Consider the following 70,998-nt stretch of genomic DNA (forward strand, 5'->3'; position numbering starts at 1 on the left):
AGAACAGAAAACAACTTCATCAACATACCATTTAAAACATTTATTAAAACATTATCAGGCTTAAACACAAACACATGCACAAAAAAACCCCATCACATCTGCATAAAATGGCAATAGGGCACTATATGCAGCGCAGAATCGGTTGTACCATATTTCATTTAAAGATCAAATGGTTTGAAATAACAGCTCGTTAACATTCACTACCTTTAAAACTCTGTATGGATGCAGTCTGACTGTAAATGCATGGTAATGGTCATCAAAACAGAGTGTTTCCATCAGTGTTCCACATAACAGTACATTTTCATCTTTCACAGCAATAGTCTTACAAATCTCTGGCATCTCACATGCTAGTTCTGTACAGATAAAGTGAGGGCGATACTCTGTGCCATGATGCTTGATCCTTGACTCTCCACTTTATAGAATAGACAAGTTCTGATATTTCCACTCCTAGTTTGGAAGCCATGTCCATGCCACCTTTAAGTCCACTGAGTTCCACCATCTTCCCTGGACCAAGAGTCAATCTGTACTGGCTAAAAGACTCCCAGTGCATTGCCATACAACTCTGGTGCTTTTTGGCTAGTGATGTTTTTTAATTGCTTCATAACGCATACACCACATGTGCAGAATTGGTCCAATTTGTCTTATACAGTGTGGGTAATGTATCATTATGTGATGCTTTGGCAACAGATGTTTTTCTGACAAAAAATAATTTTTTGAATGGCATTTCAACCACATATACTGTAGCTGATGCAGTACATAATGAAATAAAATAACGTTTTTCCAGGACCCTGGTATTACAGAAACATACAACATAAAGTTCAAACACAAAAAACAACAACACAGAGCTAGGACCGAAGTTTGTCTAAGCCACATAAAGTGCAAAGTGTGCAACTAGGTGCAAACAGAGCATAGACAATACAGTGCAAAAACAATAAGTACAAAAAGACAACATTGCTGCAGAGGTTGAAGGGGTGGAGGTCTCAGCCTGTCAGTGCTCAGACCATACGCCGCACACTGCATCAAATTGGTCTGCATGGCTGTCATCCTAGAAGGAAGCCTCTACTAAAGATGATGCACAAGAAAGCCCGCATACAGTTTGCTGAAGACAAGCAGACTAAGGACATGGATTACTGGAACCATGTCCTGTGGTCCGATGAGACCAATATAAACTTATTTGCTTCAGATGGTGTCAAGCGTGTTTGGCAGCAACCAGGTGAGGAGTACAAAGACAAGTGTGTCTTGCCTACAGTCAAGCATGGTGGTGGAAGTGTCATGCTCTGGGCCTGCATGAGTGCTGCTGGCACTGGGGAGCTACAGTCCATTGAGGGAACCATGAATGCCAGCATGTACTGTGACATACTGAAGCAGAGCATGATCCCCTCCCTTCAGAAACTGGGCCACAGGGCAGTATTCCAACATGTTAACAACCCCAAACACACCTCCAAGACGACCACTGCCTTGCTAAAGAAATGAAATGAAACAGCCTTTATTTGTCACACATACATTACAGCACAGTGAAATTCTTTCATCACATATCCCATCCTTGGAGGTTGGGGTCAGAGCGCAGGGTCAGCCATGATACGGCGCCCCTGGAGCAGAGAGGGTTAAGGGCCTTGCTCAAGGGCTGAACAGTGGCAACTTGGCAGTGCTGGGGCTTGAACCCCTGATCTTCCGGTCAACCCAGAGCCTTAACCACTTGAGCCACTAAAGGTGATGGTAAAGGTGAGGGTAAAGGTGAGGGTAAAGGTGATGGACTGGCCAAGCATGTCTCCAGACCCAAACCCTATTGAGCATCTGTGGGGCATCCTCAAACAGAAAGTGGGGGAGCACACGGTCTCTAACATCCACCAGCTCTGTGATGTCATCATGGAGGAGTGGAAGAGGACTCCAGTGGCAACCTGTGAAGCTCTGGTGAACTCAATGCCCAAGAGGCTTAAGGCAGTGCTGTAAAATAATGGTGGTCACACATAATATTGACACTTTGTGCCCAATTTGGACATTTCCACTTAGGGGTGTACTCACTTTTGTTGCCAACAGTTTAGACATTAATGGCTGTGTTGAGTTATTTTGAGGGGACAGCAAATTTACACTGTTATACAGGCTGTACACTCACTACTTTACATTGTAGCAGAGTGTCATTTCTTCAGGGTTGTCACATGAAAAGATATAATAAAATATTTACAAAAATGTGAGGGGTGTACTCACTTTTGTGAGATACTGTGAGAGAGAGAGAGAGAGAGAGAGAGAGTTGTACAGTTCAGTCCTGGGTGTTGAGAAGCCTGATGGCTTGAGGGAAGAAACTGTTACACAGTCTGGTTGTGAGGGCTCGAATGCTCTGGTACCTCTTTCCAGATGGCAGGAGGGTGAAGAGTGTGTGTGAGGGGTGTGTGGGGTGTGTTAGACTGTGTGTGAGGGGTGTGGGTGTGTGTGAGGGGTGTATAAGAGTGTGTGTGTGAGGGGTGTGTGGGGTCATCCACAATGCTGTTAGCTTTGCGGTGTAAATGTCCATGATGGAGGGGAGAGAGATCCCGATGATCTTCTCAGCTGTCCTCACTATCCGCTGAAGGGTCTTGCGATCTGAGACGGTGCAGTTCCCAAACCAGGCAGTGATGCAGCTGCTCAGGATGCTCTCGATGGTCCCTCTGTAGAACACAGTCAGGATGGGGGAAGGGAGATGGGCTTTCCTGAGCCTCCTCAGGAAGTAGAGACGCTGCTGGGCTTTCTTGGTGATGGAGCTGGTGTTGAGTGACCAGGTGAAGTTCTCTGCCAGATGAACACCAAGGAATTTGGTGCTCTTGATGATCTCCACAAAGGATCCGTCGATGAACAGCGGAGAATGGTCACTCTGTGCTCTCCTGAAGTCAACAACCATCTCTTTAGTCTTGTCGATGTTCAGAGACAGGTTCTTGGCTTTACACGAGGCTGTTAGTTGTTGCACCTCCTCTCTGTATGCTGACTCATCGTTCTTGCTGATGAGACCCAACACGGTCATGTCATCGGCGAACATAATGATGTGGTTGGATCTGTGCATCGCTGCACAGTTGTGAGTCAGCAAAGTGAACACCAGTGGACTGAGCACACAGCCCCGAGGAGCTCCAGTGCTCAGTGTGGTGGTGCTGGAGATGCTGTTCCGGATCCGGACTGACTGAGGTCTCCCAGTCAGGAAATCCAGGATCCAGTTGCAGAGAGAGGTGTTCAGGCCCAGCAGGCTCAGCTTCTCAATCAGCTGCTGAGGGATGATTGTGTTGAATGCTGAACTGAAATCTATGAACAGCATTCGAACGTAGGAGTCCTTACAGTCCAGGTGTGTGAGGGCCAGATGGAGGGTTGTGGTGATGGTGCAACGGGATGATAGTCATTGAGGCAGGAAACCGTAGACTTCTTTGGCACAGGGACAATGGTCGTTGTCTTGAGGCAGATTGGGATGATGGAGCTGCTCAGTGAGATGTTGAAGATGTCAGTGAAGACATCTGCTAGCTGCTCTGCACACTCCCTGAGAACTCTGCCAGGAATGTTGTCTGGTCCAGCAGACTTCCGTGGGTTAACTCTGCATAGGGTTCTCTTCACGTCAGCCATGGTGAGACAGAGCACTGGGTCATTAGGAGGAGGGATGGTCTTCCTCGCTGTTGTGTTGTCCTGTGCCTCAAACCAAGCATAGAAGTCATTCAGTGTGTCTGGAAGGGAGGCGTCACTGTTACAGGCAGGTGAAGTTGTCCTGTAGTTGGTGATCGCCTGGATGCCCTGCCACATGCGCCGGAAGTCTCTGCTGTCCTGGAAGTGGCCGTGGATTCTCTGGCATGTGCACGCTTCGCCTCTCTGATGGCTCAGGACAGTTTGGCCCTTGTTGTTTTTAAGGCCGCCCTGTCCCCTGATCTGAAGGCAAAGTCTCTCGACTTCAGGAGAGCACACACTTTCGCAGTCATCCACGGCTTCTGGTTGGAGAGTGTGGTGATGGTCTTGGAGACGGTCACGTCATCGATGCACTTCCCGATGTAGCCGGTCACTGATGACGTGTACTCCTCCAAGTCAATAGCGTCGCCGATGGTTGCAGCCTCCCTAAACATATCCCAGTCAGTGCACTCAAAACAGTCCTGAAGAGCAGAGATGGCTCCTGCTGGCCAGGTCTTAACCTGTTTCAGAACTGGATTAGAGCGTCTGACAAGTGGTCTGTATGCTAGAATCAACATAACAGAGATGTGGTCTGAGTAGCCGAGGTGGGGGCGGGGCTCCGCACGATACGCGCCGGGAATGTTTGTGTAAACAAGATCCAGCATGTTCACCCCTCTCGTAGCAAAGTCCACATGCTGATGGAATTTAGGGAGCACTGTTTTGAGATTTGCATGATTGAAATCTCCGGTGAAGATAAACAGTCCATCGGGGTGAGCATTCTGCAGCTCACTAATAGCTCCGTAGAGCTCACTCAGAGCCTCCTTAGCATTAGCATTGGGTGGAATGTACACTCCGAAAATGAGAGCGGTAGTGAATTCCCGGGGTAAATAAAAAGGTCTGCATCTAACAGTCACAAACTCCACTAGTGATGAGCAGTAGTTAGACAGAAGAGTCCTTACACCATTCCGTGTTGATGTAAACACACACATTACCACCGCAAGTCTTACCACACAGAGCTGCATTCCTGTCGGCATGAAACTCGGTTAGCCCGGCTAGCTGAATGGCGGTGTCCAGAACTCTGTTGCTGAGCCATATCTCCGTAAAAACAAAGACGCAGCAGTCTCTGAACTCATGCCGTGTAGTTCGCTGGAGTTGGATGTAGTCCAGTTTATTGTCCAGTGAGCAGACGTTGGACAAGATGATGGAAGGGAGTGCCGGCAGGGTTTGTTGTTAGCCTAGCACGGACACCTGCCCGTTTTCCGTGCTTCCACTTCCTCAAACACCACTTGTGACGTCCTCTCTCCCGGCCAGCAGCATCAGGCGACGCCGAGGACTGAAGGCCTGGACTTTGCAGCAAGCTGAGGACGTGAAATTTGCAGAGTACATCATCATGCAAGTTAGTAACTGCATGATTTCTGTACCATAATATCATCTGGTGGTCGTATACATGAACACCACTGTCTTTGGTGTCCATGCACCTTGAAATTCGCGCTAAAACAAAAAAAAAACACCAGGAAGAGAAGTCACAGAGGTATAACCATAATAACAGCCGATGACTCTGTGGAGTGAGGGTGTATTATAGTGTTCTGGTGATTGTGTTCAGATGTCAGTGTTAGAACTCTGGTGATTGGGGGTGTGGTTGAGTGGCTGTGGTCGGTACATCCGTGACATTATGCTTGAAGTTTGTTTGAAGTTTAAAATATGTGAAAGTGTTACTGTACATTTAGGTATATTAGGAATATATACAAAACTAATTTTTTTTTTATATCCTTATAATGTTGATCACACATATCTCACACGAGGAGGAAAATGACTTGTAAAAAGTCTGTGTCTCTGTCTGTTTTGGTTCAAGTGGATAGTTTTTTATTTGTCCAGCTGATCTGTGTCTCATACATGACTATAGAAAGGTCAATTATTTATATTCACACTCAGATGTTATTAATAATTTATAATCAGACTTTCCGGTGTCACCTTATTAAGGATGAGGTTCCATTTTGAGTTCAGTTCCTCTCAAGGTTTCTTCCTCTTCCCATCTCAGGGCATTTTTTTCTTGCCCCAATCACCTCAGGCTTGCTCACTGGGGATTAATAGAAATGCATTTAAATATAAGTGTAACCCACTAGAATATAACTCTAGAATTTAGTGGGTTACATTGTTACAGTTACTGTTGGTTTCTTTTAGTTTCTCATTTAGATCTGAAATGTTAATGGAGTCTAATGCTTCTTCTACAGAGTGGTAAAATATGTGTGCTTGTGTCATTAAGAATGCTGTGATCTGTAGTAAGATTTGTGGTGTGCAGGTGAAAAGGCGCTTATTCCCTACAAGTTAGATTGGGTTTTCTTTTCGTTGGCTTGTATGTTTCCACATATGTTTTTCCATCATTGAAGTTACGTCATTCATTAGTAGTTAGCGCTGATACAGACTGTGCTTCAAGTTGGCCTAGGAAATAGCTCTAACAAGGACTGAAATCAACAAGTTCATTGTGTGATTGATCTGAGGAAAACCAGATAGCACTCCAGATCACTGTGAGGTCTGGGTTTCCTCTGGCTGCATTGGAGTGTGACCCACATCAGTTGTTTGGGACAGCGCAGGATGAGGATCGGCGAGAGGCCTACCGCAGGGTTTTGCAACCATTTCCCACTTCCTAAAAGATTTCAGGTACCCTGGTTACATTTGTTCTACACTCTGGGAAGTGAAGAGGCCAGTGTTTCGTTTAAATGGCCACAAGGTATTCAAGCCATGATTCAGGTCTGCTACAGGGTGGGTGGTGAGAGGGTTTGAGAGTACTAACTGTGTAAGTTAAGTAAGTCTGTTATCTGAGATTAACAGACTTACATGAATTTTTGATGTTAATTTGAGCAGACTTAAAGTATTCTGAAATTTCTTTATTTGAACCATTTTGATCCTTTAATTATATTTTGATTAAATTCTTTTATTGATGAATTCACTGTATTTACTACAATTTCTATGCTCAATTACACACTAATAGTGCCTAAAGTAGAAGAAGACAAATCACCAAGTTAACAACGAACATCATATCCATATGCGAAACCTACTGCTACAAAGAGAAAGGCCAAACTGGGGTAATTCTAATAAAGAAATCACAAAATTAAATTGTTGAAGAACAAAAAAGTTCTGTTAAATTGTTGTCTTGTCAGCTAATTGATGAAATGTTTTTAATACATAATCTATGGTTGTTTGTCAACACTGTCTGGGATTTTTTTCTTCACAAATATTAAGTTATTATAAGTTTAAAGTATAAATTATAAGTTTTTCAAGCTTTGTTCATTTTTTTATTTAAAAAAAAAACTAACATCTAAACGTTATCTCTCTTATCTCAATGAAACATTGATTTTATGATAGATATTGTTGTAGTAAAGCCTCACTACAAGTATGAATAACACTGGTTGAGGCGGCCGAATATGGATGAGATTCCGGTTAGAGAATCAGGCAATGGAGGAAGGTGCTCATAAAGGCTATACCTGATTATTATAGACTTGTATTAATCAAAGCCAACTACTTAATCAATGGCTAAATAATTGATAGATACACACTACTCTTAGGCAGAATATTGCTAAGTCAGAGCTTAGAGCATTGAGTACATTATTTCTTAAGCTATTTTTAAAGTTAGGTATATAATTCAAAGCTGGGTATGCTATTTTTCTCCGACACAAGTAGCTCCTGAAGAGCTGGCTCCATAGCATTAAATGTCTCTCACAATTCTCGATCCCCTCCTATAAAGTTGGTGCCATTGTCACAGAGTAGTTCTATGGGTCTACCTCGTCGGGCAATGAAGCGGGAAGAGATAGCAGGAATGCATCAGTATCCAAATGTTCTAGAAGATCTAGGTGCACACACCGGGTTGTCATGCATTTGTAAAGAATTCCCCATCTTTTCTTGTGGCGACGACCAATCTTGATTGTAAAGGGTCCGAAGCAATCTCTCAATCTCAATCTGTTGAGTAGAATGGCGGTTTGTAGAGTCGCAGTTTGCAGGATGGAAGGTCGGCCATTTGTGGGGTTTCTGGCTTGGCACGCCAAAACTGACAGTCTCGACAAGCATGCTGGTGCTTCCCTGCTGCTTCCCTGCCTCTGAGAATCCAGCACTGGCAACATAATTCTGCTAAAACTCGTCCAGATCCTGCGTGAAGGAGTGACTAATATGCCTCTTTAATCAGCAGCTTAGTGATTGGATGTTTAGGGTCTAGCACGATTGGGTGAATCATCTCCAGTTCTATGTTACTTGCTCGCTGTAATTGTCCCCCAACTCTGATAAGACCTGTAGCCTCGTCATACTCAGGTGCAAGTGAGGTCAAACGATTATCGGATGCGATGGACTGCCCATTCTTTAGAGCCTTGACTTCTAATGGAAATGAATCAATTTGGGCCCGTGCCAGGAGGAGCTTCTCAGCTTGAACATAATCAGCTGCCTCGGTAGGGGAATCCCTGTCTGGAACAGCCACCCCGAGCAGGGACCTGACAGTCGCCTGAAGGAGTTCTTGCCATGTTTGGAACTGACCTGAGTCTGGAAGGGAAGGATTGCCCACTGCAGCAATACCAATGAAGGCTGGTTTCTTTAGTTTACTAATGTCAGGCTCTGACACATTGATGGGTGTTACTGGCCATTCATCAGCTGGTTTAAGGAGGAAATCTGGTCCTGTACTCCACTGGTGAGGGGCTGCTATGTCTGTCAGGGTTAAGACTCTTGTGATGTGGTCAGCAGGGTTATGAGTGGAATCAACATACCTCCACTCAGCTGTACTTGTGAGGGTCTGTATTTCTGCTACGTGTGTGCCTACAAACACCTTGGAGCAGCAAGAATCAGATCAGCCAGTACAGCACGGTGGTTGAGTCAGACCAGAGAGTATCTGCATTGATAGAAAGGGTCAGCTCAGTCTCTATCAGCTTTGCTAACTGAGCACCGGTTAGAGCTGCACTCAATTCCAAACGATGCATGGACAGGCACTTACTGGGAGCAACTCTAGCTCAGATGAAAGCAACATAGACATGGCCTTGACTGTCAGTGGTGCGCAAATAAGCAACCAATCTGAACTTTCCGAAGCATCACAAAAGACGTGGAGCTCTCGAACAGCAGATGGGTTGTCAGCACAGGATGGTGTGTAGGGTCGAGGTATTTGCAACTGAAGGAGATGTGGGATTTCCCCTATCCAGTTCAACCACTTGTAGCCTAGAGTATTGCTTAGGCAACTCCATCACAGACCTAAAGTGAGTTCGTTCAAGTCCGTGCTAGCTTGGGTCAGCCATCACTCACTGCTCACAGAGCGAGCATCTGCAGGAAGATGCTGGATCACAGAGGGCACATTAGATGCCCATTGTCTAATTTTAAAGCCTCCCTCTGACAACAGTTGATTCAATCCATCCACCTCCCCTTTAGCATCATCTGGGTTTGGGGTGCTGTAAAGGCAGTTATCAACATAAAATGAATTCTCAACTATGTTGACTAGCTCAGCCATGCCACCTCTATAGCCCTTGACATGGTGTTGGAGATAGCTATGGGACCTCCTACTGGGCCCTGGCTGGTTTGGATTGGCGTTAGCAGGTGCGGCATGCCAGCGCCAATAAGGAGCAATGGTTTCACTTTGTCCACAGGAGGAAGCGGCAAATCTCTCAGATGGCGATAAGCCCTTTTCAGATAAGCTACTGAGTAGTTATTCTCTGCGAGGCTCAGACTAGCTGTGGTGAATGCATTGTGTATGGCAAATCTTTCCGAAGGTTTGGATATAGAGGACACTTCAAATGAGACTGATGACCCCTCAAGCTCTGTGTGACATTGTTGAACAGTCTGTAAGGGAAGTATCTCCGGAATATCGTTCAACTTAAGCTGCTCTACAACCGGCGGAATCACTATTGTTCTCTCTGATCCATCATCCAGAACTGCATGAGCCTCCATCTTGCGGTGACCGTTGTGAAACAGAACTTTAACCACCTTCAGCATGACCGTTGGTGAACGGTTTGGTCTATCTAAGTAAACCTGAGGAGGTGGTATGCTTAAGTACCATAAGAACAGCCCTGGAGGTGTCGTTAATGGAATCATGAAGAACAGTGAGATGAAGCTCTTTACAGGTCTTACATGAACGCTTAAGGCTGCAGTTATCCACGGCATGGGCCCGACCACATCTCCAGCAGCATTTTCCTTCCTTAATCCAAGTGACAATCTGAGTAGTGATTAACTTCTTGAATTTTTCAGTGTTCACTTTCCTAGTGATTGTAGGATGCTGCGCTGAAGCACGTGTAGTTGTTACGGGACCTGGACTAAGATGGAACCACTTGTGGTGGCAGGCAGAAAGCTCCAGATGTTTGTACACTTGCCGCTTTAGTTACAGGTAATGACAATGACTGCGGTCTAGTCAAGTGTTGTGACACAGCTGAGTGATTGGGAATGCTTTGCTCAGCAGGACAGTGTGACTTGGATGTTGTCACAGCTGGAGACTAGAATGAGGATTGTGGGAAAGCAGAGGAAGAAATGGGAGGTAATGTTGTGGCAGAACCAAACAATGCAACCTGAGATGGAGACTCAAAGTTATTGGGAAAGCCTGGAGGCAACAGAGTAGATGTACCTGAGCTCTTTACGATCATGGAGGATACAAGCTGGGCCACTTCAAGTTCAGTCTCTGCTTGCCGTAACTTGCGCTGTCTCTCTATGTGCTTAGATAAAACTTCCTTTGCATTAAGATCTTCTTCCTGTTCATGTTGAGCTCGTTTAGCTCATTCCCATAGCCTTTGATGTTCAATGTTGGCTAGTGAATCTTCCTCAGCCTGTCGGCGAAGACTGTCCAATCGTCTTTGTTTGATCCTCTCCACCAAGATAGCAGTCTGAGTGCTAGTGAGATCTGGTGGGACGTAAATGCCAGTGGAATTTATAAGGTGCCTGCTTGACCTGGAGTGCGAGCTGGTTCTAGTGTGAGATGATCTCCTTGAACTGCTTCTAGGTTGGCTGAAACGGTGGGAGGGAGCTTTAGTAGGATGGTCCTCTGTGGGCTGGAAACCAACCTTGAAGTCATCCAGGTAAGGTGGCAGATTAATCTTCTGTCTTAATTCAGTCTGTCTGTTGCTCCAGATGCCTCACTTTGTGCTTTATCCATATTGGGTAAATAGTGCTCTCAATCCAGCTCAAAGGACCATTAATTGTAGTGAAGCCTCACTACAGGTATGAATAACATACTTATTGTATGTTATTATTGTACACTTATTAGGCGGCTGAATATGGATGAGATTCCGGTTACAGAATCAGGCAATGGAGGAAGGCACTCATCATAAAGGCAGGTTTATTGAACAGTCTTTCAGTTCACATGCATAACAGGTGTGGTCTGATAATATAGTTATCTGTGTTTATGGTCTAAAGGAATAAAGGAAATATAACAATAAATAAAGTGTAAACAAAAGTATAAAGTGGCATATGAACAGTATAGCATCCACAGTCGTGTCCACAAAATATGAACTATTATGAAAAATAAGTAGCTAGATTATAATAAACAGTTGGAATTAACAAGTTAATTATGCTAATCGCGCACCGATGCTAATGCTAGTGCTAGCTAGAGGTTAATAGTGGCAGAAAAAGAAACAACTGGTGATTCAAATATATGTATAGTAACATGAAATGTAAATAATAAGCATTAAACATATGTAAATGATGATGTACACTCACTTGCAACACAGGAACGCATCACACACTACACACACGCATAATGGAACACCTGTAGTATAGCTTTGTTGTGTGTTGCACTAAATTAGGTCGTGCAGGAAACAAGTCTACTACAGAAAACAGGTCCTACTGCAGACTTTCTAACAATTGTACTGATTCTGCTACAGTGTGAGGTTGTAACATACGGGGATGGATGCCACCGGTGATCAAACCCAGATCTCCGCCATAAGCTCGATCAGCCGCAGTAGCAGATCAGACCCAAATGCAGGGATTCAGTAGATGCACTGCTTTTATTCAACAAAACTAAGACTAACACAACACACAACAAAAACAAAGCATAACCGTGACATGAAAACTTAGATAACCTCAACGAAACATGACTATGCCATAAAAAAACCTGACCCAGCCTTATGACACACACACAATATTACATCGAGAAAGTCCACTAATATGAATACCAACCAAAGCAGCAGGACAAACATATTTAGAGCAGCACATCAAGTTAAAACACATCAGAAAAGAGCATGGCACTGCCCACATGGAAATGATACATAAACAAACCCCTTGCCAGGACCCCCTGGTAGTCTGGCAAGGAAATGTCCCAGTAACTCCTGACAGGTCTAGAGTGTTTCACCAGATATTACTAAATGTTTTCTGAGTTTCAGTTCACAGAGCATTTCATTTTATGGATATAACCATCATAGTAAAAACATATAGTAAAAACATAGTAAAAACTTAGCTCATAAAGACAACATAAATTGAAAATTGCAGGTGTTTTTCTTTTGTACTGTGATGTTTGTCTGAGTGAAACTTAATGAAGCTCAGGACTTTATAGTGAAATGTGAAGAGGCTGTGAAATAAGTAAGACTATGCTGCGATTAAATTATATTCCTTCACATGTAGGTAGGAGTAAGTATCATGTGTTGGAGTATTTTCTTTTATTAAAGGCAGGAAAACTTCAAAATGTGGAAATTCATAACCTTACCCTAGGCTACTAACATTCTAGTCCTAACACTTACTGAAAGGAAGATTATAGTTAATTTATTAAAATGATTATGCAAAGTTGACACCTAACAATGAGCTAGAGTGAGTAAACAGGTTCATCAAGCTTTAACACAGTGACAGAAGGGAATTAAAAACATTTAAAGAAAGAATTCTGCTTCAAATCTGTAGGAAATGGACCTAGGAAATGAATCACTGAAAGTCCCGCTGATGCTCATGACTGTTTTTTCTCAGTTATCAGCAGGTGGATTTTTATTGTTCACTCTTTAATATTTAAACACATTTAAACCACTGATAAGTGCATAAACCACTGTACAATTAAACTAGCCATATCAACATAATGAAAACTGTATAAACTGTTAAAAAACTCTATTTGTGTGCATGTGTGTGTGTGTGTGTGTGTGTATGTGTGAATAGGTTTGTGAGTGAATGTTGTGGCCTTATTAACAGTCATTAGAATCTGTCATAAATGAAAATGCATTTTCTGCCTTTATAATTATAAATCCTTTATGCTTTCTTGTTTTACCTTATATGAGTGTTATTAAAACTACTTACACCTTTACAGACACACACTCTCTGCTGTACTTCTACACTGCAGATACACCAGGAATAAATTTTCCAGAGTTTACTGCTGTTAGTCTGGTGGATGGAGAACTGTCTTATGACAGCAACATCAGGAAAAATATTCCAAAGAGTGGATAAAAAAGGTTGATGCTGATGATCCATATTACTGGTACAGAGAGACACAGGTCTGGCTGATTGAACAGGACTGGCTCAAATATGATGTGGTTACAGCGATGAATCACTTTAATCAGACTGAAGGTAAAAAGCTTTCCAATTGCTAAATTCTGGTTGCTGTGAGCAATACACATGGAGCTCTTTCTACAGAGTAAAACACTGGCTTCGGTTCTTGCACGCATGCAACATGTGAACAGGGTCACACGAGTAGAACAGAAACCTCTTGAAGGGGCCTCATACAGTGTATTTAATTATACACACACTAGTGTTCAATTTTACAAACTGGCCACACCACTAAAGCTGAATAATTCTAAGGACCCAAAACACTGAATGGATGGAATGGAATGGTTTGGGGTTTTTTTTTTCACATGTAGCCTAGAATAGCATTGAGAACAAAACAGAAATAGTAGAAAATATATTGCAATGGCATGAATGGAGAGTGTAGGTGGAGAAGGAACTTAGCTGAACTCACTGTGTGTGTGTGTGTGTGTGTGTGCAGAAGTTCACATTGTGCAGCTGATGTTCGGCTGTGAGCTTGATGATGACGGCACCACCTGAGGACACAGCCAGTTCAGTTATAATGGATCTGAGTCTGGATCTGAAAACTGAAACTTGGACTGCAGCCAGTTAAAAAGCTCTGATTACTAAAAATAAGTGGAATCCTACAGGGCATACAGCTGCAGGCTGTTCATTCTACCTGAAGAACGACTGCATCTATTGGTTAAAGAAGTTTGTGTCTTATCGCAATGAGACTAGAGAGGAAAGGTGAAGTGTGGGGTCTGACTTTAATAACACACTCCTTCACTACAACACACACATGCAGGCACACTGATAATACACATACAAATAAAACACTTATTCATTACATAAACACACTCTCTGATAGTGTACTCAATAATAACATAATCCTTCACTAAAACACATACACCCATGTATAAATCTGACAGTGTTATTTCTGCCTCTGTGTGTCTCTGCCGTTCCTCCTACAGCATCAGTGATCCAGAAACACTCGCCTTCTCCAGAGGTGGTGTGTCACGCTACAGGTTTCTTCCCCAAAGAGGTGATGATCTCCTGGAGGAAGGACGGAGAGGACGTGAACGAGGACGTGGAGCTCAGAGAGACGTTACCCAACCAGGATGGAAGCTTCCAGAAGAGAAGCATTCTGAAAGTCCCAGCTGAGGATCTGCAGAAACACACCTACACCTGCGTGATTCAGCACAGCAGCTTGAAGGAGGAGTTAGTGCTAGAAGTACCAAAAGGTCCTGATCAACTCCACATACAGTATAAACAATAAATCTGATTTCCTGATGCAGCAGATAATAAAGACTCTGTGCTGATTTAACAGGTGGAGGACTGATGCCTATCATCGTTGGTGTTCTCGTGGCTCTCGTTGTTCTCGTTGCCGTTGTTGCTGGAATTATGGTCTGGAAGAAGAAGAACTCTGGTGAGAGGAGGAAGGAGGCAGATGTGAAGTTTTCAGAGAACAGATTTACACTTTCTAATTCTTGAAGGAGATTTGATGAATATTTTGCTTGTTTTTAAGCTTAACCCATAAATTAACCTAGATAATAAGCTAATATTGACTAACTGGCTTATAAACTTCAGTGTCATGCAGTTAACCAAATAAAGTTCAGTTTTTAATAACGGGTCCATCATCTGTGTTTCAGGCTTCAGACCTGTTCCACCCGAACCCTGTAAGTGAACCTCATCCATAAACCATGTTTCAAACCAATACATTTTAATGAACTTTGTGATAGATTTGAATGTTTTACAGCCTCTGAAGAGTCTTCCTTGAAGACACTGTGTGTCTTCCTGCTGAAGAGTAAGACATGATGTTGTTTACATATGGATTAAAAATCTGTGTGTGGACAGAAAACCTGAGCTCATATTAAACCTCAGCTCAGAGCTGATCCTGTTTCTTTCTCTCTGTTATTCCAGGAGAGACCAGGAGATGGAGATGAAGGGTTTAACAGCGATTAAAGAGTATACAAAGGTGAAAAACACAATGGGGCATTTGGTGGAAGGGACAGTGCTGTTTCTGCTATCTTTAGTGTAGTATTTGGCATCTTGATTAAAAATGTGTAAGTACCCTGTGAAAAGTCCAGGACACTGCTGGTAAAATCTGTCACTGAAGGATTTTCCTTAACTCTAGTGAATGTCTTTGGCCCCAGCAGTGTACAGAGATGACCAGGAGTGTACATGTTTTTAAAAAGTTTCATGTTAAACTATTACAAGATCATAATTTCTGTGTGGAATTTTCTTTATTTGGTTCAGTGGAGACGTGAAAAAAATATTAGACTTATTCTGGAAGGTCTGTGCTGCCTGGAGCCTGAAGAAAGATCACAGTTAGACTCTGATTTTCCTTTTAAAGAACCCCTTACCACTGCAGAGTCACATGGGACTTTCAATGGGAATTCATTCATTGAGTCTCTTCACCACAGTAGATGTCTGTGTAGACCACACAAAATCATCAAGGACTCCTCCAACCCGAGTCACAAACTGTTCAACCTTCTTCCATCCAGGAAGAGATACAGGACTATCTGCACCAGAACCAGCAGACTCAGGGCCATTGTTTTCCCTACAACCATAAACCTACTGAACTCTACAGTACACCACTAGGACACTGATGTCTCACTAACACTTCACTGTCTGTAATCACCTTGCAGTTCTGCTCCACTCTGTACATTCTGTTTCATCTCCACATAATTATACATGTATAGAACTGGAAATTCATTTCTTACCCCTAGTTTATCTCTGTTACTGTTGTATACAGTGTACATAATGCACACATATTGCCTAGATGTATATATATATATATATATATATATATATATATATATATATATATATATATATTTTTTTTTTTTTACAAATGTTATATAGTATATTCAACTAGCACATATTTTTTATGCACATACAACCTGCCATAGCCTGATTAATTTGTTGTGCATTTTCTGTTACACATAAGTAAAATATATAAAGTAATAAACAGATTTACTGTTAAATGAATTAGTTTAGCAATTGTTATTTGTTATGGTCATGTCACTTCAGTTTTAGGAGCTGTTCCGCCAGTCGCGACTTCCAAAAGGGATGTAAAAAAAGAGAATGCACATGATGTGAGCGCATGGTTTGCTGTCAGCATCATTGCTAGTTCGCTAGTTGCTAGACATCGATGTTATCGCTGCCTCTGTTACTGTATATTGTGTAAAACTATATAACCAATCCTAATCCAGTGTTAATATTCCATCCATTCTTAGAGTTCATGGACTGGGGGTAAAGATTTAAGTTAAGAGTTATTAGATTTAAATTTAAATCTTTATTACCAAAAAAATATATAATTTTAAGTTCCCCAGGAGATGAGATTGGTGGGATTAGTGAAGGTAAATCCAACAGAGTCACGGGCAGGAAGAGAAGTCACAGAGGTATAACCATAATAACAGCTGATGACTGTGGAGTGAGGGTGTATTATAGTGTTCTAGATTGGGTTCAGTTGTCAGTGTTAGAACTCTGGTGATTGGGGGTGTGGTTGAGTGGCTGTGGTCGGAACATCCGTGACATTATGCTTGAAGTTTGTTTGAAGTTTAAAATATATGAAAGTGTTGTACTCTTCATCTGTACTTTTAGGTATATTATGAATATATACAAAACTAACATTTTTTTTTTTACATCCTTATAATGCTGATCACACATAACTCAATCCAACCATGTGGAGGAAAATGACTTGTGAAACATCTGCATGAATCTCACGGAGTGTTTTAATGTTTCAGTGTGTGTCTGTGTGACTGTTTTGGTTCAAGTGGATAGTTTTTTATTTGTCCAGCTGATCTGTGTCACATACATGACTATAGAAAGGTCAATTATTTATATTCACACTCAGGTGTTATTAATAATTTATAATCAGACTTTCCGGTGTCACCTTATTAAGGATGAGGTTCCATTTTGAGTTCAGTTCCTCTCAAGGTTTCTTCCTCTTCCCATCTCAGGGCATTTTTTTCTTGCCCCAATCACCTCAGGCTTGCTCACTGGGGATTAATAGAAATGCATTTAAATATAAGTGTAACCCACTAGAATATAACTCTAGAATTTAGTGGGTTACATTGTTACAGTTACTGTTGGTATATTATTATTATTATTATTATTATTATTATTATTATTATTATTATTATTAATAACAATAATAATAATAATAATAATAATAATAATAATAATAATAATAATAATAATAATAATAATAGTGCCAACCTCATTAAAACAGCCCCATAGTGACGCCTTGTGGCCGTAGACTATACACGATATGTTATTTATTTTCCATTTAAACGAACTGTCCAAAAAAGTATAAAATATAATGTTGACGTTTTAAAAAATATGGTTCAGTTTAACCAATAAGATTCAGGAGAGTCCTGTCCAATCAGACTTTCATCTTGGATGGAGGGTTGTTGGAATTGTTGTACTTGTTAAGACAGTATCACAAAGTTATTAGCAAAAGCTGTAACTGTTTTATCATCATGCCAAAGTGGGGGAAATATAGAAAGTCCTACTGAAAAGAATGTAAATATGTGATTATAAAATAGAATAGAATAGAATAGAATAGAATAGAATATCTTTATTGTCACCTAACGAAATTAGGTGCTTTACACATTACACAGGATACACAAATTACACGTTAGACACTTAACATAGTGTGAAACAGTTACGCATATTACACCAAAAATTTACACATATTGCACGTATCGCACTCTACCCATATGTTAAATATGAACGTAACAATTGAATTATGATGCAAGACACATTATTTGGCACACACACACACACACACATACACACGCATATATATGTATATATATATATTTTACAGGTAGCTAACGTAGTGTGTGTGTGTGTGTGTGTTTGCTTGTTTTGGGATTTCTGTTTGTTACTGTATTAGTTATCACAGTATGCATTTTGAGCTAGTATTTTTTAAATGGGCGGGGTTTAAGTTGTAGTTGGGCTGGAAATCTTCAGTCCAATCTGGCAACACTGGCCATAGTTAGTGTTGCGTCAGAAGGAATCCCACAGGAAGCTGTATTTCTCTGCCATGTAGTTTAATATTACAAAAGCCTTGAAAAATGTCTGTGAGTATTTACTTCATATTTTTCATTGTTTATAGAGTGCAGTGCAATTTAAAGAGACGCGAGTAGAAATTGTATTTTCAAAAAGATAAAATTGATTTGTTGTTGTTTTTGATTAAAAAGTGGTTTGTTGGTTTTATGGAAAGCAACATGTTAAATATGTTAAATATGAACGGATCGACTGAACTATGATGCAAGACACATTATTTGACATTTTCCTTATTTGTATGTTAAGTTTTACAGTGTTTCCTTCAAGTAAACTACACTCAATTAAAACCTGGCATCTGAGTCTTTCTTGGAGGAACCTGTCAGGCTCAATCACTTCAACAGTCATCGGGCAGAATAATAGTAATAATGTTATCTCTGTTCTTTTCCGTGCTAAAGCAGAGGATAACGAGGTCAATCTTATCCAGGTTTATTACATTTTATATTTTTTTGGGTGTCTAATAATTTGAGTGTGCATGCTTTCTGAAATGTTCTTTTGTTATAACAAAATGCTAAATGATATTGATATATTTTTAAATGGTATCAGTTCAGAAGTTTCCATTTCCCTTTCTGACTGTGTTATAAATACATTTTTAATGACGTTTATTTTAAATCAGCCTCTGAGCTCCTTCGTATCCTCTGAGCAGCTTTTCTGCCTCTGCATGAAGAAATGTAAAAAAGTGTAATAATTGTATATTAAACTGATTTATTATTTCTATTTCATCGTCTCCGCTGTGTTCTCTGTGTCATTACAGGATCCTGACTCTGATTCTGATCTACAGCTCTCTAAGGTTAAAACCAAGAGGAGACATGATGAAATGGAGTATTCCTTTGTTGTGTTTTCCTCTGTCAGTCAGTAACACAGCAGAGTCATGTGTCTACATCATATCACACGCTGATTACTGATTACTGATTACTGACCTCTTACACATTTCTGATGGTGAGTCAATGAAGGAATGATCACATTCACAGAGTATCATTTTATTATTATTTTTTGAAATAAAACATGAAGCAAGAAAATAATGAAAGGTTGGTGTGATGAAGTGCTGAGTGTGTACATCAGCTGCTAATAGTATCAGCACATAGCATGATGCAATTTAATTCTAATAGAACACATAAAACACATATGTTGTACATTTCTGCTCCTGTTTACACATAACGAGGACTACAATAACAGTGCTGCTCATCATTTCATTTCACTCCATGACCACCCCATACTGCTGCTGTCTACACATTGCACATTTCACACACTTTATATAGTTTGTTATTCATTACAGTTGTACTTTTTACATTTTTGTGCATATTTCTACAGATTTCTACATATACCTCGCGTTATTTTATTTATATTTTATTTATATTTTATTTTACCTACTGTAAAAATTTCTAAACTGTAGTTTTTATATTTTATATTTTATTCTGCCCTTATTCCTTTTTTTCCTTTTCAAGGGTCAAAACAGTAAGCATTACACTGCATACCATACTGTGTACGATTATATATGTGACAAATGAAATTTGAATTTGAATATGATTTGAATATGATTTGAATATGATTTGAATTTGTAATGACATCTTTGTTTACATTATTTTGTTTACCCACTCGTTAAACTGGTTTTGTGTCGTTCCACTCCTACATGTTCTCTTTTTTGTTTTACTTTGTAAGTGGCCCATAATCACAGGATCACACAGGAGACACATCATCTGCTCTGCTCTGTGTCTTCAGTTAATTCTCTTCTGCCAAATGTTTTGATAAAAAACCGAACTGAGGTAAGCACAAGCTCATAAACCCATCATAAATGAAAATTGCAGGTGTTTTCTTTTATACTGTGATGTATTTCTGAGTGAAACTGAGTAAAGCCCTGCGGCTCGGCTTTATAGTGAAATGTGGAGAGGCTGTGAAATAAGTAAGACTGTGCTGCTATTAAATTATATTCCTTCACATGTAGGGAAGAGTAAGTATCATATGTTGGAGTATTTCCTTTTATTAATGGCAGAAAAAATTCAAAATGTGGAAATTCATAACCTTACCCTAGTCTACAGGCTCAGTCCTAACACTTACTGAATGGACCTCAGTCGTTCCTCACTGAAAATCCTGCTGTTCCTCATCACTGCTTGTCCTCAGACATCTGCAGGTGGGTTTTTATTATTCAATTTTTAATATTTAAATGAAAATGCTGGCTTTTGTACATAGAGAACACATTTAAACCACAGAGAAAAGCTTGTTTTGGTGTAGATATGGATGAATAAAAGCTATTGTAACGTCTGGGACCCCCGCCCTATGCGGGGCTCGACCCCAGACGCCCGTGGTGTGTGTGCGCACGCCAGCACGCGGTGTAATGAGACCCATGCGCAGGATTCAGCGAAGCACTGCTTTTATTACATTTAAGACGCGACATAGGGAAACAAACGTAACACTAGACATGGCGTGGTTAACTAAACTAAACTAAACCTAGACCTTAGCTTGGACATGGCACTTAAACAAAAGCCCAACAGAAACCACGGTACAGATAACAATCATGGACAAGGACACAAACACAAGGATCCCTATTTATAGGGGTAGACATTAGGGCTAATGGGATACAGGTGACACAATCAGGATAGGACCAATAGGAAGGGCGTAACAAAAGACACACAAAGAAGCAGGCTTCCAAGGTTCACCTGCCAGCGCCCTCTCTGGGCCTGGCAGGGAACTGTCCAGCTGTTCCTGACAGCTATTGCCATGGAAACAATTTAATAATAGGATGAGTTCATTAATATAAACCTGTGATTTTCAGCTGCATTTCTGTCAGAGCTGCTGGTATAGAGAATTAATCAACACCTTCTGACCAATCAGGATTCAGATCTCAGCAGCACTGTAGGATATGTTTTAATGACTGTTTAATAAAACACATCTCTATATGAACACACTGTTTCATTCTCATAATTGTAGTGATTCCCCACAGTACAGTGGGATGAAGAGTGAAAAAGAGCAAATTAATAAAATCAGATGTGATAGTTTTATTGATATCCTCTATCCGGTGTTGCTCAGAAGAGTTCAGTTCTCTTTTCAGTCTGCTTCCTTTCAAGGTTTTATTTTCTCACACAGTTGTTCCTTATCACTGTTGTCTTTTTCTCGGAATCTAAATCTACATCCAGATTTTTGTTGTGATGTTTCAACAGTCAGACACTCTCTGCGGTATCTCTACACTGCTGTCACACCAGGAATTAATTTCCCAGAGTTCACTGCTGTGGGTCTGGTGGATGGAGGACAGATTGTGTACTATGACAGTAACATCAGGAAGATGATCCCAAGGGTTGAATGGATACCGAAGATCAGTGATTATGATTACTGGAACATAGAGACGGAGAGTACATTGAGTGACCAGAAAGATCTCCATCATCTGTTGCACACTGTAATGAAAAGCTTTAATCACACTAAAGGTGAAGATGAACGTAAAATTAAAATGCTTAGTAACAGTCAGAGACAAAGCTGTATATAAGTATCAGATTCATCACACAATGTGTGTGTGTGTGTGTGTGTGTGTAGGACTTCATACACTCCAGAGAATGTTCGGCTGTGAGCTTAATTTTGACTGGACTGTTAGAGGATACAATCAGTTCGGTTATGATGGAGAAGATTTCATCAGTCTGGATCTGAAAACTGGAACCTGGACTGCAGCTAAACCTCAAGCTAAGATCATCAAGAAGAAGTGGGATAATGATCCTGGTTATACTGTACACTGGAAGAACTACCTGGAGAACATCTGTATCGAATGGTTAAAGATGTACATGTTTTACAGCAGAGAGAGGAATGGTAAAGTGTGTGATCTGTTACTGTAACACACAAACAAACACACAAACACTACACTCTCCTGTGATGCTGTTGTGTTTTGGTTAAGATGCAAACAGTAGAGAAGTTTACACACGCAATCTGTACATAACTTATTTCAGCTGTAAACTTTCCCCCTGCAAAAATTCTACTATCTTTTCCATCTTGATAAAAAAACGTCCTCAGCAGGAATACAGCTTGTTCCTCATCAGGGTTCACATGAGGAGTTTCTATATGAAGAACAGAAGAGACGTTTAATATTTCTGTCTCTGCAGATCCTCCTACAGCATCAGTGATCCAGAAACACTCGCCTTCTCCAGAGGTGGTGTGTCACGCTACAGGTTTCTTCCCCAAAGCAGTGAATATCTTCTGGAGGAAGGACGGCCGTCTGGTGTATAAGAATGTGGAATTCAGAAATACATTACCCAACCAGGATGGAAGCTTCCAGAAGAGAAGCATTCTGAAAGTCCCAGCTGAGGATCTGCAGAAACACACCTACACCTGCGTGATTCAGCACAGCAGCTTGATGGGGAAGTTAGTGCTAGAAGTACCAAAAGGTCCTGATCAACTCCACATACAGTATAAACAATAAATCTGATTTCCTGATGCAGCAGATAATAAAGACTCTGTGCTGATTTAACAGGTGGAGGACTGATGCCTATCATCGTTGGTGTTCTCGTGGCTCTCGTTGATCTCGTTGCGGTTGTTGCTGGAATTATGGTCTGGAAGAAGAAGAACTCTGGTGAGTGTGGAATAAAATCACTGTGAAAAACAATCGTACGTAATTCAAAACTATTGTATGTAATTCTGTGTTTTGTAAGAGTTGGATTCCAAAATGTACGACTATGACAGTTTACAGACACAACGCAGCTTATGCCCACGAATGTGCTGTGTGAAACCACTGTCAGAAATACGTCATCAAGCCCACAGGCACAGGCAATACTATGTGAGGGAAGATAAATCGATTTTTTTTTATTGCAAAAAACACGAATACAATAAGGCAATACAAGATCATAAGAAGATCCTTAAGAACAGAGCACCAATAAAAATGAAAATAAACTAAGAAAAAAAACCTTCTAATAGTTTACATTTCTGCAATAACAAGTCTTCTAAAAAGTCTTCTAAACAGTCTTCTTCCAGTTTTACATTTTAACAATCTTACAGATTTACAGTAAAACCAACATTCCTTTTGAAAAACAGAAAACAATGGCTTTGTTTTAAGGAACTTAAAACAATATAAAATTTTGTATTTCATAGTTTGAACTCAAAATTTTCCCCAAAATGAAAATAATATTCAGTACAAATGAAGTATTCACATCTTCCATTAATAAACCAAAAATTATATCATGTTTAGAAAATGGAGAAGACAGCTTGATCGAAACTTTAAGCCAATCGAACGTCTCAGACCAAAAGGCTCTACTGAATGAACAGTCAAAGAATCTTGTAACAGAGATGTGAAAACTAGAATTGTGTCTGTTGTACTCTAACAAACAGACAAAATTTTATATCTGTAAACTGTCGTAGCCCAACTCTGACAAAACAAAACAAAACTCTGACGAAACAGAATTACATACAATAGTTTTAAATTATATACGAGTAAATTAAAATTACACACAAATGTCCTGAATTACATACGATTATTTTTCACAGTGATTTTATTCCATAGGTGAGAGAGTGATGGAAACAGATGTGAGGTTTTCAGAGAACAGATTTACACTTTCTAATTCTTGAAGGAGATTTGATGAATATTTTACCTGTTTTTAATCTGAACTGATGAACTGATGAATAACTGTCTGTCCATCATCTGTGTTTCAGGCTTCAAATGTATTCCAGCCTCTGAAGAGTCTGGAGAATCTTCCTCCGACAAGTCTGACTGATGTGACTGTGTGTCTTCCTGCTGAACTGAGAGAGTAAGACATGATGATGTTTACAGTGTCATATGGAATAAAAATCTGTGTGTGGACTGAAAATCCAGCAGAAAAACCTGAGCTCACATTAAATCTCAGCTCAGAGCTGATCCTGTTTCTTTCTCTCTGTTTTTCTAGGAGAGACCAGGAGATGGAGATGAGGACAGGATTTAAGTTTGCACAAAAACACAATGGGGCATATGGTGGAAGGGACAACGCTGTTTCAGATATCTAACTTGAGTGTAGTATCTATCTATCTATCTATCTATCTATCTATCTATCTATCTATCTATCTATCTATCTATCTATCTATCTATCTATCTATCTATCTATCTATCTATCTGTCTGTCTGTCTGTCTGTCTGTCTGTCTGTCTATCTATGAAGAAGCTCTGTCTGATTCTTATAATTAAATTCTTATAATTAAATCAGTTGTAAATACTTTGAGATTAAACTCATCCACCAAACAATGACAGTTCCTTGTGTTTTTTTTTTTTTTTTTTAATTAATTTTTATATTTTTTATATCAATCCACTTGCTGTGGGTTTATATCTTCTAGCCGCTAGCTGCTTTCTGTTAAGTAAGAGTGCTTTATCAGTTAAAGTACTGAATGTATTTCAGCAGTTATAACATAAGAGTTTCAACACAAAAAAGAAGACGCAAGCTAACATCAACATTATCGCTGCCTCAGTTACATTGTGTAAAATTATATAACCAGCTCTAATCATTCAGTGCTAATATTCCATCCGTTCTTAGACACCATGGACCTAGATATCTTAATCGTTGAGAAATAGTGATGCAGTTATGTTGCTAAATAGCGCCATCTACAGTCTGAGAGTTTGAGAGTTTCTCTTTTTTCTCTGGGAGTAATGTGATATTTCCTCAGTTTAATGTGTTTTTTCTGCACAGAGCTTCTGTATTTCTGGGAGTTCCTGAGCTAATGTAGTGAAACTGAAAACGATATTCCTGGAACAGAGTTTTCATTAGGGCTTTTCACACCTGAAATTGTTAAACCCCGGATTAATGGAATCCTGTGTTATCTGTAATCACGTTTCACACTGCTCATACTATACCTGGGGTTAACTGTTAATCCTGGGTATTCATTACACATTCCTAAACCCCAGGTGAACGTTCTTATTTGCATATTTGTGGTGTCAGTGTCACTGATCGGATGAACAGCAGGCAACCTGTGTACACGGCGCACATTTCTGGTTACTGATGTGACATGAGCCTTACTGCTTGATTTCTGATTGACTGTCTGTTGCCAAGCGTCCAGCAGCAACAAGCAAACACCACACCATTTCACACTGAACAAACTTATCACCGCAATGCGGGGTTAGCAATTCCAGAGCAGGGTTTCAAATGCGGTGCTAACACCGCTTTCAAATTACAGGTGTGAAACCTTTCTTTACCTAGGGTTAAAAGCTGTGTTTAGAACGAAGATAACAGGGTTAAGCGCCGTGCAAAAAGCCTAATTGTGTGAATGCCGTAAATAAGTTTTAACCAAATGAATTCTCTACAGGATCCTTAAAGATGGATTTAAAGAATAATTTCTGCAGAATGAAGCACATTTCTGTCCTTCTGAAAGTCCTGTTCTTCCTCACCATGAGTTTTCCTCAGGTTTCTGCAGGTAGGAGTGATTAATGATCATGAATAATTGCTGTGTTGTGTTCATGTGTACATGTGGGCATTAGGTAAGTGAGATATGACATGAAGGCGGTGCTGTTATACAGTAGAAATCACTCCTGTGTTGTCTGATGAATCCACTCACCTTCAGGAAGTGAATGAAAGTTGCTGTGTTTTGGGTCACAGTGTGTTTTTGTTGTAGATGTGAGCCGCTAAACCGAGCCACAGGACAGAGGTGTAGAAATGCTGTGTATTCTGGGGATTTGGACCAACAACAAACAGAGAAAACACTGGATGTGACACACAAAATGTGTTAAACTAAATATAGAGGAGAGCAGATACAACTGTACCATGATTTTGTAAGGAATAAAAATACTCATCGAGTGTTTAAACCACAGATTTCTGATAAACATTATACATATTTACTTCATCCTTCAGTTCTATGAAAGAAGCTGTGATTTCTGTAGTCTGTTATATGGCTACAGTGGCTGAGGAGCAGGTTTCTGATTGAGGTGTTACAGATGTACCTCAGGTCATGTCCAGGCTTTCTCACAATCTGTCAAACATCCATATAACATTCTGGACTCAGTGATTCTCAAACTCCACGGGGATTTTCTATTTTTTCAGACAGAAATTAAGACATGCTGTATCTGTATACCCTGTGCACATAAAAAGTCACAGAAACCAAACAATGATTTATTAATTACTGATTTATTCATCCACTTTCTGACCACCTCATCACAATCCTGAAGAAATCCTCTGGATTTCTGTTTAAAATAACACGTTACTAAAGATATTTTAAACATTACTGTTGGTTGAATTTGTTTATTAACCAGAAATGCTGTGGAATTCTGGAATATTGTTGTTGTTGTTGTTGTTGTTGTTGTTGTTGTTGTGTGGTATTATTTAAATCAATACTGTTTAAAATCCTCTCTTTATTTTACAGACACACACTCTCTGCAGTATCTCCACACTGCACTCACACCAGGAATAAATTTCCCAGAGTTCACTGTTGTTGGTCTGCTGGATGGAGATCAGTATTTGTACTACGACTGTAACATCAGGAAGATGATCCCAAAGACATCACATGTCACTACTCCACAGATCCTAAAATTACTGATTAAATTAGCCCTAAAGGAGAAAGTCAGTATAGTAACAAGATGTTTAAATAGTGTGTGTGTGTGTGTGTTAATGATTACAGATTGTACAGATGCCCTGGTTGAGCACTAGGTGGCGCACTGAAACATATCACCTCCTGTTTACTCTAATTAAAAGGTCAGTAATTCATAAAAACCTGTTACTTCACAACTCACACTGATTATAAATACGAGAAAACACTGTAACTTTAATCCCTCTAATACTCAATTATGTTTCATTTTTTTAAGACATATTTTTAATGAAGTATCCAGAATGAAATGTTAGCAGTTCTATTTTAAGAAGAATATATTTTTAATTTAAAAAATATATACACTCCTTTTTTTCTGTGTTTTACATTATCATTTAGGACAGTGTGTGGCGATGAAATACTTGATGAAATATTTAAATAAGCTATAAAATAGCTTTGTAATGCATTTGTATAGATTTTGTTAATTAGCTGCTGTAGTACTAATATTTATCTGTGTGTGCGCGTGTGTGGACATTGTGGGCACAGTGTAACCAGTAGGGGGCAGTCAGAGTACCTTTGTCCCAGAGCACCTGTATGATTCTTAATTATTTGATTATATAATTAAATACACTACAGTGTGTGTGTATTGTGTGCATTATGTATTAGAAGCTTGTAACCGCTTTTAAATTTGTTGTTATGGAAACCGATTCACTAGCTTTGCTTGCTATAATGATTCAGTGAAGTAATTCAATTATTTTGAAATGACTGAGTCTTGGTGCAGGAGTCGCTGCCTAATGAAAATATTGTAAGGTGGTGTTCCTAAATAGAAGGTAGAGTGACTCTCTACCAGAGTCACTCAATTAAGATCAAGGTCAAGATCAATTAAAGAACAACCACCATCACAAATGTCCTCTTAAAACATGGCAACGAGTCGCCTAAAAAGTCAGACAAGTTATCTGACTCACTGAATCACTACTGGTTACAGATAAGAATCAATTCATTATACACACAGCTTTTCCAGTTTGTCTGGTAACGCTTGACACATACTATGACCTGCACATACTATGCTGTAAATGTAAATATACTTTCCCAGTGGATCTGATGGTAGATTTTATTTTGTTTTGTTTTTTCTCTATTTTATGATAGATATTCTATTGAAGCTGCAAGAATGGGAAACTTTTCACCAAATGTTACAAAATGCTTTCGGAGTTTCAAGTCACAGAGCATTTTATTTAATGGATATGATCACCATAGTGAAAATAGTAAGAAATTGTATATTATTTATTATATTTTACAGTATTATTACTGGTACATATTTTACCTTACATGCCACTCCAAAAATGCTTCTTTCTTTCTTTCTTTCTTTCTTTCTTTCTTTCTTTCTTTCTTTCTTTCTTTCTTTCTTTCTTTTACTATTAAACACTGACATTAATATTATCCATGTCTATTATCCATAGCTACATGTACATATGCTACAGATTCTACGCACAGTCTCTAACAGGTTTATGTCAGAACATCTTGTTTCCCTACTCATTAAACTGGTTTTGTGTCGTTCCACTCCTACATGTTCTCTTTTTTGTTTTACTTTGTAAGTGGCCCATAATCACAGGATCACACAGGAGACACATCATCTGCTCTGCTCTGTGTCTTCAGTTAATTCTCTTCTGCCAAATGTTTTGATAAAAAACCGAACTGAGGTAAGCACAAGCTCATAAACCCATCATAAATGAAAATTGCAGGTGTTTTCTTTTATACTGTGATGTATTTCTGAGTGAAACTGAGTAAAGCCCTGCGGCTCGGCTTTATAGTGAAATGTGGAGAGGCTGTGAAATAAGTAAGACTGTGCTGCTATTAAATTATATTCCTTCACATGTAGGGAAGAGTAAGTATCATATGTTGGAGTATTTCCTTTTATTAATGGCAGAAAAAATTCAAAATGGGGTAAGGTTATGAATTTCCATAGTCTACAGGCTCAGTCCTAACACTTACTGAATGGACCTCAGTCGTTCCTCACTGAAAATCCTGCTGTTCCTCATCACTGCTTGTCCTCAGACATCTGCAGGTGGGTTTTTATTATTCAATTTTTAATATTTAAATGAAAATGCTGGCTTTTGTACATAGAGAACACATTTAAACCACAGAGAAAAGCTTGTTTTGGTGTAGATATGGATGAATAAAAGCTATTGTAACGTCTGGGACCCCCGCCCTATGCGGGGCTCGACCCCAGACGCCCGTGGTGTGTGTGCGCACGCCAGCACGCGGTGTAATGAGACCCATGCGCAGGATTCAGCGAAGCACTGCTTTTATTACATTTAAGACGCGACATAGGGAAACAAACGTAACACTAGACATGGCGTGGTTAACTAAACTAAACTAAACCTAGACCTTAGCTTGGACATGGCACTTAAACAAAAGCCCAACAGAAACCACGGTACAGATAACAATCATGGACAAGGACACAAACACAAGGATCCCTATTTATAGGGGTAGACATTAGGGCTAATGGGATACAGGTGACACAATCAGGATAGGACCAATAGGAAGGGCGTAACAAAAGACACACAAAGAAGCAGGCTTCCAAGGTTCACCTGCCAGCGCCCTCTCTGGGCCTGGCAGGGAACTGTCCAGCTGTTCCTGACAGCTATTGCCATGGAAACAATTTAATAATAGGATGAGTTCATTAATATAAACCTGTGATTTTCAGCTGCATTTCTGTCAGAGCTGCTGGTATAGAGAATTAATCAACACCTTCTGACCAATCAGGATTCAGATCTCAGCAGCACTGTAGGATATGTTTTAATGACTGTTTAATAAAACACATCTCTATATGAACACACTGTTTCATTCTCATAATTGTAGTGATTCCCCACAGTACAGTGGGATGAAGAGTGAAAAAGAGCAAATTAATAAAATCAGATGTGATAGTTTTATTGATATCCTCTATCCGGTGTTGCTCAGAAGAGTTCAGTTCTCTTTTCAGTCTGCTTCCTTTCAAGGTTTTATTTTCTCACACAGTTGTTCCTTATCACTGTTGTCTTTTTCTCGGAATCTAAATCTTCAGCCAGATTTTTGTTGTGATGTTTCAACAGTCAGACACTCTCTGCAGTATCTCTACACTGCTGTCACACCAGGAATTAATTTCCCAGAGTTCACTGCTGTGGGTCTGGTGGATGGAGGACAGATTGTGTACTATGACAGTAACATCAGGAAGATGATCCCAAGGGTTGAATGGATACCGAAGATCAGTGATTATGATTACTGGAACATAGAGACGGAGAGTACATTGAGTGACCAGAAAGATCTCCATCATCTGTTGCACACTGTAATGAAAAGCTTTAATCACACTAAAGGTGAAGATGAACGTAAAATTAAAATGCTTAGTAACAGTCAGAGACAAAGCTGTATATAAGTATCAGATTCATCACACAATGTGTGTGTGTGTGTGTGTGTGTGTAGGACTTCATACACTCCAGAGAATGTTCGGCTGTGAGCTTAATTTTGACTGGACTGTTAGAGGATACAATCAGTTCGGTTATGATGGAGAAGATTTCATCAGTCTGGATCTGAAAACTGGAACCTGGACTGCAGCTAAACCTCAAGCTAAGATCATCAAGAAGAAGTGGGATAATGATCCTGGTTATACTGTACACTGGAAGAACTACCTGGAGAACATCTGTATCGAATGGTTAAAGATGTACATGTTTTACAGCAGAGAGAGGAATGGTAAAGTGTGTGATCTGTTACTGTAACACACAAACAAACACACAAACACTACACTCTCCTGTGATGCTGTTGTGTTTTGGTTAAGATGCAAACAGTAGAGAAGTTTACACACGCAATCTGTACATAACTTATTTCAGCTGTAAACTTTCCCCCTGCAAAAATTCTACTATCTTTTCCATCTTGATAAAAAAAACGTCCTCAGCAGGAATACAGCTTGTTCCTCATCAGGGTTCACATGAGGAGTTTCTACATGAAGAACAGAAGAGACGTTTAATATTTCTGTCTCTGCAGATCCTCCTACAGCATCAGTGATCCAGAAACACTCGCCTTCTCCAGAGGTGGTGTGTCACGCTACAGGTTTCTTCCCCAAAGCAGTGAATATCTTCTGGAGGAAGGACGGCCGTCTGGTGTATAAGAATGTGGAATTCAGAGATACATTACCCAACCAGGATGGAAGCTTCCAGAAGAGAAGCATTCTGAAAGTCCCAGCTGAGGATCTGCAGAAACACACCTACACCTGCGTGATTCAGCACAGCAGCTTGAAGGAGGAGTTAGTGCTAGAAGTACCAAAAGGTCCTGATCAACTCCACATACAGTATAAACAATAAATCTGATTTCCTGATGCAGCAGATAATAAAGACTCTGTGCTGATTTAACAGGTGGAGGACTGATGCCTATCATCGTTGGTGTTCTCGTGGCTCTTGTTGATCTCGTTGCGGTTGTTGCTGGAATTATGGTCTGGAAGAAGAAGAACTCTGGTGAGTGTGGAATAAAATCACTGTGAAAAACAATCGTACGTAATTCAAAACTATTGTATGTAATTCTGTGTTTTGTAAGAGTTGGATTCCAAAATGTACGACTATGACAGTTTACAGACACAACGCAGCTTATGCCCACGAATGTGCTGTGTGAAACCACTGTCAGAAATACGTCATCAAGCCCACAGGCACAGGCAATACTATGTGAGGGAAGATAAATCGATTTTTTTTTATTGCAAAAAACACAAATACAATAAGGCAATACAAGATCATAAGAAGATCCTTAAGAACAGAGCACCAATAAAAATGAAAATAAACTAAGAAAAAAAACCTTCTAATAGTTTACATTTCTGCAATAACAAGTCTTCTAAAAAGTCTTCTAAACAGTCTTCTTCCAGTTTTACATTTTAACAATCTTACAGATTTACAGTAAAACCAACATTCCTTTTGAAAAACAGAAAACAACATTTAACATATGCAACATTTAAAATTTGTATTTTAAATGTTGAATATAAAATTTGCCCAAAATGAAAATAATATTCAGTACAAATGAAGTATTCACATCTTCCATTAATAAACCAAAAATTATATCATGTTTGGAAAATGGAGAAGACAGCTTGATCGAAACTTTAAGCCAATCGAACGTCTCAGACCAAAAGGCTCTACTGAATGAACAGTCAAAGAATAAATGTACAGTCGTTTCAATATCAACATCACAAAAGGTACAATTACTCTGATCAATATTAAATCTATATCTAAGAAACTCTAAAGATATAGATATCAAATTTGAAAGTGTACTTCCTTGGCTTTGGGGGTTATGGGAAAGGAGAGATACATGGTTCTTAATTTAAAAATAGAGCTCTTGGGGAAAAATGTGAGTCACGTTATTTCAACTAGCTTGATGTGAAGTTTTCAGAGAACAGATTTACACTTTCTAATTCTTGAAGGAGATTTGATGAATATTTTACCTGTTTTTAATCTGAACTGATGAACTGATAAATAACTGTCTGTCCATCATCTGTGTTTCAGGCTTCAAACCTGCTCCACCCTCTGAAGGAGAATCTTCCTCCGACAAGTCTGACTGATGTGACTGTGTGTCTTCCTGCTGAAGTGAGAGAGTAAGACATGATGATGTTTACAGTGTCATATGGAATAAAAATCTGTGTGTGGACTGAAAATCCAGCAGAAAAACCTGAGCTCACATTAAATCTCAGCTCAGAGCTGATCCTGTTTCTTTCTCTCTGTTTTTCTAGGAGAGACCAGGAGATGGAGATGAGGACAGGATTTAAGTTTGCACAAAAACACAGTGGGGCATATGGTGGAAGGGACAACGCTGTTTCAGATATCTAACTTGAGTGTAGTATCTATCTATCTATCTATCTATCTATCTATCTATCTATCTATCTATCTATCTATCTATCTATCTATCTATCTATCTATCTATCTATCTATCTATGAAGAAGCTCTGTCTGACAAAAGAAAGAGTTCAATTCTTATAATTAAATCAGTTGTAAATACTTTGCAATTAAACCCATACACCAAACAATGACAGTTCCTTGTGTTTTTTTTATTTTTATATTTGTTATATCAATCCACTTGCTGTGGGTTTATATCTTCTAGACCAGGGGTCGCAACCTTTACTATCAAAAGAGCCATTTTGCCCCCTCTTCCACTAGAGAAAAATAGTCTGGAGCCGCAAAACATAATACAGCTGATAAACTTTTAAAAGTTTGAATCTTTTTTAATTTTACCTGTTACAACAACAGAATACAACACACAGAAGTGCAGTGTGCATGTGTAGGCCTACTCTGAAATAAATTAAACACTGAACTATGCAGGCCTTTTTGAGTCCTTCCCATATTTGTGTAAAATTAAAATAAAACGTAGTCCACTTTAATATGAAAAAAACATATAGTTGCAGCTGAGCAGTTTTAAAAAAGTAAACATAAAATTAGGAACGTTTTTTGACAAGTCCATTTCGGTGTGCTCTCATCCTCTTCGGGTTTCTTTCTCGGCCAGCAATCAACCGAAGCACCTGAACATACAATAAAAAACTACATCAGCTCCAGGTCTGAAATAAATGTTTTTTTCTGAAAAATAATAGCCTATTAAATGCTAGTGTTCTCATCGGTTTAATGTGACTTCTGTTTCTGAAGCTTGATGCTGATCTTCCCTTTGTCGGGGCTGTAGGATGTGACTTTCATCTTCACACAGGACTGTAGGCTCTCATTTGTGAGGCAGGAGCGATATTTCGACTTTATGAAGTTCATGCTCGAGAAAACTTGCTCGCATAAGTATGTTGAGCCAAAGATGGACAGGACTCCAAATGCATAATTTTTCATGTTCATATATACGTGTCGGGAATGGCACTCCATGTTTCAAAAACAAGTTTGTTTTTAACGAGAGTGGCCTTCTGAAGGACGACTTCTTTGAGATCCGCTGTCAGGCTTTTGAACTTGGACACCCATAACTCTTTATCCGCTAGGTCGGCCAGTTCAGTTTCAAGATCGGGCTGACTTATCCCTGTGAATGCAGATATGTTCAGCAGGGATGGGTCGATGTCCAGCGGCGTGACAAGGAAGGACAGAGTGTTTTTTTTCCTTTCTGAACTCGCTGAATCTTTCTCCAAATGCAGCTTGCATTGCCATAATTGCACGGTGTAAATAATCACAGTTTATGTGATTGTTGGCAGTTAAGGCAAAGGAATCTGTCCATGCAGAATTAAACTCTCTATTTTCTTCTGAGATTTTTCTTTTTTGGGATGTATTCATGGTTAGCTTAGCGCGGGGGTCGCACACTCAAGAAGCTGCCACTCAAGAAGGCGAGGGCTATAGACGTGGATGTGACGCATATTTTAATTGACAAATTATTAAAAACTTTTTTTAAAATTCGATCTTAAAGTATTATCTCTAACTTCAAGACAAATGTGCAACAAAATAAACAAAAATGTAGCTCAGGTAGCACAAGATCAAATCCCCTCCAGGTATAACAGCCAAGAGTATATCCCTGTCCAGAGTATACCTGGGGTTATTATAGGCTAGGCTGTTTATACCCAGGGTATAAGTTAGGCTAGGCCAATTTATACTTCCAGTCATAAAATGGGCTAGGCTAGAATTTACCCACCAGAATATACACCCTCCCTTTACCATGTAAAAAGTAATACATTATTATTATATATTATTATTAAGTATAACTATAGTGCCAGAAGAGTATAGCTGGTGTTAATGCAGTGATCTCACAAATGCAGATTTTTTTAAAACTCAAACTTGAAAGATTTATTCATAGGCCTAACTTGTGGAAGCATTCTATCATTAATCATTTTGTATACTGTACAGGCCACAACGGTTTGAAAATTTGATATGCACATTTTTGTGGCTAGGGTCTGGACAAGTATTCAATTGATGATGGTCAAAATTGAAAATTTTGTCAAATTGTCAATTTGTGACTGATCACCATTTATTTTTTTGTGGCCAGTGTATTATTATTATTATTATTATTATTATTATTATTATTATTATTATTAGCATGTATGTTCAAAACAAATGACATCTACTGTATGTATTGTAACAATTACCATCTCCTTTGCTGGGGAATATTTTCTTATTTTTTGGGCTGCTTTGAAGTTTCTGAGATCTAAATCTGAGCTGTATCGTTGTGTCCTCTCTTCCTGTTGTCGTTCCTTCTGAGCAACATCTTTTGTGACATTGTCAACTGGAAGTACAAGTCCAGCTTCATCCACAACAGTGTCATCTGAGTAGTACAAGCATGGTAAATGTTGTTCAAGATTTTATCAGTTTTCGTGTTCCTCAGTTTGGATGTGACCTTTGCTAAGCATTTCAATCACAGTGTATGGTCCAGTCAAGCGAGTCTCCATCTTGGATACCATGCATTGGATACGTATATTGTTTTTGACATAAACTGTGGATCCAACAGGAATGTCTTTGTGGTTGTCAAGGGAGCAAGCAAAACATTCCTTCTGTTGCTTCTGTGCAACAGTGATGTTAGACTTGATGTCTTTTTGAAAAGCACTCTTCAATACAGATGGGTTGACCACTTCTGTGTCCAAGTTGACAGGGTCTTCAGAGGAAGTCACATCATGTGGGAGTTTGCATTGATGACCATACATCACTTCAAAGGGTGTGCATTTAATAGATGGATGGATAGACATATGATATGCAAATACTTTATAAAAGTTTTCAAAATTTTGTACTGCTGCTGTCTGCACCTTGGACACTAATGCACTACACACTATTCACTTTATATAATTTTATATAATTTTGCACAGTTGTTGTATTTTACACTTCCTATATATATATATATATATTCTATTTTATATACATATTCTATATACATATACATATATACCATACCTTACTTTATTTATATTTATTATATTTTATTATATTTTTATTCTATTTTATTTTTTACCTACTGTGAACTTGTTTTTATATTTTATATTTCGTATTTTTAGTATAATTCATATTCTAATATTTTATATTTCATATTTTTATATTTTATCCTTGTCTTTTTTTCTGTCCTTATTCCTGTTCCTTTTCTTTTTCAAGGGTCAAAACAGTCGTGTAAGCATTTCACTGCATATCATACTGTGTACGATTATATATGTGACCAATAAAATTTGAATTTGAATTTGAAATAGACATATGATATGCAAATCTGCCTGGTCAGAAGCTTACACAGAGCCTCTTTTATTGTCCTGCTGTCTCTCTCACAATGACCATTAGACTGGGAATAATATGCAGAGGTCTGGAAATAGTCAAGAAGGGAATCCACCACCTGATTAACAAACTCCCTGCCTTGATCACTGATCAGTGTATCCATACAACCAGGCAACAGACAATGCAGTACAGGACGGTTCTGTTGGCCTACCCTGCCTAGTGACATGGAGACTTACATCAAGTCTTGTATTACCTGTGCACAGGCCCAGACAAATCATCAACTTCCTACAGGACTTCTAGAGCCGCTGCCCATTCCATGCCGTCCTGATTTCATCACTGACCTGCCAAGCTCGGGCGGATTTAACAAGATCCTAGTGGCCATTATTCACTTTTCTGAAGCCTGCCAACTGGTGCCACTCTTGGGTCTACCCACGGCTATGGAAACCGCCACTGCCCTGTTCCATCAGGTCTTCAGGACTTATGGGCTCCCGGAGGACATAGTGTCGAACAGAGGGCCTCAATTCACTTCCGGTGTCTGGAGGGTGTTTTGTGCATCAGCCTCACGTCAGGCTATCACACCCAGACTAATGGTCAGAGTGGCTAAACCAGGAAATTGGACGGTATATGAGATCATATTGCACTTGTGAACAACAGCGTTGGAGTGAGTTCCTTTCTGTGGATGAGTGGGCCCATCGTAGTTGAGAGGTCTGGGAGAGAGCCATTTGAAGACAGTGGATCCAGACGGACCTAAATAGGCGCCCACACCCACCTATGGTGACCTGCACACCCCCATCATGGTGATACCCCTCCCAGCAATGAACCGCCACCACCTCTCGACATTGACAGATCCCCATCATACACCATCCAGAACTACCTACTTGGTAGACTGGGAAGGCTACTGCCCTGAAGAATGCTCGTGGGTTGACGCGGATGACATCCTGGATCCTTCTCTGGTTGAGGAGTTCCATTGCCTTCACCCCAGCCGACCCGCTCCGCGCCCTCGGGGCCGTCCACACCGTAGAACGCCTGGAAGGGTTCCTAGAGTGGAGGGTTCTGTAACAACGCCACTGGCATCCTGCCACCGGAGGGAGCCCTCACCTGAATTCTAGTGGCATCACTGAAGGAACACTTCCTGCTTCAATAAAATTTAAGGAACACTCTCGCAATGTGTCAGTGCGAAGTATCGTTACCAAGCCATTCCTGCATTCCTGTGGATTTACTACCGTTTTTGACCTGTGCCTGTTTACCGTTGTTTCTGATCTTTACCTCACGTTGTGGTTTGGTTTTGCCGATAGTGTTTGTTTTCCTGGTTTTCACGACCTGTTTGCCCGTCCCCGACTACAGATATACTGCCTGCTGTATTGGATTTGTTTCTGTGTTTTCCACACATGGATCCTAATCAACCCGCCACCAGCTCAGCATTACAGAGACGAAGCAGCTGCATCTTCTCCCAAAGCTCCCAAATTGAGCAGCATGCCCTCCCACCTCATAGGTGAACACTCACAGAGAAAGGCAAAACTAATCAAATAATGAACCAGTCAGTCTTTGAAATCAATCGTCAGAGAGGATGTACCATATTACACATTATAAGTTCAAGGGATATGATTTATCCCTTTTTACTTTACTCCTTTTTTACATTATTTATAACCACATCATGGAGTACCCCTAGCCCACCAACAAGAAGTAGGTACTTTTGTCTGGGTTTAGTGCGTTATTACCAGATATTCGTCCCAAACTTCTCCTCTGTAGCCTCTCCCCATTAAGGCCTCACCAAAAAGGGTCAACCGGACTTGTGTGCAGTGTACTAATGAACATGAGCAGCTCTGTCCTGTGGTTTGGTTTAGCAGCTCACATCTACAACAAAACACACTGCAACCCAAAACACAGCAACTTTCATTCACTTCCTGAAGGTGAGTTGATTCATTAGACTACACAGGCGTATTTCTACTATTTCTCCACCTTCATGTCATATCTCACTTACTTAAGTCTCACATGTACACAGCAGATATTCAAGATAATGAATCACTCTTACCTGCAGAAGCCTGGGGAAAACTCATGGTGAGGAAGAACAGGACTTCCATAAAGACAGAAGTGCACTCCATTCTGCAGGATCTTTAAGGATCCTGTAGAGAATTAATTTGGTTAACATTCATTTAAGGCGTCCACACAGTGGAAACTTTGATCCAGGAATATTGCTTTCAGTTTCACTATATTAGCTCAGTAACTTCCAGAAATACAGAAGCTCCGTGCAGGAAAAATACAATAAACTGAGGAAATATTGTGTTATTTCGAAAGAAAAAAGAAAAACTCTCAAACCCTCAGACTGTATATGGCGCCATTTAGCAACATAACTGTATCACTATTTCTCAACGACTAAGATATCTTTTTTCTTGTTTAAAGACATTTTGGGGAAACATATGGATCTTTTTTGAATTCTCTATAGTTTTACAATTTAAATGCATAAATATTCATTTTCTATCTTATAATCAGTACATGATCTCTGAAAATGGATGGAATATTGGAACTGAATGATTTGGGGCTGGTTATTTAGTTTTACACAATGTAACTGATGCAGTGATAATGTCGATGTTAGCTCACATCGCAGGTGTCCATCAGTCTCTGCCGTATACCACTGATTTTGAGCTTCTTCATTATTTTTATTATATCTGAAATACATTAATTACTTACAACAGAAAGTGGTTAGTTTGGATGCTATCAGTTTTTAGCTGGAGCTAGATCAAGTAATGTAATAAGACAGAAGCTATAAACTCATAGTAGGTGGATTGATAAAATATAGAAGAAACCAGAGAACGATCAATGGACCAAACTAAAACTAAGCAAGGAAAACACAAGGTGCAGTCACTGTTTGGTGAATGAGTTTAATTTATTTACAACAACTGATTTAATTATACAAATTAAAATTATTCTCTTTTTTCCCAGACAGAGCTTCTTTATGTGGATGTAGATGTGTTCTGGGAACTTCTGTATGAAGAGAAAACCAGTCCATATCCAGCAGTGATGAAGCATCACACAGAGTCATATCCTACTACAGACCAGACATCATCAGACTCAAGGAGAGAGACATAGAAAAGGAATGTTGTCTCTGTATCCTTTTAGGATCGACGCCCGATAAACTGATGTAAATGTAATGAAAATGAAAATGTAGTCAGTTTTCAGCAATCTGCAAAATATTTTATAAACCTTCAACAGCAGGCCATCAATTCCTGGAGAAAGTCCATGTGAAAGCTGTGACTCTGCAGTGGTAAGGGGTCCTTTAAAAGGAAAATCAGAGTCTGTGATCTTTCTTCAGGCTCCAGGCAGCACAGACCTTCCAGAATAACTCTCATTTCTCTACAGACTGCTGTGGAGTTTAAAGACATGATGTTTAAAATGCAGTAACTTCTGCCAAAATTCATTTTTATCACGTCTTTACTGCACTAGAAAGAAAGAAATTCCTCACAAAAATTATGATCGTGTAAAAGTTTGAAATGAAACTTGTACACTCTCTGTACACTGCTGGGGCCAAAGACATTCACTAGAGTTACAGTAAATCCTTCAGTGATAGATTTTACTAGCAGTGTCCTGGACTTTTTACAGGGCACTTACACATTTATACTTAAAGTGTAATCAAGATGACAAATAGTACACTAAAGTTTGATAGCTGAAACAGCACTGTCCCTTCCACCATATGTCCCATTGTGTGTTTCTCCTTTGTACAATCTTTAATCGCTGTTAAACCCTGTCTTCATCTCCATCTCCTGGTCTCTCCTAGAAAAACAGAGAAAGAAACAGGATCAGCTCTGAGCTAAGATTTAATGTAAGCTCAGGTTTTCCTGCTGGATTTCCAGTCCACACAGATTTTTATTCCATATGTAAACATCATCATGTCTTACTGTCTCAGTTCAGCAGAAAGACACTATCAGCCCCTTAGTCTTGCTGACGTTAAGGAGGAGGTTGTTACTCTGGCACCAGTTCTCCAGATTCCTAATCTTATTCAAGGAGGCCGTCTCATTGTTGTCGGAGATCAATCTGACCACAATGGTGTCATCAGCAAACTTGATGATGGTGGTGGAGTTGGTTGTGGCCATGCAGTCATACCTGTACAAAGAGTACATCAGGGGGCTCAGAACACAACCCTGGGGGGCTCCAGTGCTGAGGGTGAGGGAGGCTGAGACATGTCTGCCCATCCTTACTGCCTGTGGTCTGCCAGTTAGGAAATTGGAGATCCACTGACACATGTGCTCCAGCTTGGTGGTGAGTGTGGAGGGGATTATAGTGTTAAATGCTGAACTGTAGTCAACAAACAGCATTCTAACATAATTCCCCTTTCTAGTGTCCAGGTGAGTGAGTGATGTGTGAAGGAGGTAAGAAATGGCATCATCTGTTGAGCAGTTCGGATGGTAAGCAAACTGTAGTGGATCCAGTGTGTCAGATAGTGAAGAGATGATGAAGTCTCTGACCAGCCTCTCAAAGCACTTCATCATTACTGAGGTCAGGGCTACAGGGTGATAGTCATTGAGGGAAGCAGGATGGGGTTTCTTCGGGACAGGAACAGCGATGGTCTTTTTGAAGCATGTGGGGATTGCCGACTGGGTTAAGAAGAGTGAACACAGGTGCTAGCTGGTCAGTGCAGGCTCTGAGGACTCGACCTGAGATTCCCTCTGGTTCTACTGGTTTCCTGGTGTTCGCTCTCCTAAAGGCTCTCCTCATATCATGCTCGGAGATGATGAATGCGTTTCTGGTGTTGGCATTAGCTGTAGCATTAGCTTGAGCATTAGCATCGTTAGCTGCAGCCTTGAAGCAAGCGTAGCTTGTTCAGCTCATCTGCCAGAGACATGCCTGCATTCGTCATACGATGTTCGATGTTGGTGCTTTATAGTCAGTTATTGTCCTGCCTTTGACTTCCCCGATTCCAGTGTTCCGAGAAGAACTCGGCAGCTGGATGGCGTGGTCCGGCGCCGCTGGGTTCAGCCATGTCTTGGTGAAGCAGAAGAGATGCCCTTATGTCCCGAATGTCTCTCTGGAACTTTACCCTCGCCCTGAGGTCATCAAGCTTGTTCTCCAGCAACTGGACGTTAGCGAGCAGGATGCTAGGCAGAGGTGTGCGGTGTGCACAGGCTCTCAGTCTGTTCCTGACGCCGGCTCGTTTCCCCCGGGGCCGCCGCGCCGCGTCGGGTCGCGTCCTTTGTTCTCCCTCAGGACCTCACTGAGCCAGCTGGGATCCAGGGATAAAAACGTCGAATTGTGAGTACTTTGTATACCAATAGAAATAAGAGTATATATTTTGTACGTAATGCACACCATTGTGAAGAATTTACTGGTTTGAATGTACTGTAAGTTAACTTAAAAAACAAAAACAAAGAAAAGGGGTTGGAGCAGTTGTGGTGGCAGCCGACCTCACAGACACTATCTTGAAATCTACCGGTTAAGGAGTAGCAAGTGTAGCTTGATAGAGAGAGAGAGAGGATATTTGGGTATCTTGTGATCATGTAATAGTTAAAAATGCAGAGTGCAATCAGGAACTGTGACAAGACTACCTCAGACATCAGCCAGCCGCTCAACCTATGTGAACATGATCCCAGATTCAGGATGACTGCTGATGCTTTGTTGTCTCTAAAACAAGCTGACATCTCCACCTTACTCAGGTTATACACTGAACTTTAAAACCAGATTTGGATTTCAGTCTAGACATTAATCTGACATGCTGTCTTGCGATGTTTATTTCATTCATAATGAGATAAACAGTACAGTTTTTGTAATAACTGTCTGTACCTCATCTGTCTTTCACGTTTCAGATCTGTTTCATAAAACTCCACATGCACCATAATAATATATAAAAGTAAATAAATAAATTTAGTACAAGTTATAAATATTTAGTACAAGTTCTTACTCTAAATGGTTTTCAAGTTATTACAGTCTAATATGAAAGAAAAATCTGTGTTAAATCATATTTTAGAGATTATACAGAGAAGGATCTCACTCTCTGTCTCTCTCTCTCTCTCTCTCTCTCTCTTTGCTTCATTGTTATTTTCAGTTGCAGTTCTGACTACATAACAGCTACATATGAAGATATTAGTGAAGCAATACACATGTAACAGCACCAGTGACAGATGGGTTTGTATTCGGAGAAAACACTTGTGTAAGTAAATCTGAAGATCCAGAGAGGAAAATGTTTGAGGAAATGATATTGATATTAATGAGAGGAAAAGTAGTTGTAGGGATGTTTTTTCACTCCCACAAACACAACAGTTACAACTCCTCAGATTCTGCACTGCTTTGTACCATGTTCACTGCCACACAGCACAAGTAGCATAAATCAACCTCTTTACTGTAAAATTTATTTATTATTATTTGTTCCTTCTTTCACAACCTCTAAACTTTTTTTTTTTTTTAAGTGTTTACTGAATTAAATCCCATATGTGCTTGGATATTTCAAATGCTTGGTGGAATTTTTATTTTCTTAAATTTGTTATTTATAGTTAAAAAGAAATGACAAATTTATTCCAAATTAAAGCACATGGTGTAAGAGTGGATTATTAAGAACATATTTATTTTTGTCTACTCATTAAAATCTTTTAATTACTCACATAAATCTGATTATATATTCAAGCACAACATATTGTATTATTATATATAATAGACATTAAAGATACAGATAATAGATCATATTCCTTACAATTAAATAACTTACCCATGTCATCAGCTTGTTTTTAATTTAACCTCCAGTGTCCTGGGTTCGAGTCTCGCTCTTGTTCACTGTGTGTGTGTGTGTGTGTGTGTGTGTAGTTTGCATGTTCTCCCTGTGCTTGGTGGGTTTCCTCCGGGTGCTCCGGTTTCCTCCCACAGTCCAAAGACATGTCTCTAAATTGCCCATAGTGTGTGGTTGCATGACCCGATGATAGATCAGATAAGCTTTAAAAAAAAACTTTGAGAACTCCTTTACATTTTAACAACAATTACAACAAACTGTAAAATGCTGCGGTTTCAAATACACGTGTTTCCTGACCGAGTCGCTTCCCGCAGCACTGCACGAGCTCGCGGCTCCATCTAGCGGCTGTGTGTGGAACAGCATGAACATCACAGCCACTGTAATAAGTTAGGAGTAAATATAAGGGTTTGTATTTTGTGTTGCACCTTCCTGAAGTTGATTTATGACTTATAATTGATTTCATCTCTGTGCTCTTATTAGCATTAGAAAGTATTTGTCCTGTGGTTTTCTATCAGACAAATTCAACACTACAATTTATTTCCAGAATCCCATAAACTCATGGCCAGGATCGAAGTGAACAATAAATATTAAGAAGTTTAAACCACTTTTTTTTGCCCATATCTGATCAGGGTTAGGGTGCGGTTTTGTAGCTGACGTTTCTGTGTCTAGGGGGCGTGCTGAAGGTTTATAATAAATCAACAGCTAGAAAGGAAACAAGCCACAAACCAAACACTGCGTCTCCACTTCACTCTGTCATTTAAAGGTAATTTATACAACTTCTTACTTCACACCTCACATTGATTACGAAGCTGAGAAAAGAGAATCATGTGTTAATTCCTGTGGTATTGAGTCAGCAGGGTATTTTTGAACATGTATATTGTACTGAATGAAATGTGACTGTGATGGAGCTCAGAGAGAAACCTGAGTGCACGTATATACGGCGCAAGAAAAGAAAAGTTGTGTTTCTTTAACAAGGAGAATGTATTTGAATGTAATTATAATAAACAAAATACTGAACACTTTAATTATTAGAAGGATTAATTGTAAGATCTACACTGTCTAAAATCTGTTCCACATTTGAAAAAAAAAAGAGAACATGATTGTTTTATTTTCAGATTAAAATTGGTTACAGAAAATGGCAGAATTGTTGCTAATTTGCAACATACGAGAAACCCACTTTCAGGAATTTTGGGGATTTTTTGACCTTCAGAAAGCTGGTGTCAGACGGCTCAAAAGCGTATCTCTGTACTGCTATCTCCTGATCTATTCACTATATACTGTGCTATGTGTGTTGGAGTAAAACTCCTCTTTACATACTGTGTTTTGGGTTGCAGTGTTTTATAGATGTGAGCCACAAACAAAGCTAAAGGACAGAGCTGTACCTAGTCATCTCTTTTACCCCGGCTGTGTGTTCTGTGTGATTAGTTGATGGACTAATTGGTGTGAAACTGTACAAACTTAAAGCGTCCTCCTGTAAGATATAGAGTGTGGGAAGTGCTGTAGATATTACAAACTAAAAAAAAATCATCTACACCCCTGTGCTTTCACACTGAGGTTGGAAATAGAGACACACATTTCCCTTCTATGGTTAGTTTCTGGTTTGGTTGTATGATGTTTTCAGAAGTCAGTCATCACTTATTTGTAGTAGGCTACATTTTGCCACCATGTTATCAGGACTTCACTGTTTCTGTACTGAATCTGAGCAAAATAAAATTGTTTACATATATAAAGTCCAGCTCTAAATGCAAACACTGTAGACCTTTCTACAATGTACCCTCAATATTTGTAACATTATGCTGAAATTGCGAGATTTATGAACAATGCTATGTATCCATCACCTGTCCATCAGTTAGTTCTAATTGGGGCAGAGCTTATTGGAGCGTAGTTCATTTAAACTACTCCTGAGTATTAGTATAAACTCAAATGAATCCTGACACAACACTTCAGGACACAGGCATATGTTTAAAAAGGGTTTTTCTTTTAACCATTTTAATGCCACTTAACATCTTCTGTTGAATCTCTGCAGGAATGGAGCACAGTTCTGTCCTTGTGGAAGTCCTGATCTTCCTCATGATGACTTTTCCTCAGGCATCTGCAGGTGAGAGTGATTTAATATAGTGAGTAACTGCTGTATTGTGTTCAAGTGTCACACTTCAGGTCATGCTGTTATATAATCCACAGTGTGAAGGTGAAGCAGAGTCACTGTTACAGCCTGAAGTGGATTAGTTTTCTGTAACAGCATGGCCTGGAGTCAGCAATAAATATAGTGCTGAGGTCCAACCGAGACGCCATCACATATTTCTGTGTTTTTCTCTTAGTATGAAGCAGCATATAGAGACACACATTTGCTCTGTGCCACTGAAATGAGTCTGTTAGTGAAGTGACTCCTGAGAGTGAACCTGGGTGTGCTCTGGGTCTGGGTGAAGGACTCACAGCTGGTCCTAAAGTGTAAGATGTAAGACAAAGACATAGAGTGTGAGAAAGTGCTGTAGATTTTGCAAACTGAAAATTTTTTCTTCATTACAGTGTACATGTTTGTACAAACTGATGGTGAAAGGAGACACACACTTCCTCTTTCAGTTAGCTTCTGGTCTGGTTGCGTGGTTTCTTTGAAACACTGTCATGCTGTAAATTTTGCTGAGAGCAAGCAGCACTGCTCTGAAGTCAGTCAGCACTTTCTCAAAATAGGCTACATTTTGCCACCATGTTATCAGGACTAGTTTACCAGATAGTTGAGATGCAAAAGGATCTCTCAAAACCAACGACTGATACTTTGTTTAGCGAAAATGGAAATGTTTATTCATGGAACTGCTGATTGTCAAATTCATCCAGTAAAGATGTTCTTGTCACAGAAACAGAAGCAGTTTTATAGAGGAAAAAAAATATTTTAAACCTATTTACATATGACAAACATGGACTTGTTACTTTATAGATTTCTATTTGAAACAGAATTCAGTATCAGATGCGCAGTCCTGGTTCATTTTGGACCAAATGATAACCCAAAGGAAAGCCAGAGCAATCCAGTCAAGCCGAGAAGCTTTCATTGTCATTTCAACCATATATAGCTGACGCAGTACACAGTGAAATGAGACAACATTTCTCCAGGACCCCAGTGCGACATAAAACAAAGCAGAGTTAAGGACTTAGGGTACGTCCTAGCCACAAAAGTGCAACGTGTGCAACCTAGGGCAAGACAAAAGAAAGTGCAAACAGACAATACAAAACAGTCCAGGACACAAAATACATAAAAGTACATTCTGTATAATGTACAATACATTGTGCAAAAATAAGAAGATTGTAAACAACGAGGGTTCTTGTAAACATATATACACTTCTGTAATAGCAGCAGTTGGTGGCAGTAATGCAGCATGCGAAAACAGCAATTGCGTGAATGTGCAAAGACAGCATGAGAAAAAACAGCATGTAAACTGTTTTAATATGGGTGGAGCTGTAGACATGGAGGTTTATTAAATGAGTGTTTGAGACTGAAAGTTTGGTACAGTTCAGTTCTCACAGTTGAGTGTGTGTGTGTGTGCTGCTGGGCTTTCTTGCTGATGGAGCTGGTGTTGAGTGACCAGGTGAAGTTCTCCACCAGATGAACACCAATCAATTTGGTGCTCCTGAGGATCTCCACGGATAATCCATCAATGTTTAGCAGAGAGTTGTCACTCTCCGTCGACATCTTTTTAGTGTTGTCGATGTTCAGTGACAGGTTGGTGGCTTGTCCCCAGGCTGTTAGCTGTTGCACCGCCTCTCTCTATGCTGACTCGTCATTTTTGCTGATGAGACCCATCATGGTCATGTGCAAACGTGTGCAGTGAAATTCAGCCATGTTCACACTAATGATATCACGTCCTTTACACATTTAACCAGCAATAAACTATTTAAATTTCTAAATAATAAATAAATAAATAACTCTGAACAATGTTTCAATTTTGCTTACAGCAGCAGTTTTTCAGAGAAAGCACCTTCTGAGTTCATCCAGTCTTCAGCTCCATGAACATATTCTGACTGCTATCAAAAGTCTGAGATCTTTAGGGTAGGAAAAGGTTTAGGGCATAGAGAAGGCCAGAAAGGTTTCCCAGAGCAGTAGAGAGGTCTGGCACCATATCAGCAATTGCCCATATTTAAATTGTTTTTATCTGAAGTGTCTGCTGTACAAGTCCATGTACCATGTGTTTTTCTCTTTTTCTCTGTCACTTGTTTGTTCATTAGTGTTCTTAATCTACATGCAGACTTCCATAAATCTTTCCTGTTGTCTGTGACTAGTATTAAAATCACTCTACGTACACAGAACCGAGTTGATGAATTGAATTAATAATCAGATAATAACTTCAGCAATATAAAGAGCAGTTCAGCTGGCAGTTTATTTCCTCATGATTTGTAGTTGAAATGTGTAAGGATGCACCGGAGGCAGGCTTAGCAGAATCCATAATGCAGATCTTTATTAAAACAAGACAGCAGGCTAGAATCAGTATCGATGTGGCAGTGCAAAAGGGTCAAAACCGGGAAATCAAACACTAGAGTAAACCGAAACAAAGCCGAGAAATGAGAGACGTAGAAAACAGGGACAGGCAAGAATCATACACGAAAATAGCAATCAGAGGCAAATAGCAAGGCTTGGTATGTAAACTGCAAGAGAGAACAATACTTCGCAGCTAACAACAGACAGCGTGCTGCTTATATAGCCGAGCAAGAACAAAGCCATAGCCAGAAAGTCAGTATTCGGGTGATGGTGCCCTCTGGTGTTCTGGCTCTGCATATGACGTTACAGAACCCCCTCCTCTAGGAACACCTCCAGGTGTTCGACGATGCGGGCGCGGGGCAGGTCGGTTCGGGAAGTTCAGGTGGAATTCTTCCGTGAGAGAGGGGTCGAGAATGTCCTGAGCATTGACCCAGTAGCGTTCTTCCGGGCCGTACCCCTCCCAATCCACCAGATATTGAAGGTGTCCACCTCGACGACGAGAGTCAAGAATCGTGCGTACCTGATAAGCTAGAGAACCATCGATGTCCAACGGAGGGGGTGGTTCGGTGATAGTGGGGCTGAAGGTCTGAGGTTCATGAAAGGGCTTCAGTAAAGAGACATGGAAGGTGGGAGAAATGCGGTATGTGGGGGGAAGCTCGAGGCGGAAAGAAACAGGGTTCACTTGGTGTAGGATTCGGAACGGGCCAAGCTCAGCTTATGACATGGGAGCTTCAGTCTTAGATTTTTTGTAGAGAGCCATACTTTCTGCCCCACTTGGCAAGCAGGATGAGGGCACCGACGACGGTTAGAGCGAATTTCCTGTTGTTGGATCACCCTTTGGAGCATGAGCTCTCTCCCATACCTCTTGGCTACGTCTGGACCAGTCCTTGACCGTGGGCACATCTGAGGGTTCCCCGGACCAAGGGAAGAGGGGAGGTTGGTAGCCCAGCACACACTGGAAAGAAGTTAAGCCGGTGGAGGTGTGGCGCAATGAGTTTTGGGCATACTCAGCCCAAGGGAGAGACTCACTCCAGCGGTGCTGTTCGCGGCTACAGTAAGTTCTTAGAAATCTTCCAATCTCTTGATTAAGTCTCTCTGCTTGTCCATTAGACTGAGGATGATACCCAGAGCTGAGGCTGATACTGATTCCTAGACGTTTACAAAACTCCGACCACACACGGGAGGTGAACTGTGGGCCGCGATCAGAAACAATGTCCTCAGGTAGGCCATAGTGACGAAAAACTCCCTGGAAGATTGCGGTAGCAGTTTCCATGGCAGTAGGTAGACCATTCATGGGGATTAGCTTACATGACTTGGAAAACCTGTCAATTACTACCATGACTGTAGTGAAGCCTTGCGAGACAGGGAGGTCGGTGAGGAAGTCCACTGCTAAGTGAGACCATGGTCGATGAGGAATGGGCAGTGGCTCTAGGAGTCCTTCTGGTAGCTGACGACTGGTTCGGGACTGAGCGCAAGTCGAGCATGAACGGACAAATTCCTCTGCATCGTGGTTGAGGGATGGCCACCAGAATCGTTGTTGCACCAGCTGAATGGTTCTATGGATGCCTGGATGTCCGGAACTCGGGCTCTCATGGATCCACTGTAAAACTCGCTGGAGGAGACTCGAGGGCAAGTATACTTTGGTAGGAGGAATGGTAGGGGGAGGAGTTTCGGTAGACTGCGCTTGTTCGATGTCTCTCATTAGGTCACATTGCACGGGGGCTATTCGGACGGATGGTGGGAGGATAGTTTCAGGACTGGCAGGTGGTTCTAGGGTCTCGTGGATTCTGGATAGAGCATTGGCTTTCCCGTTCTTAGATCCTGGGCGATATGAAACTGAAAACTGGAATCTAGTGAAGAATAGCACCCACCTAGCCTGGCGGCAGTTGAGGCATTTAACATCTCGGAGATAAGCCAGGTTTCTATGATCTGTCAGCACCAGGAACAGATGGCGGGCTCCCTCAAGCCAGTGTCTCCATTCTTCCAGGGCAGCTTTGATGGATAGCAGTTCCCTGTTCCCAACGTCGTAGTTTCTTTCCACCGGCGTGAGCTTACGGGAGAAAAAGGCGCAGGGATGAAGTTTCTTGGACTCTGGCTGGCGTTGGGAGAGCACGGCACCTATTCCACTACTTGATGCGTCCACCTCCACTACAAACGGTAGCTCAGGGTTAGGGTGGCAGAGTATCGGAGTGGAAGAGAAGTTCACTTTTAGTCTCCGAAACGCAGTCCGGGCTTGATCCATCCATGTCAATTTCTTGGGTTTGCCTTTCAACAGAGAAGTTAACGGGCTTGCAATAGTACTATAATTTCGGATGAACCTCCTGTAGAAGTTTGCGAATCCGAGAAAGCGTTGTAAACCTTTGATAGACGTGGGTTCTGGCCAAGATGTTATGGCGGATACTTTCTTCTGATCCATTTCTACTCCCTTGGGCGAGATTAAGTACCCTAGGAAAGCAACCGAAGAACAGTGAAACTCACACTTTTCTAGTTTGACATATAGGCTGTGGTCTGTGAGGCGTTGAAGGACAGCACAAACATGAGAGATATGTTGTTCATAGTTGGTGGAGTAAATAAGAATGTCGTCAATATATGCAATGACAAATTTATTTAACATATCTCGGAATACTTCATTAATGAGTGATTGGAAGATGGCCGGGGCGTTCGTAAGTCCATAAGGCATGACCATGTACTCATAGTGTCCATGTGTTGTGTGAAATGCTGTCTTCCATTCGTCACCCTCTCTGATCCGGATAAGATTATATGCGGTGCACAGGTCAAGCTTAGTGAAGATCTTGGCTCCTCGTAACTGTTCGAGTGCGGCGGGCACAAGAGGAAGTGGATAGGGATACGGAACTGTGATAGCATTCAGGCCTCTGTAATCAATGCAGGGTCAAAGACCTCCGTCCTTTTTTTCCACAAAGAAGAATCCTGCAGCAGCTGGTGACGTAGAGGGGCGAATGTATCCAGCCGCTAAGGCTTCTTCGATATATTCCTCCATAGCTTGTTTTTCGGGGAGAGATAAAGGATAAATGCGATTTTTTGGAGGTGTGGTGTTAGGAAGGAGGTCAATAGCACAATCCCAGGGTTGATGCATGGGTAACTCGGCGGCCTTCTCTTTACTAAAGACCTCTTGGAAATCCTGGTATTTTTTTGGGAGGGTGATTTGGAGAGATGCCGTTGGGCTTTCGATGGAGGTGGAGAGGCAGTGACGGATCATCTTATCGGAAAAAAACAGTTCACGATGCAAAAGGGAGACATAGTTCTCCATCCTTCCATGAGATATCTGGGTTATGAAGTTGGAGCCAGGGAAGGCCTAGGACGACGGGGTTAGATGGGGAGGTAAAGACTAAGAAGCTTAGTTTTTCTCGATGAAATAATCCAATCTGAACTTCTATGACAGATGTGTGATGAGTTAGTAGGCCCTTCCCAATAGGTTGATCGTCAATGGCGGTGACTCTTAGCGGTGGGATACATGGGATGGTAATGAGTCCGAGTTCTCGTACTAGATTGCGGTCAATCAGATTTACTGCAGCTCCGGAATCAATCAGCGCTGTGACGAGAAAGCGAGAATCCTTATGCAAGAAGCTAACTGGCAGAGAACTTTAGAAACCAGTCTCACAACCTCTACCTGGGAGGTGGTACGCTTTTCGGGGCACTGGAAGATCCGTTGACCTGGTTGTCCGCAGTAGAAACACAGCTGCTGCTGGAAACGGTGTTCACGCTCCCCCTCTGAGACACGAGACCTCCCCAGTTGCATCGGCTCAGCGGCTTCCTCTCTCTGGCAGTGGTATTCCATAGAGCGGCGTGGTGTGGAGCGAGTAGTACTTTACCACACTGCTGACGCCCAATCCAGTGCTTTACCCGTTAGAAGAGACAGCATGAATGCGCTTCTTATGGTTTCGCTGCCGTAGGCTTCTGGTTGTAAAGTGAAAAAGTTGTCCATTTGACGCAGGAAACCCCGACATCGATCGGCGGCACCATCAAACTTCTCCGGCAGCGCAAAGCGTGGTAATTCTCTGTGCGGAGGTGGCACGGGAGCTGAGGCTGTGGTCGGCACTTGTTGTTGTAGCAGCCGCGCGTTGGTGGCTTCTAACTCCGCAACCTGGTCCTGGTAGTACCGGATCATGTGCCCTTGGCGAACAATGGTTGCACTAAGATCCGCTGGATTCTCTCTAGGTGAAGTATTCTGTAAGGATGCACCGGAGGCAGGCTTAGCAGAATCCATAATGCAGATCTTTATTAAAACAAGACAGCAGGCTAGAATCAGTATCGATGTGGCAGTGCAAAAGGGTCAAAACCGGGAAATCAAACACTAGAGTAAACCGAAACAAAGCCGAGAAACGAGAGACGTAGAAAACAGGGACAGGCAAGAATCATACACAAAAATAGCAATCAGAGGCAAATAGCAAGGCTTGGTATGTAAACTGCAAGAGAGAACAATACTTCGCAGCTAACAACAGACAGCGTGCTGCTTATATAGCCGAGCAAGAACAAAGCCATAGCCAGAAAGTCAGTATTCAGGTGATGGTGCCCTCTGGTGTTCTGGCTCTGCATATGACGTTACAAAATGCTCCAGGAGTTTATTTTTTTTTAATCAAATCAGTTTAAAGCTGCTCTTTGTTTTACAGTCACACACTCTCTGCAGTATTTCTACACTGCAGTTACACCAGGAATACATTTCCCAGAGTTTACTGCCATTGGTCAGGTGGATGGAGGACAGATTGTGTACTATGACAGTAACATCAGGAAGATGATCCCAAAGACCGAGTGGATACAGAAGAATGAGGGAGAAGATTACTGGAACAGTGAGACACAAAAACTACAGGGTTCTCAGGAGACCTTTAAAATCAATACGGCTACAGCGATACAGCGCTTTAATCAGACTGGAGGTAAAACACACACACACACAAACTACAGGTAAACACTCACAAAACCTAAAGAGATTAATACAAAGTAAACATAAATTACATAAAACATGAAATAGAAATTGAGTGTAAATGAGATTTAAGTGTGTGAATGATGAAGAACTCACTGAGGAGTAAAGTGTGGTGTTTGAGTGGAGAGTGTAGAAGGAGACGGAGCTCAGCTGAACCTCATCACACTCACCTCTGGGTCTGTGTGTGTGTGTGTGTGTGTGTGTGCAGGAGTTCACACAGTGCAGCTGATGTACGGCTGTGAGCTAGATGATGATGGGACTGTTAGAGGATACAGCCAGTACGGTTATGATGGAGAAGATTTCATCAGTTTTGATCTGAAAACTCGCACATGGATCGCTCCAACACCTCAAGCTCTGATCACCAAGAACAAGTGGGATTATAATACTGTTATGACTGGCAACCTGAAGAGATACCTGGAGAACACCTGTATCGATTGGTTAGAGAAGTATGTGTCTTATGGCAGAGAGACTCTGGAGAGGAAAGGTAAAGTGTCTGATCTTCTCCTCTGTGTTTTCAGGCCTCATTTTGCTGCTTGCACTTTTCTCTCTCACTCTCTCCATCTCTTTTGCTCTCACTTTCCAGCTCAAAGTGTAGATGTTTGAATGCACTTTTACATTTCTCCTCAGTACTAAGACTCTGTAATCAAACCATGCTCTATCCATCTGTGGTTTCTTTGGGATCTATTTATATTAGCAGTGCAGAAATGAGCAAAATATTTGCTCATGTTTCTAAAGTAACTCAATGTTAATTTATTGTTTATTTAATTATTGTGTAAAAGCAATATCACACTCACAATTGTGTGTTTATCTCACCTGGTTATCAACTGTGATTACCTGTGGCCTCAGGCGGATCACAGACATGATGATATTCAGGATAACAGCACTCTAGCTAATGTGACATTTCTTTAATACAGCTAGGAACTCTTTTACATCTGTATAGCCAAAAATCTCATTGCATTAGAAAGGAAGTCTGACACACATCTAAATGAATCGCACACAGAGTTTTAATGTTTCTGTCTCTGTGTGTCTCTGCAGATCCTCCTACAGCATCAGTGATCCAGAAACACTCGCCTTCTCCAGAGGTGGTGTGTCACGCTACAGGTTTCTTCCCCAAAGAGGTGATGATCTCCTGGAGGAAGGACGGAGAGGACGTGAACGAGGACGTGGAGCTCAGAGAGACGTTACCCAACCAGGATGGAAGCTTCCAGAAGAGAAGCATTCTGAAAGTCCCAGCTGAGGATCTGCAGAAACACACCTACACCTGCGTGATTCAGCACAGCAGCTTGAAGGAGGAGTTAGTGCTAGAAGTACCAAAAGGTCCTGATCCACTACAGATTTACAGTGAATACAGATTTACTGATGCAGCAGATAATAAAGATTTAATATAAAGGTTTTAATGTACTGTAGTTCCAGTTAGACGTTCAAGTGGACAGCAGATTAATGCACTATTTGTCCAAAAGTCCCTGGACACCTGATGATTAGACCCATCAGCTTGTTTATTTCTAAACCATGGGCATTAATATAGTGCTGTTCCCCACTGCTGTTCTGCTGGGAAGACTTTCCACCAGACTTCGAGTGTGGTTGTGGGAATTTCAGTTCAATTCAGTTTACAAAGCAGCTGTACAGCCATCTAGATGGCTATAGAGACATCCAAGCATTACCCCACAGAAACCTAACACACACGCACACACACACACACACACACACACACTCACACGCAGACACACACATGCACGTGCACACACACACACACACACACACACACACACACACATACACACACACACACACACACACACACACAGATAAACCAGACTTTACTATATGGTCAAATGTTATTAGAAATGTACAGGAAACCCTGCATTTATTCTGATTACAGCAATTAAAGTATAAATTCAAGAAAGATTAAAGTGAACTATTCAACTATCGAATTATTTAAGTGAAAGGTAAATTTATAGAGTGAAGAGTTTCAGTAAAAGTTGAAATGACTAATTAGATAATTAAAATAATAATTGAATTACCAGGGGAATGAAAAGTTGTTGTTATTCTTGACACAAACAATTAAAATCTACACTTCTGTACAGTGTAGATTTAATGATTAAAACATGTTCTTTAATGTTTTCTCCCAGGATTAGACTTTTCTTTTGTGTTCTTCACACTGCTTGTGGGGTTTGGTTTTGTGATCTTTCTCATTGTCCTGATTCTCATCATACAGCAGGAAATAAGATCCAGAAGTAAAGATTTTAATAATAATAATAATAATAATAATAATAATAATAATAATAATAATAATAATAATGTTCTCTTGGTTTTGTTTTAGGTCTAAATGAAGAAGTTAATCAGGTAACTCTAATATTACAAAGCAAAATGCAGTAGATACAGAAAACCTAGAGATTTATTTATTAACACAGATTTCATTTTTAAACAAAAATTATTACAGGCATTATTGTGTTCCCTGAGCTGGTGGAGAATTTTATACTTTCTAAGTCTAAATACATCCACTATACTGTATGTAGAATAGAAATGGATTCAGAGAACTTTATAATTCGACAAAACAGAAGTAAAATTCTATAATACAGAAGTAATACAGGCATAAAATTCTTTAATACAGGCATTTAATTCTACAATACAGAAGTATAGCTCTAATACAGAAGTATAACTATAATACAGTAGTATAATTCTATAATACAGAAGTATATCTCTATAATACAGCAGTATAATTCTATAATACAGAATTATAACTCTATAATAGTGAAGTAGTTTCTGAATTATAAGTCTATAATACAGACGTATATCTCTATAATACAGAGAGTACTTCTCTATTATAGAGTTCTTTAATTTTAGATTTCTGTTCTATATACAGTGTAGTGGATCTATTTAAAATGAAGTGGCTGTGTAAAATCTCTTTAGAAATGACTCGATTCCCTGAACCTCCTCACTACAGGTTTATTTAACAGATATAACAGATATAATCCCCAAGACAAATCAAGTCTGAAGTTTATTGAGTTGATCTAGCAGGCTAATGACAATAAAATAAATATCTTATAAATGATATAAAAAGTGATTTATGCCACACGAATGAAACAAAAAGATAATTTAATAGATGATAATAACCAGTTTAACTGAGTGATGCTCTGTTCTGCTCTACAGATCCTGAAGAGGAGAGGAAATGATGATGATGATGAAATGGATTGTTCCTATGTTGTGTATTCCTTTGTCAGTCAGTGAGGCAGCAGAGTCGGGGTAATGTGTCTGTATCATGTCACACACTGTTTATAAATGATTATTAACCCTGAAACAGATGTTTCCGATGTTCTGCAGCTAGAGGATTTAGAACATGTCGAACACCACATTAAGAGAATATAGTATTATTTCAGAATTGCTTCTGGGTTTTTATTTTTTATATTTTTTTTATAATAAAATCTTTAGGTAGAATCTGTATTTTAAGAAAATGAGAAAATAATAGCTTTTTAAAAACTCTGGCAATTAAACTGCTTCTTGTGTCAATGACTAATGCTGCAATTGTGTGAAAATCGTTATCTCTCTGTCACATGAAGTACATTTCATTTATAGTCTTGTCAATAAATATTTTTTAATTCTGCCATTCTAAGTAGTAAATATTTTATTTCATTTCTGTATTTGGTTCTTTTTCACTCAGACTGAGTTATTACTGTGGAAATACATATGTGTGAAATATGAAGATTAAAACACTTAGGCATGTGCTGTTATGGGAAAATAAGCAGCAGCAAGGTTGTGTGATGAAACACAGTTCCTGTTCATTACTTTCCTTTAGCAGTATGTCTTCAACCTGTAATTTTTGCAGGCCAGAAAAAAGAAAACTGTGATCAACTGGAAAAACTTTTTTCAACTTTTTCAACTTTTATTTTTACGTGTATTTACTGTATAGCTGAAGATTACATTGATAACATTTACTGAAAATGTGAAATGTGAAAGAGTTATAAATTAAGAGATAATGGTGTCCAAAAGAACCTGAAATTCTAAGAAAAATAAGATAGGTGGGATTCTCTCAGTGAAGAGGGTTTGGTTTGAATATTAAGAAAAGATAAGAGAAAAGAATAAAAGGCTATGTTTTGTGATTATTATTTCAGAGGTTGTTGGGATGTTCATTTGTGAGCAGCTCAATTCTTGTAACCAGCGCTGATTGCAAATAAAACCTTGTACAAGGTGGGGAGCAAAAACTTCCTTTTTTTGAAGGTGAATGAAAGAAAAATTGTTGCTGATAAACAAAATTTATTTTTTGATAATGAAAGAACATAATTTCAAATTTCAAATTATGTTGTATATACGTATCATATTTTAAACAAAATATCTTGATGTTGGTGGTCACTGTTCTCTATGCACTGATGCAACTGATTTCTGACGTTTCCCTCAACACGTTCCCCCATGTCCACTGGAACTTCCTGCCGAATAACATTCTTCAGCTGAAGCAGGTTTGTGGGGCGATGTTTTAAAACCTCTGCCTTGAGGTATCCTCATAAAAAAAAAGCGCACCGCCCACGGGATGTCACCTCGAATCGAGATGAGCCATACGGGGAACACTGCCCTCAAAACTGGCATCGAAGCTCAGGCTGTGTGGGCCGTGGCGAGAGCAGTTCAGCAAAGAAACACTCAGCCATAATTAAAATAACACAGGGAATGAACATGAGTCATTTTAGACCCATGTTGTGAGTAAGATGGGTAGTGATACAAAATGTGAAAAAAATGAAAGGGAATATTAAAATAAGGATTTTTGATGATAAAAAACAAGTTAACTGAGGAATACCTGGAATACTAAATGATGAAATTAATTTCTTGCAAAGAAACAGAAAACTCAGTTAGGTCACCCATGATGGACCCATGATGGGTCAAAGGGTTAATCTTAGCTTTTCGAGCTTCTTGGCAAACCACTTACACCTGATTAGCTAAAACAACTCAGCAAACTCTGAACAGGAAAGAAAAAAACTTTGTAGACATGTCAACAAAGTCAAAATGAAGGAGCAATTGGCTTTGACACAATGTGTGGCCCAGATTAAAGAGTTGTGCTGTCATTCTCTTGCTTCTGGGGACGCTCAAGTCAAAGTCAAAGTCAAAGAAGCTTTATTGTCACTTCAACCATATATAGCTGATGCAGTACACAGTGAAGTGAAACAACGTTCCTCCTAGACCAGAGGTGCATGTAAAGACAGACAAAGTACAGTGACGCGGAAAAAAATAGAGCTAAACATAGAGATAAAACTAAACTATACTTAAGGTGCAATAAATAAACTAGACATACAACAGAAGTGCACAGGATGACAAGACAAGACAGTGCAGACAAACAACATATAGACCGACTCTAAGAACAGTGTATACAGTGAGTGCAAATATTAAAGTGGCACATGTAAACAGGATCTGTTTACATGTAATGTAATGTAAAGTGACGTGCGTGCAAACAGGACAATTAGTGTGTGTGTGTGTGTGTGTGTGTCCAGTTTCATATTAAAGGCACAAGTGACCAGACGATGCACAATAATGCTGCGAGAAGAAAATGAATGGTAAAAAAAAAAATCAGGAATTAGAATCCAATTATGGTTTAAAAAAGGAGTCAGGAAATAATTTGGTTAAAATGTAAAATGTTGACACTGTTTCTTAGAGGTTAGCATAAAATAAGTGGCTTATATCTAACTTACTAGCATGTTCATTGTCATTTATTTCTGATGTTTGAGACCAGCTTCTTTAAAGAGCAAACCTACTAGGTCAGCTAGTTTGTATTAGCTACTAGGCAGCTTATGCTAACAGTAGGTGTTACACTAGTGGTTGAGAATGGTTAAGTCACACATCGTCTGAATCCAGTTTGATATTCTAAGCAACAGACAAAGATTTGGGTTGCACTGAAAACTGAGGTAATGTGAATTCTTCATATGACCTAGCCAAAATGTTAACTGCTTAGCCTATAGCTCCTCCACACAGACTTGTGCTTCATTCACGTGAACAACCTGCTATGAGTGTCTCTGTTTTTTGCTCAACAGGGGGTGCAGTGTATACATAGCCATACTGCACTGCTAGCCAGACAACTTCTCTTGATTATTATAATCAAATAAAATGACTACAATCTTTCTACCCAAAGCATTTTCTCCAATTCTGTTGAATCTCTGCAGGAATGGAGCACAGTTCTGTCCTTGTGGAAGTCCTGATCTTCCTCATGATGACTTTTCCTCAGGCATCTGCAGGTGAGAGTGATTTAATATAGTGAGTAACTGCTGTATTGTGTTCAAGTGTCACACTTCAGGTCATGCTGTTATATAATCCACAGTGTGAAGGTGAAGCAGAGTCACTGTTACAGCCTGAAGTGGATTAGTTTTCTGTAACAGCATGGCCTGGATTCAGCAATAAATATAGTGCTGAGGTCCAACCGAGACGCCGTCACATATTTCTGTGTTTTTCTCTTAGTATGAAGCAGCATATAGAGACACACATTTGCTCTGTGCCACTGAAATGAGTCTGTTAGTGAAGTGACTCCTGAGAGTGAACCTGGGTGTGCTCTGGGTCTGGGTGAAGGACTCACAGCTGGTCCTAAAGTGTAAGATGTAAGACAAAGACTGAGTGTGAGAAAGTGCTGTAGATTTACTTTTGCAGCATAGGCCAGGAGCATGCCTAGCCAATCAGAAGCCCTGTTAAGTGCTGCCAGGAGCATGCCTAGCCAATCAGAAGCCCTGTTAAGTGCTGTCAGGAGCATGCCTAGCCAATCAGAAGCCCTGTTAAGTGCTGCCAGGAGCATGCCTAGCCAATCAGAAGCCCTGTTAAGTGCTGTCAGGAGCATGCCTAGCCAATCAGAAGCCCTGTTAAGTGCTGCCAGGAGCATGTCTAGCCAATCAGAAGCCCTGTTAAGTGCTGCCAGGAGCATGTCTAGCCAATCAGAAGCCCTGTTAAGTGCTGTCAGGAGCCTAGCCAATCAGAAGCCTAGACTAAACTTCATTACCGGTTCCGGTAGTTTAACAACAATGGCGCATCGTGGGAAAGCGATGCCCTTGACATGCGGAAATTTTATTGTAGAATGTAGAAGTCGGACCGGGTCTCGTCCAAAACCGTCATCACTGTGTGTGTTATTGGAGTTCTGTATGCAGCAGCAGTGAGCTCCGTATTACATTCCGGCTCCTCTGTTCATGACCGTAATGTGGCAGTAACTGTGTGTGTATAAGTCCAGTAATCAACGTTAACACAGTCAGTAGTTTATGTAAGTCTGCTATTGTACAAAATATCTTCATAAACAGAGCTGATATCAAATCAAGGAGACGGACACACAGACAATGACGTCAATTCATCAAAATCTCCGTTCCCCCTGTCCACACAACACCACTGAAAACGGAGTTCTGGAAAATCTTCTCTTTGGAAGGAGTTTTCCAAAAGCTCCGTTTTCAACGACCTCAAACTGCATTAGCATGTGGACGAAAAATCTCCCTTCTTAAAAATCCCCAGGTTCGAGTGGACATGGCCTTAGTTATAAGTGCACATGTATGGAAACACTGATACTGTACACTTCATTACAATACAGTTCTAAAGGCCTCTTCTTTCTTTCATGCAAGTCTTATTGTTTTGGTGGTCACTTATTGAGAAGTTTAAGAATGAAAGCAATACAGAATAAAATTCATAATTCTCCAAATTATTAGTCTTGCTTTTTTATTAATTTACTTCTACTTTTACTTTCCTTACTTGAGTATGTTCATAAAAAATACTTTTGATACTTAAGTACAGTTTATTTCAGATACTTTAAGACTTTTACTCAAGTAGAATTATAATGGTTGACTTTAACTTTTACTGGAGTCATTTTCTAACAAAATACCTGTACTTTTACTCAAGTATGGCTTTGGGGTACTTTATACAACACTGTTGGTCAGTCATCACTTCCTTATTGTGGATTATATTTGAACCAAAGAACATGATCTCATTTTCCTTGTAAGTTCTAAAGGAAGACGATTTATTTTTAATAGCAAAAGAGGATCAAGTCATGCGTATCTTATTATTATTATTCATCTCATTGTCACTAGTCAGTTAACTGAGTGCTGAGCCTGGTTTAGATGATTTAGCCTTTTCTCAGTTTTAAAAGATTTTATTTTGTTTATTTTGATATATTATCAGGTGAAATAACAGGTTTAAATTTAAGGGATGCCAAGTGTACATAAAGTCAGCTGATGGAATTTTGGGCTGATATTAAAATGGCTGCCCAGTCATCAGTACTGATATTAATCACATCATCAGTAGTGATACTCCTTTTAATGAACCTGGAGTTGTTTATTAGTGAATTTGCTGATTGTCAAATTCCCCAGTGAAGATATTTTTGTCACAGAAACAGTGACTGCAGTTCTGTTCTTCAGCCAGTTTCCTTTTTCCAGTTTCATGGATGAAAAAATAGAATTTGCAAAACAAAGATTTAATAATAGTCACAAAATTGGCATATTAATACAGTCTTTCTTTCTTTCTTTCTTGATAGTTGAGTAATAATATCTGATTTGTCTGCCTCTCAAATGCCTTTTTCTCAGATTTGTTATTTAAAAATACCTAAGTACAAAATATCTTAATAGTGTTTTCACTTTCTTATAATAGTTTTTACTTTCTTTGATTAGTAAAAAGTAAGATCTTTGTGTTTTTACTCATATTCAATTATACAGGGTTCTTTTTTAGATCTTTTATGAATTAAGAAATAATGATGAAGGGAATAAACTTGAGAAAAGTGGTTTTTTTCCCCTCTATGTACAGCATGCCTTGTGTAAGTGATACAGCAGTGTTGCCTAATAGAGTTTGAGATCTCTTTTTTTCTGAGGGTGATGTAGATTGTGGTTTACATCCCTAAAATATATAAAGAGTTTATTTGCAAAAACAGATAACTCTGTTTTTATAAATCATAAATAATTTTTTTATTGTGCATTCCAAGTAATATCAATCAAATTGGAGTTGGGTTATTTTTGATTAAATAATAATAACTCAATTATTTAATCAATTATTATTTTTTAATTGCATTTAAGTGCAATATTTAACATTGTTTAACTTAAAACAAGTAGTCCAGGTAAAGAACAGTAAAATAGACCATTAATAAGCAATATTAAACATTCTAGATAACAGAACTCAGCAATCCAGTGTTTATAAAAAGACATCACAATGTACACAGCAGGCATGATATCCATGTATGACCACACAGTGGCATCTTGTTTAGTTTTATCGGTGGTTGAATAAAACAATCGGTTCATCTTTATAATCTCCTCAGCTGACCATATAGACACTTGATGTGATTAGATGCAATACAGGGAGCTTTTCCCTCACAACTGTAACGTGCTGCTTTAGCAATGTTCTGTGAAAAAGTTTCAGCTTTTGTTTTCCTTTTACACCCTGAAGAAGATTCATCAAGTCCGTCAAAATGATCCATACTCGATCACTCAGTCCAGTTAGATCGGGTGTGTCCAATCTTATCCACAAAGAGCCGGTGTGGGGGCAGGTTTTCATTCCAACTGAGCAGAAGCCACACCTGAGTCTACTGAAAGCCAAGATCTGTTGATTAGCCAGTCGGAATCAGGTGTAGCTTCTGCTTGGTTGGAATGAAAACCTGCACCCACACCGGCCCTTTCTGGATAAGATTGGACACCCCTGGGTTAGATGAAACTCCTCTGAGCAAGCGTGTGTTTTTGAAGTGACCAGCAGCCTGGTCAGCTGACCTGAATACTGTGAGCTGATTCACTAAAATGTATATATGGTTTTTGTTCACAAACAACAAGGGGTCTTGTCGGCTTTTGCAGTCAAACATGAATTTCTGATGCCCTGAAAGTTGAAAATACCGACTTTTTTAACAAAACATGTTTAGGGTTCAGATTGTGCTATATGTGGAGAATAACTAACGACAGTCAGTTCATTTTTTGTAAATATGGTGTTTATCGGTTTTTGCAAATAAACTCTTCATATTAATCGACACTGTTTAAAATCCTCTCTTTATTTTACAGACACACACTCTCTGCAGTATCTCTACACTGCACTCACACCAGGAATAAATTTCCCAGAGTTCAATGTTGTTGGTCTGGTGGATGGAGAGCAGTTTTTGTACTATGACAGTAACATCAGGAAGATGATCCTAAAGATGGAATGCAGAAGATCAGGACTCATTATCCAGATTACTGGAAAAACCAGACACAGTCCATGCAGAGTGATCAGGAGAAACTCAAACAGCTCCTGCTTACAGTAATGAAAGACTTTAAACACACTGAAGGTAAGAATGAAGACACACAGAGCTTGTTGAGGTTTTTAATTAATTGTTGATCAATTATTATTATTATTATTATCATTATAGCTCATGCGTCACTGGAGAACATTAACAGCCGAGAGTCATTAACAAGTTAGCCTGAAGGACAGCAGGAGCATTTTAGCATAAGATTAAAATGAGCAGCTGATGATTTCTGAGGGCTTCACAAAAGTGTTATATAAAATAAATCTACATTTGAAATGAGATTTAATCTTATAAGAAAATAATTAACATCTAAAAACCTAAAAACCTGAAACAAATGTTATTTAAATAATCACAGTTGCATGTAAACATCTTAACCTTCAAAATGCACATCTATTTATCTTAAACTTTTTTTAGTGGGAGGAGTTTCGAAGTTTTCAGGTTGCCGCCATTTTGAGCTTCACTGCTAGCTATCAAACTCCACCTCAAGATTTATACACAGGATCATTATTTATATACAGAATAATAATTCACTAATTGTAGAAAAGCTAAGTTCAGCAGGTCAGCAGTTTCCTAGAATCTCCTGAACATTTCACACACACTTTTACACACTCCGTCCTCCTGAGGTGACTCTCTCCACACTCCTGCTCTCCGCTCAGGTCACAACAGTCTGGAGTTTATTAGAACTCTAATATAGACCTAAAATACAGTCCAGTGTTTAAACCAAAGCTGATTTCAGTTGTTTTAATGAAGGTTAAAATGGTACAGTTAGAGGTAGACCAGTTCTAGCCTCTAACTGAACACTGACTCAGTTAATGTTTAAATGCTAACTGTATTAGCTGTTAATTATTGCAGTTCAGTGTGAAACCCAGTGCAGCTGCTGTGTTGTGTTGTGTAGTGATGTGTTGTGTTGTGTTGTGATGTGTTGTGTTGTGTAGTGATGTGTTGTGTTGTGTTGTGATGTGTTGTGTTGTGTAGTGATGTGATGTGTTGTGTTGTGTAGTGATGTGTTGTGTTGTGTTGTGATGTGTTGTGTTGTGTAGTGATGTGATGTGTTGTGTTGTGTTGTGTTGTGATGTGTTGTGTTGTGTTGTGTTGTGTTGTGTTGTGATGTGATGTGTTGTGTTGTGTTGTGTTGTGTTGTGATGTGATGTGTTGTGTTGTGATGTGTTGTGATGTGTTGTGTTGTGTAGTGATGTGTTGTGTTGTGTTGTGTTGTGTTGTGATGTGTTGTGTTGTGTTGTGTTGTGTAGTGATGTGATGTGTTGTGTTGTGTTGTGTTGTGATGTGTTGTGTTGTGTTGTGTTGTGTTGTGATGTGATGTGTTGTGTTGTGTTGTGTTGTGATGTGTTGTGTTGTGTAGTGATGTGTTGTGTTGTGTTGTGATGTGTTGTGTTGTGTAGTGATGTGATGTGTTGTGTTGTGTTGTGTTGTGATGTGTTGTGTTGTGTTGTGTTGTGTTGTGATGTGATGTGTTGTGTTGTGTTGTGTTGTGATGTGTTGTGTTGTGTAGTGATGTGTTGTGTTGTGTTGTGATGTGTTGTGTTGTGTAGTGATGTGATGTGTTGTGTTGTGTTGTGTTGTGTTGTGATGTGTTGTGTTGTGTTGTGTTGTGATGTGATGTGTTGTGTTGTGTTGTGTTGTGATGTGTTGTGTTGTGTAGTGATGTGTTGTTTTGTGTTGTGTTGTGTTGTGATGTGTTGTGTTGTGTAGTGATGTGTTGTTTTGTGTTGTGTTGTGTTGTGTTGTGATGTGATGTGTTGTGTTGTGTTGTGATGTGTTGTGTTGTGTTGTGATGTGTTGTGATGTGATGTGTTGTGATGTGTTGTGTTGTGATGTGTTGTGTTGTGTTGTGTTGTGTTGTGATGTGATGTGTTGTGATGTGATGTGTTGTTTTGTGTTGTGATGTGTTGTGTTGTGTTGTGTTGTGATGTGTTGTGTTGTGTAGTGATGTGTTGTTTTGTGTTGTGTTGTGTTGTGATGTGATGTGTTGTGTTGTGTTGTGTTGTGATGTGTTGTGTTGTGTTGTGATGTGATGTGTTGTGTTGTGATGTGATGTGTTGTGATGTGTTGTGTTGTGTTGTGTTGTGATGTGTTGTGATGTGATGTGATGTGTTGTGATGTGTTGTGTTGTGATGTGTTGTGTTGTTTTGTGTTGTGTTGTGTTGTGATGTGTTGTTTTGTGTTGTGATGTGTTGTGATGTGATGTGTTGTGATGTGATGTGTTGTGATGTGATGTGTTGTGTTGTGTTGTGTTGTGTTGTGATGTGTTGTGATGTGATGTGTTGTGTTGTGTTGTGATGTGTTGTTTTGTGTTGTGATGTGTTGTGATGTGTTGTTTTGTGTTGTGATGTGTTGTGATGTGTTGTTTTGTGTTGTGTTGTACAGTTAGAGGTAGACCAGTTCTAGCCTCTAACTGAACACTGACTCAGTTAATGTTTAAATGCTAACTGTATTAGCTGTTAATTATTGCAGTTCAGTGTGAAACCCAGTGCAGCTGCTGTGTTGTGTTGTGTTGTGTAGTGATGTGTTGTGTTGTGTTGTGTTGTGTTGTGATGTGTTGTGTTTTGTAGTGATGTGTTGTTTTGTGTTGTGTTGTGTTGTGTTGTGTTGTGATGTGTTGTGATGTGTTGTGTTGTGATGTGATGTGTTGTGATGTGTTGTTTTGTGTTGTGTTGTGTTGTGATGTGTTGTGTTGTGTTGTGATGTGTTGTGATGTGTTGTGTTGTGTTGTGTTGTGATGTGTTGTGATGTGATGTGTTGTGATGTGATGTGTTGTGATGTGTTGTGTTGTGATGTGTTGTGTTGTGTTGTTTTGTGTTGTGTTGTTTTGTGTTGTTTTGTGTTGTGATGTGTTGTGATGTGTTGTGTTGTGTAGTGATGTGTTGTTTTGTGTTGTGTTGTGTTGTGATGTGTTGTGTTGTGTTGTGTTGTGATGTGTTGTGTTGTGTTGTGATGTGTTGTGATGTGTTGTGTTGTGTTGTGTTGTGATGTGTTGTGATGTGATGTGTTGTGATGTGATGTGTTGTGATGTGTTGTGTTGTGATGTGTTGTGTTGTGTTGTTTTGTGTTGTGTTGTTTTGTGTTGTTTTGTGTTGTGATGTGTTGTGATGTGTTGTTTTGTGTTGTGTTGTGATGTGTTGTGTTGTGATGTGTTGTTTTGTGTTGTGATGTGTTGTGTTGTTTTGTGTTGTGATGTGTTGTGATGTGTTGTTTTGTGTTGTGTTGTACAGTTAGAGGTAGACCAGTTCTAGCCTCTAACTGAACACTGACTCAGTTAATGTTTAAATGCTAACTGTATTAGCTGTTAATTATTGCAGTTCAGTGTGAAACCCAGTGCAGCTGCTGTGTTGTGTTGTGTTGTGTAGTGATGTGTTGTGTTGTGTTGTGTTGTGTTGTGATGTGTTGTGTTTTGTAGTGATGTGTTGTTTTGTGTTGTGTTGTGTTGTGTTGTGATGTGTTGTGATGTGTTGTGATGTGTTGTGTTGTGTTGTGATGTGTTGTGTTGTGTTGTGTAGTGATGTGTTGTTTTGTGTTGTGTTGTGTTGTGATGTGTTGTGTTGTGATGTGTTGTGATGTGTTGTGTTGTGTTGTGTTGTGTTGTGATGTGTTGTGATGTGATGTGTTGTGATGTGATGTGTTGTGATGTGTTGTGTTGTGTTGTGATGTGTTGTGTTGTGTTGTTTTGTGTTGTGTTGTTTTGTGTTGTTTTGTGTTGTGATGTGTTGTGATGTGTTGTTTTGTGTTGTGTTGTGTTGTGATGTGTTGTGTTGTGATGTGTTGTTTTGTGTTGTGATGTGTTGTTTTGTGTTGTGATGTGTTGTTTTGTGTTGTGTTGTACAGTTAGAGGTAGACCAGTTCTAGCCTCTAACTGAACACTGACTCAGTTAATGTTTAAATGCTAACTGTATTAGCTGTTAATTATTGCAGTTCAGTGTGAAACCCAGTGCAGCTGCTGTGTTGTGTTGTGTTGTGTTGTGTTGTGTTGTGTTGTGTAGTGATGTGTTGTGTTGTGTTGTGTTGTGATGTGTTGTGTTGTGTTGTGTAGTGATGTGTTGTTTTGTGTTGTGTTGTGATGTGTTGTGTTGTGTTGTGATGTGTTGTGTTGTGATGTGTTGTGTTGTGATGTGTTGTGTTGTTTTGTGTTGTGTTGTTTTGTGTTGTTTTGTGTTGTGATGTGTTGTGATGTGTTGTTTTGTGTTGTGTTGTGTTGTGATGTGTTGTGTTGTGATGTGTTGTTTTGTGTTGTGATGTGTTGTTTTGTGTTGTGATGTGTTGTTTTGTGTTGTGTTGTACAGTTAGAGGTAGACCAGTTCTAGCCTCTAACTGAACACTGACTCAGTTAATGTTTAAATGCTAACTGTATTAGCTGTTAATTATTGCAGTTCAGTGTGAAACCCAGTGCAGCTGCTGTGTTGTGTTGTGTAGTGATGTGTTGTGTTGTGTTGTGATGTGTTGTGTTGTGTAGTGATGTGTTGTGTTGTGTTGTGATGTGTTGTGTTGTGTAGTGATGTGATGTGTTGTGTTGTGTTGTGTTGTGATGTGTTGTGTTGTGTTGTGTTGTGATGTGATGTGTTGTGTTGTGTTGTGTTGTGATGTGTTGTGTTGTGTAGTGATGTGTTGTGTTGTGTTGTGATGTGTTGTGTTGTGTAGTGATGTGATGTGTTGTGTTGTGTTGTGTTGTGATGTGTTGTGTTGTGTTGTGTTGTGTTGTGATGTGATGTGTTGTGTTGTGTTGTGTTGTGATGTGTTGTGTTGTGTAGTGATGTGTTGTGTTGTGTTGTGATGTGTTGTGTTGTGTAGTGATGTGATGTGTTGTGTTGTGTTGTGTTGTGATGTGTTGTGTTGTGTTGTGTTGTGATGTGATGTGTTGTGTTGTGTTGTGTTGTGATGTGTTGTGTTGTGTAGTGATGTGTTGTTTTGTGTTGTGTTGTGTTGTGATGTGTTGTGTTGTGTAGTGATGTGTTGTTTTGTGTTGTGTTGTGTTGTGTTGTGATGTGATGTGTTGTGTTGTGTTGTGATGTGTTGTGTTGTGTTGTGATGTGTTGTGATGTGATGTGTTGTGATGTGATGTGTTGTGATGTGTTGTGTTGTGTTGTGTTGTGTTGTGATGTGATGTGTTGTGATGTGATGTGTTGTTTTGTGTTGTGATGTGTTGTGTTGTGTTGTGTTGTGATGTGTTGTGTTGTGTAGTGATGTGTTGTTTTGTGTTGTGTTGTGTTGTGATGTGATGTGTTGTGTTGTGTTGTGTTGTGATGTGTTGTGTTGTGTTGTGATGTGATGTGTTGTGTTGTGATGTGATGTGTTGTGATGTGTTGTGATGTGATGTGATGTGTTGTGATGTGTTGTGTTGTGATGTGTTGTGTTGTTTTGTGTTGTGTTGTGTTGTGATGTGTTGTTTTGTGTTGTGATGTGTTGTGATGTGATGTGTTGTGTTGTGTTGTGATGTGTTGTGATGTGATGTGATGTGTTGTGATGTGATGTGTTGTGATGTGATGTGTTGTGTTGTGTTGTGATGTGTTGTGATGTGATGTGATGTGTTGTGATGTGATGTGTTGTGATGTGATGTGTTGTGTTGTGTTGTGATGTGTTGTGTTGTGTTGTGATGTGATGTGTTGTGTTGTGTTGTGTTGTGTTGTGTTGTGTTGTGATGTGTTGTGATGTGATGTGATGTGTTGTGATGTGTTGTGTTGTGATGTGTTGTGTTGTTTTGTGTTGTGTTGTGTTGTGATGTGTTGTTTTGTGTTGTGATGTGTTGTGATGTGATGTGTTGTGATGTGATGTGTTGTGATGTGATGTGTTGTGTTGTGTTGTGTTGTGTTGTGATGTGTTGTGATGTGATGTGTTGTGTTGTGTTGTGATGTGTTGTTTTGTGTTGTGATGTGTTGTGATGTGTTGTTTTGTGTTGTGATGTGTTGTGATGTGTTGTTTTGTGTTGTGTTGTACAGTTAGAGGTAGACCAGTTCTAGCCTCTAACTGAACACTGACTCAGTTAATGTTTAAATGCTAACTGTATTAGCTGTTAATTATTGCAGTTCAGTGTGAAACCCAGTGCAGCTGCTGTGTTGTGTTGTGTTGTGTAGTGATGTGTTGTGTTGTGTTGTGTTGTGTTGTGATGTGTTGTGTTTTGTAGTGATGTGTTGTTTTGTGTTGTGTTGTGTTGTGTTGTGATGTGTTGTGATGTGTTGTGTTGTGATGTGATGTGTTGTGATGTGTTGTTTTGTGTTGTGTTGTGTTGTGATGTGTTGTGTTGTGATGTGTTGTGATGTGTTGTGTTGTGTTGTGTTGTGATGTGTTGTGATGTGATGTGTTGTGATGTGATGTGTTGTGATGTGTTGTGTTGTGATGTGTTGTGTTGTGTTGTTTTGTGTTGTGTTGTTTTGTGTTGTTTTGTGTTGTGATGTGTTGTGATGTGTTGTGTTGTGTAGTGATGTGTTGTTTTGTGTTGTGTTGTGTTGTGATGTGTTGTGTTGTGTTGTGTTGTGATGTGTTGTGTTGTGTTGTGATGTGTTGTGATGTGTTGTGTTGTGTTGTGTTGTGATGTGTTGTGATGTGATGTGTTGTGATGTGATGTGTTGTGATGTGTTGTGTTGTGATGTGTTGTGTTGTGTTGTTTTGTGTTGTGTTGTTTTGTGTTGTTTTGTGTTGTGATGTGTTGTGATGTGTTGTTTTGTGTTGTGTTGTGATGTGTTGTGTTGTGATGTGTTGTTTTGTGTTGTGATGTGTTGTGTTGTTTTGTGTTGTGATGTGTTGTGATGTGTTGTTTTGTGTTGTGTTGTACAGTTAGAGGTAGACCAGTTCTAGCCTCTAACTGAACACTGACTCAGTTAATGTTTAAATGCTAACTGTATTAGCTGTTAATTATTGCAGTTCAGTGTGAAACCCAGTGCAGCTGCTGTGTTGTGTTGTGTTGTGTAGTGATGTGTTGTGTTGTGTTGTGTTGTGTTGTGATGTGTTGTGTTTTGTAGTGATGTGTTGTTTTGTGTTGTGTTGTGTTGTGTTGTGATGTGTTGTGATGTGTTGTGATGTGTTGTGTTGTGTTGTGATGTGTTGTGTTGTGTTGTGTAGTGATGTGTTGTTTTGTGTTGTGTTGTGTTGTGATGTGTTGTGTTGTGATGTGTTGTGATGTGTTGTGTTGTGTTGTGATGTGTTGTGATGTGATGTGTTGTGATGTGATGTGTTGTGATGTGTTGTGTTGTGTTGTGATGTGTTGTGTTGTGTTGTTTTGTGTTGTGTTGTTTTGTGTTGTTTTGTGTTGTGATGTGTTGTGATGTGTTGTTTTGTGTTGTGTTGTGTTGTGATGTGTTGTGTTGTGATGTGTTGTTTTGTGTTGTGATGTGTTGTTTTGTGTTGTGATGTGTTGTTTTGTGTTGTGTTGTACAGTTAGAGGTAGACCAGTTCTAGCCTCTAACTGAACACTGACTCAGTTAATGTTTAAATGCTAACTGTATTAGCTGTTAATTATTGCAGTTCAGTGTGAAACCCAGTGCAGCTGCTGTGTTGTGTTGTGTTGTGTTGTGTTGTGTTGTGTTGTGTAGTGATGTGTTGTGTTGTGTTGTGTTGTGATGTGTTGTGTTGTGTTGTGTAGTGATGTGTTGTTTTGTGTTGTGTTGTGATGTGTTGTGTTGTGTTGTGATGTGTTGTGTTGTGATGTGTTGTGTTGTGATGTGTTGTGTTGTTTTGTGTTGTGTTGTTTTGTGTTGTTTTGTGTTGTGATGTGTTGTGATGTGTTGTTTTGTGTTGTGTTGTGTTGTGATGTGTTGTGTTGTGATGTGTTGTTTTGTGTTGTGATGTGTTGTTTTGTGTTGTGATGTGTTGTTTTGTGTTGTGTTGTACAGTTAGAGGTAGACCAGTTCTAGCCTCTAACTGAACACTGACTCAGTTAATGTTTAAATGCTAACTGTATTAGCTGTTAATTATTGCAGTTCAGTGTGAAACCCAGTGCAGCTGCTGTGTTGTGTTGTGTTGTGTTGTGTTGTGTTGTGTAGTGATGTGTTGTGTTGTGTTGTGTTGTGTTGTGATGTGTTGTGTTGTGTTGTGTAGTGATGTGTTGTTTTGTGTTGTGTTGTGATGTGTTGTGTTGTGTTGTGATGTGTTGTGTTGTGATGTGTTGTGTTGTGATGTGTTGTGTTGTGTTGTGATGTGATGTGATGTGTTGTGTTGTGATGTGATGTGTTGTGATGTGATGTGTTGTGTTGTGTTGTGATGTGTTGTGTTGTGTAGTGATGTGATGTGATGTGTTGTGTTGTGATGTGTTGTGTTGTGATGTGATGTGTTGTGTTGTGATGTGATGTGTTGTGTTGTGATGTGTTGTGATGTGATGTGTTGTGATGTGATGTGTTGTGTTGTGATGTGATGTGTTGTGTTGTGATGTGATGTGTTGTGATGTGATGTGATGTGTTGTGATGTGATGTGTTGTGATGTGATGTGATGTGTTGTGATGTGATGTGTTGTGATGTGTTGTGTTGTGTTGTGATGTGATGTGATGTGTTGTGATGTGATGTGTTGTGTTGTGATGTGATGTGATGTGATGTGTTGTGATGTGATGTGATGTGATGTGTTGTGATGTGTTGTGATGTGATGTGTTGTGATGTGATGTGTTGTGATGTGATGTGATGTGTTGTGATGTGATGTGATGTGTTGTGATGTGATGTGATGTGTTGTGATGTGATGTGATGTGATGTGATGTGTTGTGATGTGATGTGTTGTGATGTGATGTGATGTGTTGTGATGTGATGTGATGTGTTGTGATGTGATGTGATGTGATGTGGTGTGATGTGTTGTGGTGTGATGTGGTGTGTTGTGATGTGTTGTGATGTGATGTGTTGTGATGTGATGTGTTGTGATGTGATGTGATGTGATGTGTTGTGATGTGTTGTGATGTGATGTGTTGTGATGTGATGTGTTGTGATGTGATGTGATGTGATGTGTTGTGATGTGTTGTGATGTGATGTGTTGTGATGTGATGTGTTGTGTTGTGATGTGATGTGTTGTGATGTGATG

General features: G+C 39.8%; 3 protein-coding genes and 1 pseudogene across 7 annotated transcripts; all 4 read left to right on the plus strand.

The window, feature by feature from the left end:
• Positions 1 to 3,785: 3,785 nt before the first annotated feature.
• LOC131343405 (BOLA class I histocompatibility antigen, alpha chain BL3-7-like) lies at positions 3,786 to 15,805 on the plus strand (annotated as a pseudogene).
• Positions 15,806 to 19,706: 3,901 nt separating this feature from the next.
• On the plus strand, positions 19,707 to 24,169 carry LOC131343404 (BOLA class I histocompatibility antigen, alpha chain BL3-7-like). Of its 3 annotated transcripts, none has more exons than XM_058375073.1 (8): positions 19,707 to 19,868; positions 20,142 to 20,233; positions 21,261 to 21,521; positions 21,628 to 21,894; positions 22,185 to 22,466; positions 22,553 to 22,651; positions 23,725 to 23,819; positions 23,955 to 24,169. In XM_058375073.1, the coding sequence occupies exons 2-7, from the start codon at positions 20,164 to 20,166 to the stop codon at positions 23,784 to 23,786; spliced, it is 1,041 nt and encodes a 346-aa protein (XP_058231056.1). In that variant the 5' UTR covers positions 19,707 to 19,868; positions 20,142 to 20,163; the 3' UTR covers positions 23,787 to 23,819; positions 23,955 to 24,169. The 3 variants fall into 3 exon arrangements, with proteins under 3 accessions (XP_058231056.1, XP_058231055.1, XP_058231057.1); XM_058375072.1 differs by having other exon boundaries at positions 19,710 to 19,868; positions 20,135 to 20,233; XM_058375074.1 differs by lacking the exons at positions 23,725 to 23,819; positions 23,955 to 24,169 and having other exon boundaries at positions 19,714 to 19,868; positions 20,135 to 20,233; positions 22,185 to 22,601.
• A 3,528-nt stretch (positions 24,170 to 27,697) lies between these two features.
• LOC131343402 (BOLA class I histocompatibility antigen, alpha chain BL3-7-like) lies at positions 27,698 to 32,555 on the plus strand. 2 transcript variants are annotated; one of them, XM_058375071.1, is made up of 10 exons: positions 27,698 to 27,807; positions 28,003 to 28,046; positions 28,139 to 28,242; positions 28,516 to 28,607; positions 29,635 to 29,895; positions 30,002 to 30,268; positions 30,560 to 30,841; positions 30,928 to 31,026; positions 32,056 to 32,144; positions 32,280 to 32,555. In XM_058375071.1, exons 4-9 carry the CDS (start codon positions 28,538 to 28,540, stop codon positions 32,109 to 32,111), a joined length of 1,035 nt encoding a protein of 344 aa, XP_058231054.1. In that variant the 5' UTR covers positions 27,698 to 27,807; positions 28,003 to 28,046; positions 28,139 to 28,242; positions 28,516 to 28,537; the 3' UTR covers positions 32,112 to 32,144; positions 32,280 to 32,555. The 2 variants fall into 2 exon arrangements, with proteins under 2 accessions (XP_058231054.1, XP_058231053.1); XM_058375070.1 differs by having other exon boundaries at positions 27,701 to 27,807; positions 28,509 to 28,607.
• A 10,536-nt stretch (positions 32,556 to 43,091) lies between these two features.
• On the plus strand, positions 43,092 to 55,435 carry LOC131343401 (class I histocompatibility antigen, B alpha chain-like). 2 transcript variants are annotated; one of them, XM_058375068.1, is made up of 8 exons: positions 43,092 to 43,174; positions 44,438 to 44,509; positions 51,505 to 51,765; positions 52,021 to 52,296; positions 52,848 to 53,129; positions 53,942 to 54,046; positions 54,133 to 54,155; positions 54,963 to 55,435. In XM_058375068.1, exons 2-8 carry the CDS (start codon positions 44,440 to 44,442, stop codon positions 55,038 to 55,040), a joined length of 1,095 nt encoding a protein of 364 aa, XP_058231051.1. In that variant the 5' UTR covers positions 43,092 to 43,174; positions 44,438 to 44,439; the 3' UTR covers positions 55,041 to 55,435. The 2 variants fall into 2 exon arrangements, with proteins under 2 accessions (XP_058231051.1, XP_058231052.1); XM_058375069.1 differs by lacking the exons at positions 53,942 to 54,046; positions 54,133 to 54,155.
• Positions 55,436 to 70,998: the final 15,563 nt, after the last annotated feature.

This window comes from Hemibagrus wyckioides, linkage group LG22 (assembly GCF_019097595.1).
Source record: "Hemibagrus wyckioides isolate EC202008001 linkage group LG22, SWU_Hwy_1.0, whole genome shotgun sequence".
Classification (NCBI taxonomy): Eukaryota; Metazoa; Chordata; class Actinopteri; order Siluriformes; family Bagridae; genus Hemibagrus; species Hemibagrus wyckioides.

Excerpts from the sequence above, each read along its gene's own strand:
- LOC131343404 (XM_058375073.1), top strand. The coding sequence starts at position 20,164 with ATGGACCTCAGTCGTTCCTCACTGAAAATCCTGCTGTTCCTCATCACT. Across the intron at positions 21,522-21,627 it reads AAGCTTTAATCACACTAAAG|GACTTCATACACTCCAGAGA; the intron begins GTGAAGATGAAC and ends GTGTGTGTGTAG. Across the intron at positions 22,652-23,724 it reads CTGGAAGAAGAAGAACTCTG|GCTTCAAATGTATTCCAGCC; the intron begins GTGAGTGTGGAA and ends TCTGTGTTTCAG.
- LOC131343402 (XM_058375071.1), top strand. The coding sequence starts at position 28,538 with ATGGACCTCAGTCGTTCCTCACTGAAAATCCTGCTGTTCCTCATCACT. Across the intron at positions 29,896-30,001 it reads AAGCTTTAATCACACTAAAG|GACTTCATACACTCCAGAGA; the intron begins GTGAAGATGAAC and ends GTGTGTGTGTAG. Across the intron at positions 30,269-30,559 it reads TTACAGCAGAGAGAGGAATG|ATCCTCCTACAGCATCAGTG; the intron begins GTAAAGTGTGTG and ends CTGTCTCTGCAG.
- LOC131343401 (XM_058375068.1), top strand. The coding sequence starts at position 44,440 with ATGGAGCACAGTTCTGTCCTTGTGGAAGTCCTGATCTTCCTCATGATG. Across the intron at positions 51,766-52,020 it reads GCGCTTTAATCAGACTGGAG|GAGTTCACACAGTGCAGCTG; the intron begins GTAAAACACACA and ends GTGTGTGTGCAG. Across the intron at positions 54,156-54,962 it reads TAAATGAAGAAGTTAATCAG|ATCCTGAAGAGGAGAGGAAA; the intron begins GTAACTCTAATA and ends TCTGCTCTACAG.